The 65,760-nt window shown below is 40.3% G+C and overlaps 1 protein-coding gene across 1 annotated transcript; it reads right to left on the reverse strand.

The window, feature by feature from the left end:
* Positions 1–2,739: 2,739 nt before the first annotated feature.
* CEP120 (centrosomal protein 120kDa) lies at positions 2,740–55,098 on the reverse strand. The gene is made up of 20 exons (XM_015416221.1): positions 55,014–55,098; positions 52,992–53,148; positions 51,898–52,012; positions 50,908–51,049; positions 49,636–49,778; positions 49,056–49,253; positions 47,728–47,952; positions 47,362–47,566; positions 44,758–44,935; positions 39,618–39,767; positions 36,994–37,176; positions 33,938–34,034; positions 33,696–33,854; positions 31,970–32,059; positions 30,370–30,462; positions 29,116–29,277; positions 24,999–25,121; positions 22,659–22,757; positions 3,858–4,003; positions 2,740–3,241 (listed from the first exon to the last, which is right to left on the reverse strand). The coding sequence occupies exons 1-20, from the start codon at positions 55,060–55,062 to the stop codon at positions 2,986–2,988; spliced, it is 2,970 nt and encodes a 989-aa protein (XP_015271707.1). The 5' UTR covers positions 55,063–55,098; the 3' UTR covers positions 2,740–2,985.
* Positions 55,099–65,760: the final 10,662 nt, after the last annotated feature.

Genomic DNA, 65,760 nt, shown 5'->3' on the forward strand with positions numbered 1-65,760 from the left:
ATCAAAGTTAACTGTACAGGCCATCTGTTTGCAGTTTGGAAATGTATGTGTGGACCTGTGCTTGAACCCTCAGTATTGAATCAGTTTGATAAATACAGATATATGGAAATATCAGAAGCATAAAATACTGCTTTTTCCATAGTTCAGTGCTATTGTATTATTTGTTAAACAAAGATTCCCGAAGAGAAAAATATTTTAAGACTGATCAAAAGGGTTTTACATAACCCATTTTATTTGTCAGAAAGATCCAAAGGAAACAATACAAATCTATAATTAAATGGAATACATTTGAATTTACATTCAGCAAAGGTTAAAAAAAATACTGTGGATTTTTAAAACCACCTTTATTCAATGTTAAAGCCCCCTCTAGTGTTTAAAAACAACTATAAACTTGTACATGATCAGATAATTTGGCTACTTGGAATTTAACTGATCTTTTCTGAAAGATAAAAAAGTTCCAGATTTATTTTCCTCTCTACTCATATTAAAGATAAAAAAGTTCCAGATTTATTTTCCTCTCTACTCATATTAATTAGTAATATACTAGTAGTGCAATCCTGTGCAGTTACTCCATGGAAATAAAAGAATTTAGGCTATAGTAATCCTGCCTAGGATTGCACTGTAAGTAGCCATAACTAATATTGACACATATTTCTGTAAAATAAGAACATTCATTATTTTAAAGGCCAATTAGCATTCTGTATGTTCTCAAGATATCAAACTGATCATGTTGTTGGAGAAAAACGTTTCCTACACCCCAAAGACTTGATATTAAAAGCAGAATTGATACATCTAATTAACAAATACTATACCTAAGTTCCACACACACACACCCCAATCATTTTGGTCCTTTAAAAACTATCCAGATTTGCATTGGATTATTTATATTGCAGCCCTACTGAACAAGAAATACAGAACTTTTTAAGCCCAATATTCAGACAATCCACAGCTAAAACAAAATCAGTGGTATATAATACAGAAGAAAACAGTGAATAAAACTAGAAGATTAATAACACAACTACCTTGGTTGGGGGTTTTTATCAGCTTTACCTCAAAGAATACTGGAAAACTGCAACCTGCATCTCCCCACTTACTGGTAACTAGCTCTAGTCTTAGAAGGATTAACTGTAGAAGAAAAACCGTGTTTATTGAAAATAGGCATATTTGAATGATTCTTTCACACAGTTAACACTGATGGGCCAAATACAGGAATGCAAATCAAGCTTAATGTAGCCACTTCGCATTTTCTGCCTATTGAGCTGGATCACTTTTGGCACCATTGACACCACAAGACATCAGTCTTGCTAACATAGGCAGTTGTACTTGTAGTCCTAGCACAGCAAGTTCTAATTATAGCTAAATTATGTAAGACATATTGAGGGAGAAAGTTTTATTCCTCTATAGATAGAATACTAGTCCAAAGATCCCAATAGCACCACCAGCATGTTTCTAGAAGCTCACCAACCAGCTTATAGACAATCATACAACATAGGCATTGATCAGTCGTAGGTCCTAGTCCAGTAATATGTTCTTGTGCATAAAAAGGTACTTGTGCTATGCAAAGTATTTGTTTAATACTATGCAGGTAGTATTTCTCATCCATGCTATGCAATGTAGGGTGGATTGATGCACTGTAGGGAACATTTGGATCCAAACTATTCTAATCATGCACTGAACATTGCATACATGGTACCCAATGCAATGTTTGAAGCCATCTACACAATTTACTAATTTATCAAATTAATTGATCAATTTTATAACCTCTCTATTTTTAAACTTTTTTCTGATATGTGGCTGACAGAAAATTTTGTATTTCTTGTCCAAAAGGCATGCAGTATGCTAAATCAAACAAATTTCTTTAAATTGTTCTTAATGTTTCTTCAAAAATTTAGAAAAACCATCTCAAGTAATTAGTGGATATATTTATTGTCTGTTTGAAGCTTCAAAATCACGGTATGTTTTTCTATGGAAGTCGATTCATGGATATACTAATAATCAAATGGCAACAGGTACTCTGTCTCGGGAAGAGGCCTGGATTGGACCTCTCATATACATCACCTTTCAGTAACAAAATGCACAACTTTTATTGGATTTTCCTGCACGGAAACAATATCAATGTACGGAAACCATTACATATGAAACAGAAAAGGCTATGTGAATTGGATGTGCTATTATTTAACAGTGGGTATAGCTCTCTTTGATAGAAGGGAGTTTGAGCCCATTTCTACCAAGCATCTCTGCAGTGTTCTACCACCATTCATTTCAGAGTTGAACAAGCCCCACTAAAATTATGGATGGAACACAGAACTAACTAGGGTTATATTTTTTGAGACAAGATTTTTAAAAATTATTTATTATCAGATTTATAACCCGCCCTCCCCGGAACGGGCTCAGGGCGGCTGACAAATGTGAGCTGAGAAAGAGTTTCAACACAACATATATGGTTTACATATTTGTAAATTATGGTGGTTTGTGTTAAACTTTCTATAATAGGATGAATACAGTTTCAAAGACAACAAAGTGCAACACATTTATCTTTAGGCTCAATTTCTAAAAAAAAGTCCCAAGATATTGCAGCCCTTTATTCTTAGTGCAATTTTATTGAAATGTTTTGATAAATATCTAGACAACCAGATAAGTATGTAGGTATAAAACAAATAATCAAAATTACCAAACAGAAATATAAAACTGAGTTAGGAACACAAACTATGAAATAAAACAAGTTGAAGCAACGGGGGAGACAGATAACTTGGATACCTAAAAAAAATAAATATTAAATATGTAGACATAAACATTATAAAATGATCTAAAACATTTTAATTGACACTCCCCTCTTACAACCTCAAAACAGCAGAACTGCGCTATGCACACTGCAGAAAGTTTTGAGAGAAAAGTATGCGTGCAAGACTTCCAGAATATAGCCTTTGAAGAGACAATGAAAGACTAGTTAAAACTTAGGTTCTCTCTTATGCAGAAAGGGAAAATTCAGTTCTTTGTGTTCTGCTCCTTGCTGCTGCTTCTTTTGGCAAGCAACTCACTGATTTGGCGATCAAGTTCATTTACGATGTGGTCTTCATGGTTATACACTCCTGTCCTCAACAATGTATCCCTCTCTTCTATTAGACGGGCAAGATAGTCGTCCAGACTCTCATTTAGTTGCCGAGTGTGAGCACTTTGCAACTGTGAAGCAAAATCCTCTTGGGAATCAGGAAAATGCTTTTTGTCTTCTTGCTGTTTTAATCTGAGAAGACGAAAAAATGAACAGTCAGTTGATTCACTCAGAGCTAACTGGTTTTGAGAGCAAATTTCTAATAAATGAAACATGTTAAGCTGTACTGTCCCAGAAACAGCCACTATCATCCAATATTAAGAGCTTTAGTACTTACTTTATTGGATGAGGCTATTACTGGAAGCCAAGAATGCCTTTGATCAAATGCCTATGTATCGGAGTGATTTTTAACAAGAGCTAAACTGTTTAAAAACACACAGAAGACATAAGGTCAAAAGGTACTGAAACTACTGAGCCATTTAAAACCTAAAGTGTTGTGTTCACCAGAGATTTGAGAACAGGCACCATTAATGTGTCTTTTTATGCAGCAAACAGGTTTGCTTAGAACAAGAGAGGGGAAAAAAGGCTTGCTGTAATATAGCTACAGTCAAGATAAAAAACTGGGTCTGGTAGCCTTTGGCATAGATTTCCTATAATACAAGATTGTTACGTTTTATAAATGGGCAAATATTACCTAAGGGACCAAAAGCTGTGTTCTTTTACTGGACTGACAGCCAATTAAGTTTGACTTAGCTGAACCCTCACCTATCCAGCAGCAGAAGTAAAAATCCAGCAAATAGTACAATACCTGTTCAGTTCATTTTTGATGTCCTCTAGCTCTTGCCGCTGAGTCTTCCCCAATTCTTTTTCTTCTGCTGCCAGGTACCGAAGCCTCATGTGCTCCAGCTCTTGCTGCTGCTTTTTAAGACGGGCCATTGCATTCTCTTGTTCACGCTACGGGAAGACCAAGGAGTTTCATTTACTTCACAGCTTACTACATGTGGATTCTGACTGAATCTTTACCACTCTGCATGAGATGGACAAATTCCATGGCAGGACAAATACCACGGCATTGATGTGCATGTAACTTATAAGCAACACAAAAATAGCTTAGATTAAGCACGAACATGGCAAGTGAAACCCTGCGACATGACTGAAGAATATTCTCAGGTTTGAAATAGCACAGAAATATTTGCATTTGTACCAGGCAAGCATACATGGGTGTATCTTGTTATGCAAACAGACAAGCAAGCAAGCTACTACAACTGACTGAAGTTCTGAAATCCATTTTGTAGTAGTTAAAGTATCACAAGTCTCCACTTAAAAAATAAAAATTTAAGCGCAGGCATATTAGGTCACCAGCTCTTGAAAAGGTTACAAAAAGGCTGGGAGAACAACAACACTTCTCAAGTGACATGAAACTAAGATATGCCAGAATACTTTTATAGGGGTGTTACAGTAGGAAGAGAGGAATGGTGTCTTTCTTTGCTTAAAAACTCCCTTAGAGCAAGGGTTCCCTGTTCATCAGCTGCCAGCAATCACTACCTCCTGAGGACATCTAGATTGACCCATTGAAAGGTTACTCTTCCAGTGCAGTACTATAGCAATAACAAAGTGGCAGGGTAGAAACCCTAGAAAATACCTTATAACCAATGATGTAGTAGTGCCTGTGCAGTCTAGCACATAGGGAAGAGATTCAGAAAAAATATCCCAGAGAAATAAATTATACTAAATGAAGCCAAAAGATCTCTTCATAAAAAGGATTACTATAAAAGAGAGAACAAATAAGGAAAATGGTGGTTAGATTCAAAGCTCCATCTCTAATGTTAGAGGCTACTGTTACCAATCAGAGAGTAATAAAATATAGTCCCATCCCCATCAAGCATCTGGTAATGACTCTGAACTTCCATGACAAATAGGTCGTTTGGACCAAATGAGACTGTCCTTTGTCCAAAACGGATTAGCTGCCAGGATGGCCCAATGTGGAATGAAAATGAATGGGTCATTCTAATGTAAACTCCCAAGGGTTCCAGATCCCAAACACTCTAGGTGATGCTCTTGCCTTAGTAAGGTTTTAGGGTTTCTGTCACAACGGGTCAAAATATCATGAAAGCTAATGGCATCACGTATTTAAAAAAATATATATATTGGCTCTATTTGAGACACCCAGAAATATTAAAATGCAACAATGAAAACCAGTCACCAACAGAGCCAATTTCTACCACTCTGCAGAATGCATCATGTCAACAATTGAACGCCCTCTGATGGGCTGCCTTACACTGTATTTGAAAAAGTAGCAGAGAAGGAGCTTTCCAGATCTTCTCTGGAAGCCCTTTCCCAGAGGATCGGTGCTGTAACAGAAAAAGCCTACCATCTGCCTGTGGACGTTCACACCTTGTAAGGTGAAGAGACAGCTAGAAGCAGCTGCTTCGAAGACCTCAACAGGACAGGGATCTATACAAAGAAAGACACAGCACCTTGAATTCAGCCCAAAAACTAGAAAGAAGCCAATGAAGTTGTTTCAGAACGGGCATAATGTATATCTGGTGGTGTGTAGCAGTTAACAGACAGGTTGCAGCATTTTGCACTAACTGTAGTTCTGAGTGACTTTCAAGGGCACCCCACATGGGACATGTTAGCAGCAATCCAATCTAGGGGTTACAGAAGACTGTATCTGTGTGTCTAGGCCTGCTGAGTCTAGAAGGGAGGAAAATTTCTGAATTGTATAAATAGTGCTCCTAGCAACAACACTGACCTGCTTTTCAAAAAGCAAGGTTAGATCTAGGAGTACCCCTAAGCTTTCTACCTCATCTAGCAACTAGATACCCATCTAGCAGAGGAAGACTAATCTCCACTTTCGCATAAGCTTTCCCCACTAACATCACATCCATACAGAAATGTTACAGTGTTCCCCAAATCTCTTTTGAACTGAAGCTGCTGACTCTTTTTCAAGTATTCTCTTGGGTCCTCTCAACAATGCAATACCCTGTGGGCTGACTATAAGATAACAGTAGTGTGTCATTTCACTTCTAACTTGGTAGAAAAGCAAAAACTGACACAACTGATTGATTACCAAGCTGCCCACTTAATGGGATGATGTCTTTAACAAATTTATTAAAATGCAAGCTATTCTGAGTTTCACTGCTCTGGGGATCCTAAAATAAAAATTACTTTTTAAAAGCCATCACATCCCTTCTGTCATTAGCCAAAGATGTTTCAGAATCTTGAGTGATAACTGTTTCCCCATTGTATAAAGACTGCATAAAAGCCATTCTGGGTACATATAAAAAGATAGCTAATCAGGTAATCATGCTACATTTCAATGTAAGGCCAATATGACCAGGGAGACATGAAACTCTCACTGCCTCCACTAATTGTTCCTGGCAGTAGTTCCTCACCAGGGAGTCAGGCAGCTGAACAAAAGTAATACTAAAACTGCAGTTCTCTCTATTTTTTTCCTGAAAGGAACAACTTGCTAGTGACATATGAGAAAAGTTTATGATTCAATTCCTATTAGTAGCTTCAAAACCAGCTTTATTCCTCTCTGTGATCTCTAGTCATTAGAGTTTAAGAGCACAATTAACACAAGATCAGTTGTGTACAGTCTTACATATATTAAACACTGTAAAATCCAAATATTATTTAATGGACCATCCCATCCAAACAGCTTGTGTGAATAATAATTACAAATGGCAATTTTACCCAACTCTTCTTCATCCCTGCCCACCAAAAATCAATCTGAATAAAAATATATATTTCACTGTTTCACACCCAAACCCAATTGCTGGCAAGTTCCCAGGAGATGGGAATATCACAGCTGGGGAATCTTGTATGTCCTTATAGACCTAGATTTTTTAAGTGGATTAACGTATACACAATTGCTTGTGGAACTGTAATTTAAACAAACTACAAAAAGTATCACATATGACAAGACTTTTTGACTTATGAAACAAGCCTCTTCAACATCACTCAACATACCATTCTTGAAGCAACCACACTCCAAAGATAATTTGATCCCACAAGTGCTATTACTGATATAGCTTAACACTGTGAAATGACAGGACACCCACCCTCTCAAAAATAAAGTAGAGGAGAATAGCCTGGGAAAGATAATAAAGTGAGGGTGGATAGGGCTTAATACGACACAAGATCCAACCTGTGACCTTTCCCCTTCCCAAAGGTAGAGTTTAATCAGCAAATGTCACACTTACCTCCCTATTACCCCGCACATGCGTCTCCAAAATCATGAGAACTAGAAACTTGTTTTCTTTGTCTAAGACTCTGTGCCACACTTCAAATAGTGAATGCAGATGTCCACTGAACATGTGAAATTTCTCAGAATGAAAAACAACTTGAAAACATTGGGGGTTATTGGTTATGATTATGTTTGTGAAAAATTAATTAAAAAGTTAAATAGGAAAAAACATTGGGGGGTTTTCCCTGAAGACCTTGGATGAATCAGTGCACTGGAAAACTAAGCGAAGATGCTGCTTCCCTCCCTCTTTGTTGCTCCCCCTCCCTTTCTTCCTCCCCTTCCCTCCCTTTTCATTTATCAACTCTCTCCCCTGCTTTACTAAATCATAATTTTAATAGGAAAAAATTGTTCTATTGGTGATATATCAATGTTTATGACTGAATGATTAGAAGATAAGCTACCTTCCTCATTTATACTATATCTATACAGAACATTCATTACTTGCTTCATTTAGCGCTTTTTATAAGAACTGTAGCGAATACCATTTTTAAAAATTCTAATGGACATACACTTTAGTTGAGTTATTTAAATAGTATAAACTTTGATTGCTGTGCGTGTGCTATATGCATAGAAAACAGTATATGGGAATAATATAAGGAAAGTGTGTACATGATTTTTAAAAATAGAAGAGCAAAAAAGAAAATGGCAACAGGAACACATCAAAGAGACAAAGAAAAAAGGAGTACAGATGAAAGAGATTAGGACCAGAGAACTGAAGAAAAATGGAAAAATTATCAAGAACACTGGTGCACCCAATGCAACCATTTGAAGAAAGAACAGAAGACCATTCAAGATTCAAAGAAAATAATCTTAAAGAATATCCATAGTATTGATAGGAATATTCAAGAATCTGAGGAAAGAACCCAGAAGAACATTTAAGAAGTGTTTCAAGTGATATCGGCTGGACTATCAGAAATCAATTTAAAATTACAAGAACGAACACAAGAAATTATAAAAATCAAAGGGAAACGAACATATAATGGCACACATTTAGAAAAGCAGGATCTTGGGATTGAGAAGGCAAAACAAATAACTGAAATCCTGGAGACTTAATGCAGATCTATTTATCTGTAGAGGAATCCTAGAGAATTTTGGGAGGCCAAATTTGGAAAAAAAGCCTTTGTCATTTACTTCAAAATTATTTGAAGATAGAGGAAGACTTTCCTGACATTGACCAGATTTTTAGAGTGAATTCAAGATTTGCATTCAAGAATAAGCTACCTCAAGCTATACTGGTTCAATTCACTTACAAGAAAACACGAGACACGATACTAAAGAACCAAAGGGAATCACCACTCAAGGCAGGTCCGTAGCTACAATGGGGCATCTTGGGGCCTGGCCCCCCAACTTATGTCCAAGGCCCCATGACTTCCCATCCAGCCCAGGCCCCAACACAGACCCGTTTGCTTGTCCAGGTCCCCGGCCGACAGGCCCTCACGTGGCTTTTTGGTTCCATGGCTTCACCTCCTGTCCTGCATTGCTGTGCTCGGCAATTGCGCCCCACTTGGGGAGGGAAGGTGGCAGAAGCAAAATGCTGAGCTGTGATGGGCCGGTGCTGAAGGGATTATGCTGCTGCAGGGGCTGCCACTTGGTTCAGCTGGGCTTGCTACCCCTCTGCATTGTTGTGTTCAGTGGGAAGATTGTGACAGACGGAGTGAGTGTGGAGCCCAGCTCCAGTGGCTGGGGGGATCCAATGGCAGCAATAGGCAAAGGATGCAGGGCCAAGGTGCAGGTGAGCGCTGCCTGGGCGCTGATGTGCTGGCTGTGTTGGCACGAGGGAGGAGGAGGAGGCAGTGGCTCCCACTGTTCAGGCTGGAGAGGGCCCGGTGTGTGTGCCCAGAGTGCAGACTGCTGGGACAGAGGGGGGTGGCGGAGATGGCTGGAGCGCACACAGCTGAGAGCACACTGGGTCTGGCCTTTCCTGGCCCGAAGTGGCTTTCCCTCCAGGAGGCAGGACACTTGGTCTTGGGGGGGGACTTAAAGGCCCCCCCAAAAAAAATCCTAGCTATGGGCCTGACTCAAGATGACAGGAAAAGTCATCTTGAGTATACCATCTTGAGTATACATCTTGAAGTATACAGGAAAAGTCATCTTTAGCATACCATCAAGTATGCTAAAGAAAAGGAAAGACCTTGACTTTTTGAGACAGATTTTACAAAAGAAATAAATAAAATGTTGCTGGAAAATACCATTTGCAATAGAGGTATTTTTACCAAAACGAGGAAAAATAATTCCAACAGAGGAACAAGCCAAGCAGTATATTTGGAAATCAATTCAAGCAGATTTATTAAGATGGGAAAAACTTACAAAAAAATCACATAACCAGAGATGGACTTTAGAGAATATGATTGTGTGAAGCAGAACACCTTCCTCACCATCCCCTCAAGCGTTAACACAAACAGTGATGGGCCTGTACAGACCTGCAGGTGTCGCTAATTGGTTTGTTTGTGTGTGTTTTTGGCCTGCAAGCTTCTTATCATCTTCAGGACTAAAGATGGAAGCCACTTAATTAACTTCTTATGGGAACCTGTGATCTTGGGAGGGGGGAGACTGGGAGGAGGAGGATTTATACCCTGCCCTTCACTCGAAATCTCAGAGCAGCTTACAATCTCCTTCCCTTCCTCTCTCCCCACAACAGACACCCTCTGTGAGGTAGGTGGGGCTGAGAGAGCACTGAGAGACCTACTCTTGACAGAACAGCTCGGAGAGAATTATGACTGACTCAAGGCCATCCAGCTGGCTGTATGTGTAGGAGTGGGGAATCAAATCCAGTTTTCCAGAATAGAGTCTGCCGCTCTTAACCACACTGGAGAGGTGACATAATTTTCTAGAGGTTCACCTTGGATACCCATCCTGATTGAATGCCATCATCATCTGACTTGACAGACCAAAACTTATAACTTGAACTGTGGCCCAGGAAAGGAGGAAGCTAGGTGAGATTTTTCATGGACTATGAGGCAAGACCATGTCCTGCAGTTGCTAGAAACATAGACAACGCTATTTGAGGCATTCATAACAAAATTAAGGTTGGTGCCACCTAATACAGATTTGTACAGTGTTAGGTAGTCGAAGCTAGCTTTGTTATTTTCTGTTCTGTATGATTTCTGAGTAATGTGTTGGCAATAACTATTTTTCTTTCTTAATATCTTTAAATAAACGTAATATTATTTTATAAACAACAGCCTGGTTCTTGTGTGCACCTGCCCGGGGAACCCACGGGGTCTAACCTTGCATTTTCTTGACAGGTTTACATGCCAGAATTTACTGAGCCCCTCAAACTCTTTGCTTGTGTCCCCGATAGAAGCTTGTTATGATAAGAATATGAGAAATAAAAATGATTTTTTAAATTATGGCATGATGATAAACACTCAGGAAAATCAAGTCTTAGCACAATATTAAAGATGAAGGTGTAAACATTCAATGGCTTATTATCAATTAGTCTCAAGACTAATTCAATGAGTATTGAAGGTGGAGTTCTAAGAGATGCAATTGAATTTGATGAGCTGATTATAAACCAAAAAGAGCATTTACTATGATGGATATGTAAGATTATACCCCAGCTAGAAATGGAAAATAAACAAGTGAAAAACGTTATGATTAAGTGGATGCAAAACCTTAATGAACAGATATCTATTCAACAATTTTTTTGTTTTAATTTTTATTATTATTTAATTGTTTTAACTTGGTTGTTTATGCCATTTTAATGTGGTTAGCCGCCTTGAGCCAGATATCTGGAAAGGCGGGGTATAAATATAAACAATAAATAAAATAAATAAATAAACAATGGGAACGACCATGGGGAAAAGATATCGAATTTACAGTCAGCCAGACACTAAGAGTTAATTGGCACAAAATGTTTTTTCAGATGTTATATAACGCCAAAGGACTTTGAGAAAGCACATAAAAACTACAAAGGACAATGCTGTAAATGTCAAGATATAGATGGAACCTCCTTTCATATGTGGTGGACGTAAAAAAGAAAGAAAATATTGGAAATACACCCAAAAATACAGAATATATTAAAGTTTAAATTCCCAATGGAAGCCAAGAGCATGCTATGAGGTGTTCTGGCTAATAAATTACCAAGATTTTAGAAGAGCTATTCAAATACATGGTAACAGCAGCTAGAACTATTTATGAAGCAAAATGGAAACTAGACGTCTGTCCACATTTAGAAGAATGGGAAAATAAACTTGCTGAACATGCACTAATGGCAAAAATAACTTATTTGAGAAACCGGTCTATTACAAAATTTGAGGAAAGATGGAGTGTGTATTATGCTAGCAGAAGACAAACTTAAAGTAAGAAAATATCATACGGTAATGAAACAGTATTAAAATCTGTTCCAAATGTAATATCCCAAATATAAATGGGTTCTCTATATGAGATATATAACAGACTTTCTTTTACACCATGATATATCTAATTCTCAACAGTCCCCTCTGCATGCAGATACTTATTTCCACAGATAGGGGGCACACTCTCCCCCAACAGGTTTTTCTACAGACTCAGGGGACTCCGTGGCTCTCCAGGAAAATGGAAAAAGTTTAAAAAAACCTCAGGGAGCCTTGAAATTCCCCCCAATACCTTTTGAAATGTCCGCCTCAGGAATCCACTCCAGGCCTTGCTGCATCGACAGTGAGACTGAGATAGCCGGGGGGGGGGGGGGGGGGGAGAAAAGGGAGCAGGACTGGAGCTCGGATTGGGAAGGATTCCTCCTGAAGTACGAATGGCTGAATAACATGGGGTTTGGAGCCAGGCCTTGGACTAGGATTGCCCGTTCCAGGTTAGGAAATTCCTGAAAATTCTGTGGTAAAGTCTTAGGAGTACAGAGTTTGGGGAGGGGAGAGGCCTCAGCTGGATATAATGCCACCAAGTCCACCCATTTTCTCCAGGGCAACAGATCTCTGTTACCTGTAGTTTATTTGTAATTCTGGGGAATCTCCAGGTCCCACCTGGAGACTGGCAAACCTAGGCCCAGCAGCACCCTCTGTGGGACTTGATACCACCTGACTTGCTTGATTCAACTAGGCCTGGCTGCTTGCTACTGTTCAATTATCAGCCACCCTATGAAAATCAGTGTAGCATAATGGTCACAGCTTCAGAGTAGGGTTTGCAAGACCCAGGTTTAGATCCCCATCTTGCTGTGGAAGCTCACTGCATGATTTTGGACCAGTCATAGAATCATAGAATGTTAGAGTTGGAAGGGACCTTGCAGGTCATCTTGTCCAACCCCCTGCACTCTGCAGGAGCATAGCCCAAAGATAGCTCTACAACATACCTGAAAGATGGTTGTCCAGCCTCCGCTTGAAAACATCCAGCGAAGGAGCATCCACCACCTCCCAAGGCAGTGTGTTCCACTGCTCAACCACTCTTACAGTTAGAAAGTTTCTCCTGATATTTAGCCGGTAACGACTCCCTTGTAATTTCCATCCATTAGATCTAGTCTTGCAATCCGGAGCAAGAGAGAATAGATCTGCTCCATCTTCTACATGACAGCCCTTCAAATATTTGAAGACTGCAATCATGTCCCCTCTAAGCCTTCTCTTTCCCAGGCTAAACATACCCAACTCTTTCAGCCTTTCCCCATAAGACTTGGATTTAAACCCTCTCCCCATCCTGGTTGCCCTCTTCTGGTGGATCAGGCCAAAGGCCCATCCAGTCCAACACTCTGTATCCCACAGTGGCCAGAAATACCAGTGCCATCAGGAGGTCCACCAGTGGGGCCAGGACATTAGAAGCCCTCCCACTGTTGACCCCCCCCCCAAGCACCAAGATGACAGAGCATCACTTGCCCCAGAGTCCCTATCTATACCTTGTGGCTAATAGCCACTGATGGACCTCTGCTCCATATGCTTATCTAATTCCCTTTTGAAGCCGTCCATGCTTGTAGCTGCCACCACTTCCTGTGGCAGTGAATTCCAAGTGTTAATCACTCTTTGGGTGAAGAAGTACTTCCTTTTATCCGTTCTAACCCGACCGCTCAGCAATTTCATGGAGTGCCCACGGGTTCTTGTATTGTGAGAAAGGGAGAAAAGTACCTCTTTCTCTACCTGCTCTTTCCCATGCATAATCTTATAAACCTCGATCATGTCACCCCTCAGTCGTCTTTTCTCCAAGCTAAAGAGCCCTAAGCGCTTTAACCTTTCCTCATAGGGAAAGTGTTCCAACCCTTTTATCATTCGAGTTGCCCTTTTCTGCACTTTTTCCAAAGCTATAATATCCTTTTTAAGGTGTGGTGCCCAGAACTGCACACAGTATTCCAAATGAGGTCTCACCATTGATTTATATAGGGGCATTATGATATTGGCTGATCTGTTTACAATACCCTTCCTAATAATCCCCAGCATAGCATTTGCCTTCTTTATTGCAGTCACACACTGTCTCGACATTTTCAGTGAGTTATCTACTACAACTCCAAGATCTCTCTCTTGATCTGTCTCTGCCAGTTCAGACCCCATCAACGTGTATTTATATTTAGGATTTTTGGCTCCAATGTGCATCACCTTGCACTTGGCCACATTGAACCCCATTTGCCATGTTGACGCCCACTTGCCCATCCTTGACAGATCCCCTTGGAGTGCCTCACAATCCTCACTGGTTTTCACCACCCTGAACAACTTCGTATCATCCGCAAATTTAGCCACTTCACTCCTTACTCCCAACTCCAAATCATTAATGAACAAGTTAAAAAGCAGTGGACCAAGTACTGATCCCTGCGGTATCCCACTGCTTACCCCCCTCCACTGAGAGAAATAGAGTGGAAGTCACATACTTTTAGCCTAACCTACCTCATAGGGTTGTTATATAGATAAAAAGGAGAAGAAAATAATGTAAACTGCTTTAGTCCCCACTGTGGAGAAAGACCATAGTACTCCTCAGTAGAAGCTGCAGGGGGAAAGGAGACAGAAAGCTGAAGACAGAGAGGCCAATAAAGATAGGTTGGCTGTTCAGTAAGAAGAAGATAGGGGTGCCAACTCCACCCTCCAAAGCAGTAATTTCTTCCATGGGAACTAATGTTGCCATCCTCCAAGTGAGGGCTGAATATCTCCTGGAATTACAACCGATCTCCAGATGACAGAGATCAGTTCCCCTGGAGAAAATGGCTGCTTTGAAGGGTCGAGTTTATGGTATTATACCCTGCTGAGGTCTCTTCCAAGTTCAACCCTCATCCTCCCAAGGCTCTACCTCCAAATCTCCAGGAATTTCCCAACATGGAGCTGGCAACCCTAAGAGGAACTGATCTCTGTATTTGGGCAATCCGTTGTGATTCCTGGAGAGTGGCTGGTGGCACTGCTGCTGCAGGGGGAGGGGGGAGGAAGTAGGTGGGAAGCTGGGAGAGAAAGAATGATGGGGTGGGGTGCAGAAAGGAAGAGACAGGCAGGGAGGTGAGAGAGAAAGAAAAGGGCTGGCGAAACAGTGTGAGAGAAGTTGGGGGAGAGGGGAAGAAGTGGAGGTGGGGAGAATGGGATAGCAGCTCTCACAAGTTTCTTGTGGGTCCACACATATTACTAATTTATTAAAGGTTCTAATGAATATGTAGAAGTCACAAAAATGTCTTATGCTGAATACGAAGTAATGATGAAACCAGTGTAGTCAAAATAGATTAGTTACGAAGTTTGAAACTTAAAACTTAAATGAATACAAATGTATCCCAACAGAAATAAGAATTATTGTATTTTATAAATAATACCTTAAAATTATAATAAAGGGGATGAAAGGGAAAGTATTCTCAGTCCTCTACATTACGTACCAAATGACTGCAACATAACCCATTCCCTCCCCCTTTTCCTTTTCTTTTGTATACCCTCATGGTTTTTCTGAAATAAATAAATAAAAGCAGTGAATGCAGTATTCCTTATGCTACGCCATAGAGTCTTATAAGGCCTAAAATAACTTTTACAACCATACGGAAAGGGAATGTAAAATCCATCTAGTGGTACCTAAAATCCAAGGTATTTTTAACATTCATATTAGAACAACAAAATTAAGCAGCCAAATAACTAGTTTTAATGATAGGTATTTTTCATGTTTGATCGAATTGAAGTATGAAAACCAGACTATGTCTGAAGTATAAGATTTACGATGATTAGATCAGAGGTTTATAAAAAGAATGAACTATTTGTAAAAGTCTAATTTCTGGTGGGAAGGATTCTTTATCCATGTTTGGTGCTGACTTGGAGACTATTTTATCAGAGCTTTTTTCAAATACATCCATTTTATACCATCTTGTCAAATCCATTGATGATTTTAATTGTTTTGTAAAATTACTGAAACTTATCATCTTAAGGCAAATTTTTGACTCTTATCTGTTTAGTTCCTGTCTGTTTCAGTTAAGTTTTATAACCTATTGAAAAGTTCCTTGCCCTGACATTTTGGATGTCCCCAGTCACTCATGATAGTTTTTCATTCAGGGCTGGCCTAACAGCAGAAGCAACCCAACCAGTAGCTTGGGCTGCAATGTTCTGGGGGACATCAATGAAGTAGTCAGCAATACAAGGAGAGTGCTCCAGCCCCCCCCCCCCCCCCCCCCCCCCCCCCGGTTGTTTTGTTAGTTTTTGAAGATCCTGGATTGAACTTTTCAGCTTTCATCTTGGAATAGCAGAATCTCTTGGGCTGGCCCTGGTTTCAAAAGCCTCTAAAGTAAACTAAACTGAGACAGCTGGCATGCCAGACAGGATCTAGGAGAGCCAGGTCTGATCCCCCACTCTGCCATGGAAGCTTGCTGGGAGACCTTGGGCCAGTCACATACACTTACCCTAACCTACCCCACAGGTTTGGTTGTGGATAAAATAAAGGAGAGGAGATAAGTCGCTATGGGTCCCCATTGGAGAGCAGACAGCATATAAATGAAGTAAATAAACAAGAATAATGTAACCCTTCAATACTCTGCAGCTGCTTTAGCTCTAACTGCACAAACAAGGATTTGCAATGGTTTATTTTTGCATACACAGATGAGTGTGGGCTACTGCCCCATCAAGAGGAAAACCTATGCTCTTGTTTTTTACTGTTACATCTGAGCAGCACTTCAAAAGCTCCACCAAAGCTCACAATAAAAGAACCAAGAGACCATTTAGTCGAATCCTATATGCTTATGTGGCTTTTCTGAAGGGGAGTTATGGAATGTTATTCACTGAACAACTTGTTCCACTGAACAACTTGTTCCACTGTGTAATGTTTCTTCCTGTAATATTCAACCTGGATTTCCCACCCTGCACAGCTACAAACTGATGACATTTTTTCCTGTGCTCAAATGCATGGGAAAGAACCTATTCTCTCCCAACACCAGCAACAGATCCCTAATACCAAGTTAAATGTTACACTGGATTTACCATTATGTTGATTGGTCAGTCCTTCCCCAGGAGCTACAGAGCAGTATTATTTATGTGTTTTTAAATTTTTCATGACTTCTCTGTACTTGCCTTTCCTCTGCACACCTATTATGTGAAACAAGTGTCCACCCTTCAATAGGCATTTCAGCAATGTGGCACACTAAGTAGACATCATGTCCAAAGTGTTACGTAACAAGAGAAGAGGTTATATATCCCTTCCCTCCCCCACACTTTTCAATCCCTCACTGCAAAATCTGCACTCTTCTAGGAGATCAGAGGGCAATCTTTTATGCTATCCCAACATACTAACTTTTATTTGGACTCCTGTGTTGTCTGACAATAAAAATACAAAAAATACAAACAAAGAAAAATCAAATATTTAAGTTCAATCTGCAAAAAGATCCTTGCAGGCTGCCAGGTGCTAAAGCTAAGAGGCTCTTCAATCAAGTGAGAACGATCTTTATTTTGTCATAGCAGCTTATAAATCCAGAGGGAAGATGTAAACATACATACCCTAGACTAAACAATGGCTAAATAGCAGCCACTATTCACTCTCCGACTTGCGCATACCAAGCAAGTCTGTGGGAAAAAACATACAACTAAAGCTAAGGAACTCAACTCAAGTTTTCTGAAAATAACCTAGAGCTGACAAGTCAGGAGGAGAGTCTGGATGGTTTCAAGACACAGTTTTTAACCGAGATTTGGACTCTGTTTTTTTAAGCAAAGATTTACATCCTCTCCTTGGCTAAATTACTCATAAATTAATCACATTAATTACTTTGAGAGGCTAAGCAGGAGGCTGGACAAGATATAGACCGTGTCTGTGTTTGTTTAAAACAAATGCCCTGGCTTTGCTGTGAAAAAAATCCACATGGAGTAGTACAAAAATGGTAAACCTTAAACTTTCCAATAGTCACTAATCTCAAATATACATACTCTTGAGTTTCTACGAAAACATTCAAAATCCAGACAGATCCCTCTGTAATCACCAAAGCTGAACTCTGACATTCTTTGTTACAACTTCAACAGAAATATACTACAGTTCTCCAATGTAACAGTAACAAGTACTGCTCACCGTGATGTTCAAGTCTTCCCAAAAACTCAACCTAAAATATTAACGGAATCATGGAATCAATATTCACTTCCACTTTGACCTCTGAAATCCCCCAAGTATATTGTGAAAAAGTAATAGCTTAAGTTTCATTGAAAAGCAACCTGGTATATTAAAAACACATCTGCATAATTACAAATACATACAGGTATTAATACATACTTCAATCAGCATTTCATTTTAAAAATTAGGATAAAGGGCATGTAATGGCTGATAGAAGAACTATTGTTGTTTGGACTGTTATAATAAAATATTAAGAATAAAAACATGCATACTCTTCAGTTTCCAAAACATGATATAGGCTCCGGTCACACGGCCAGGAAAATGCGGGGGGGGGGTGTGGATCACACGGCAAAGAAGCGGGGCCGCGGGGCAAAGAAGTGGGGGCCGCGAACCGAGGGAAGGCGAGGAGGGGGCTGCCAGAGACAGCTGGCCAAGCGGCGCTGGGGAGAGGAGGGGCCAGCTGCCAACTCCAGTGAGGCAGGCAGGGGGTGGGCAGTAGTTCTGTAAGGGCAACAGTCCGGGGAGCCATCTGGTGGGGCGCGCGAAGAGGGCAAAGCAGCATGGCTCAGCCCCCTCCGCCCTGGCTGCGCCTCCTTCTCCACTCGCCTGTCTTCGAGGCCACGGTGCCGCCCTCCTGAGCTGTGCCCCCCCTTTCCCAAGTAGACTTTCTACTCTGCCGCCGCGCCCCCGCTCTTCTGGGCTTCGTCTCAGCCACTTTATCTTCTGCCTTGCCCCCTTTCCCCCTATCTATTTGTCGCTCGCTTCAAGCCGTGCGCTCTTTGTTGCTTTTTTCTGGCTGCTCTCCTCTTCTCTGCATGACTCAAGTTGTGTGGGTTTTTTTATTAAACTAACGTTTGCGCATGCTCCGTTGTGTGCTTTTGCGCATCTGTGGAGACTTGGGGAAAAAACCACACCTTTCAGCTAGGGGACATGGGCGGGCGCCGGAACTACCTCTGGAAACGCGATCAGACGCTCGCCCTTGCCCCACGGTTTCCGGAAACGAGTACCTCCGAGGTACTAGTTTTTTAAACCGCATCTTCGGAGGGAAGCCTCGCTTGAGCCATGGGAGCACTACGCTTCCCAGATGTGCTGGTAAGATCGCGCCCGGAAACCCCACCTATCTTCCGTCCCTGTAGCGTGGCTAATGCTCCGTGTGACCGGGGCCATAGAGCTTGTTGGAAGATCAATAAAGTAATCTTTCATTCTCTCAATCTCAGGTAGCATGGTTATACAAGTATGTTTTGAAATGTGTAGTATGCAGGCTTAATTTTCCTACAGATGTAGTATGGCCAAACCTCCACAATCCTGGGGTTACCTTAAGAAGCAGTTATTCAGCATAATCAGGAGAAGTTAATTTGCCTAACTTTACCTTACCAGTATTCTACTTACCACTGGTCAACTCCTTACTTTCCACAACTCTCCGTTTCTGGTTAGGCACCATGGGAAGAGGATCTGTGGTAACCAGCCAAAAAGGGAGAGGACAGACTGGAACAGAAGCCTTGAGCTGAGATGGTCCCCAAAGTTCCATCTCCCATCACCCCGGCCAGCCCACAGTAGAGCTGATTGGCTAGCCAGAGCTTGCAACAGGATCCCCGCCTCCCTATGCTTGCTCCTGGCCCTATGGCTGCAAATGCGGCCCCAGGTAAGTCCAGGACCAATGCTTAGGACTCGTCAACCCCTGACTCTCATTTTCTGATTGGCCATTCAGGTAAGGAGGCCACAGCCAGCATATAATTGTTGCGATAAGGGCAAAAGAGGACAACAAACAAAAGTTCCAGGTCTTAGAGTGTGTTGTAACAATAAGTCCTCCTTCTGTAAGGGCTCCACCTATTTATGGTCTCCCATCTACTGTTGCAAAAAACCCTAAATTGTCCCCAATTTCATGAAATATACAGCAACCTGCTGTAGACGTCATGATACCAGATGCCATTTTAATTTCAATAGAAATGCCTTGGCCTCTGTGACTACTGTGCTTCTACAAGTGTACAGGGGACTCCTGAGTTTATTCCCTGAAAAATTTGGTTAGCTCTCTCCTATCACATACTATCACATACTGGCACCAACAATTTCAAAAGCGTGCAGCAGTTACTTTTCTGAAACAATGTTGCTGCTGTATTAAGCATGTTTCTAATGTTAGTTTAAAATTACGTACGCTTGTAGTTGCATATTTTTTATTAGTTTAATTTTTGAATTCAAAAGGACATGCCCCGAACATGGGGGATAAGGAGGGTTAGTAATTAAAACAGTCTGGAATAAAAGGGCATTATGCTAAATATTGGATGCGGGTCATGGTTCTAGAATTCACAGCTTGACCAGACTGTTCACTTTTGATTAATGGAAATCTGTTTAAACACTTTTTTGGCAATGGCCACAAAGTATTTGATCGCCTTTTCCAAAAGCTTGCCAGCTGGGTTTTGTCATTAACATTTATTAACCATCCAAGATATGGCTTTCTGCATCTAATTCTCACAACATAAATGTTTTGTATAGTTCTCCAGAGAGCTCTGGTGTGACATGTTTCTGGCACAAATTATAACCCCACAGCTATTCACCAGAATCAATGTAAAATTATCATGGTATTATTCCAATTTAAACAAAAAATAACACAAATCATCAGAACTTAAGCAGACTTAACATTCCTTAAGGCTCCTAAATTCATATTTTTATATTCAAAACACAATTAAGGATTCTTTAGACCAGTTTCATTTTGTAAGTTTATCCATAACACTCATGCATTTAAAGTATTTCCAGAAAGCCTCAAGCTAGTTTTGACAATCTTAATTTAAAGGGGAAAACACTGAGAAGCATCATAAAAATTGGTCATGCTGCTTCAGTTATTTGGTTAAGAATGCTGATAAAGATGGCAGGTGATTCAATTCTCACCCAAAACAGCAACCCAGATAAACACAACTATTGCAGCTAATCATAGAAGTATTGGAACTAGTGACAAAGTCAAAACAGAGCTTTGTTTAATGATCCATGGACCTACACTCTCACATCTGTCCTCTTTTCTGATGGGATCACACATTGTTTCAAGCACTGATGAAAGCAAACCAAAGTATTTATTGCACTACAAAACAGCATTTACCAACTAAACCTCTTCTTGTTTATTCAAATTTCAGTGAGACTTAATGAAATTTAAGCGACCATAAGATTCCCATCCTAGTTAGATTTACAGATTATCCTGAGATCCTGAAGGACATAAGAGCTGACTGAGGATAGGAGCCTGCTCCACTTACTGAATTTAACTCTTGCTAAAATCAGGAAGGTTTAATTCCAGATAAACATTAGTTAATTGAATCTCAGTCAACTAGACCTTACTCTAATAAATGACTTACAATGCAGGTTTTTTCAAACCCTTCAGAAACAAATGAAAATCTGTACAATTTCAAAATAACTTTAATCTTCACTTAGCTTCATTTAGAGAGGATAGGGCTCCTGTAACTTCCACAGCTGGGTAGAAGGGGGCAGTTTCTGACACGTGAAGACATAAAGCTGCCTTGTACAGCACTGGACCACTGGTCTGCCAAGGTCAGTATTGTTTACTTCAACAAGCACCGGCTCTCCAGGGTTGCATCTCCACACGCCAATACACAAAACTTTGTTTTTAGGGAAATCAACATTAATCAGGACAGTCATCCGCTGTCTTTGGAACTGTAAATTTACTAAGCTGGAAATCTGGGTCCAAATACTGCTTGAATCAGCCACTCCTCAAACCCCCTCCCCAAGCACCGCTCAGTGGGATTACAATTCTGTTGAAAGGTTTTATGTGGCAAGGCTTGTAATGCACTTTAGTACATTGTAAATATTATCTACACAACCCAACTATACAGGCATTATTTGGGCAAATAATGTACCCAATGTACATTTTTACCAAGGTGTAGAAATCACAGAATCCTGTTCAATCTCTAATTCAGAAGAGATGCCAATAGGAAAACATATTCTTTTCCTCCTCAACTTTATAAGGACCTAACATGAACAGTCCTTTACTAATATCTCCAGTAATGTTACTTTAAAAGATAGATTGTATAAAGCTAGGTATATATATAGAATGAGAACTGCTCTTTATCATTTGCACATTTTCTTTCAAAATTCAGTTACATCTCATATCATTCCTGAAAGCCATGGCTACATGTATATTTAGGTAGTAATTACTGTGACAATTCAAATATATAAATAAAAACAAGACACTCTGCCTCTACAGTCACTTCTGATACCGTGCCTCATCTATACAATATTAGCTGAAAATCAATTTCCTGGGATCAAGCCCCATTGAATACACCAAGTAGGTCTGATTAGAATGACTCTAAAGCAGGGATCCCCAACCTTTTTGAACCCACAGGTGCCTTTGCACTTTTGAGAGAATGTGGTTAGCACCATCCCAAAATGGCTGCCACAAGAGGCACAGCCAAACATCACAACTTCATTCCTCACTTTGAAAATGAATCACAGAAGGGGAATGGAGAAAGTAAAAGATGGGGGAATAAAAGACCAAAACCCTGAAGGTGGAATGAACCTACACAACTGACAAAGGAAAGCCGAAGTAACTCACCAGTCATCCTGCTTTTCCAATGACTGCGGCTGCTATTTACAGCCATAGAAAATTATTGCATTTGAACAAGGGAAATTAATAACAAGCCCTGCCTTACTACAGCCCCATCCACTTTATGAAAAGCTTGGTAGCTTTTTGGGAACCCTCCTCTAAAGGTATGTGAATTCAGAACAAAGGCCAAAGCGGAGGGCCAGCTGGCTCAGTGTTCCTTAATCTAAGAGTAACCAAGAAGAGAACCTGCATGTATTGTGCTTGGAAAGGACCGTTGCAAGAATGCTTATTGGATGAGACGAGCCCAGCATTTCTTAATTCTAAAAACCTCCTCCCCAATTACTTATTTTACCTCTATTACATACCTGTTTTAGCCTTGCTAGTTCTTTCAGAGCCCGAGCCCACTGTTGCTTGTAGTGTAGTTTTGACTTGGTGGCCGATTCCAATTTCCTTTCGAGATCCCCCTATTAAAAGAACCAAGTTCTCTCAAACACTGTGATAGCGGTTAATAATCTTTGCTTGATTTTGCATATAGAGAACAGATTAGGAAAATTGTTTAATTTAACATGTAACATCTAAAGCTGTTATGCAATTTGATGTAAATATTGTGGCACACAGGCATATTCTTGTTTAAGCAATAGCTTTCTTTTTATTGTCTAACAAAGTCAAACTAGATTAGTCTGTACTCCAAGACAGTTTGTGTAAACACCTTTTAAACATCTTCAAAAAGAGCCAAAGATCACATTCATTTTTCTGTAATAACCATTTAGCTTTTCATATTCGAGTTTAATTGATGGCAGAAGGTCTTGGTATGTTTTATCCTTGAAGTTGTAACAAATGTGCCCCTATTCATTTGAGTAGATTGCACCTTAAATCTTCAGTTTCAAAGGTCACTGAGTAATCATTCTTTTTTTAAAAAGATGTACCCTTAATCCCACTGATTGGCCTCCTCAACAGTCAACAGAAAATTCCACCATTAGCACTACTGCTATTCATTTACGAAAAATAAATAAATTACACTACTGTGGATTTCAGAGTCCTGCTGGGTCTGGTGTTGTGACATATTAAAGTCACAGTCAAGCTGAGATTCCTATGGTATAATTTTAAAGCATGTTGGGCATTTGAACTGCCAGAAGAGCAACTCAAGAGTTACCTTCTTCTAAAGAAAGTGAAAGATGCATTGGCCTTTGAAACCAATAGATCTTCCTGTAGGAACCTGCATTATCTTAAGTTAGATTGGGTGGCCTTTTCAACTGCTGTTCCAATGTTGTAGAACTACTTCCTCAGGAGAAACGACTGGTGCCATCCTTGCAAGCATTCTGGAGTAGGATAAAGATACTTTTATTCGGGAAGGTCTTTGAAAAACTTAACAGTGGTAGCAGCTGTTGGTGTTTCCCTGAAGTGACTTGGTTGTTTTTTTATATAGCATTTTCATGTTTATTATCAGCATTTTAATGAATTTTGTATTGTTATCTGCCTTGGGTATCCTGAATGATAACAAAAGAAGTAGGTAGTCTCCACACAAGGGCATTTTGAGCTTCAGGGAATATTTCACAATATTTGTCCATCCAAACTGAGTGGCATCTCAAATGTAATAGAGCTCAAGATATACAGGGATTGGCCCAAGGGCAAGAGAAAAATCTCAGACCACATGATTGTCTGGGAATTTGATACTCTCTGAACTAAGCATACTTTTACAACAGATTTTTCATAACTATTCCCAACCCCCCAACCCAGACGAAGTAGAATCAATTGGCATGAGGAGCCCAAGAAAAACTCAAGCTTTCTCCTAGGATGGTTATTCATACTGCACCTAAGTGTGAATGATCTGAAATTATGAAAATAAATATCTTCACAGCTATCAAAAAGGTATCTTATGTAATTAGAGTAAATAGAGTATTCTTTTAAAAACCAACACCAAGCTACTGAGATATATAAATTCTAAATAAAGCCAAAATATAGATACAAAAAATATGACTCAAATCTACATATAAGAAACAATTAGCAAACAGTAATTACTGTCTCTGTGCACAAGGCCCATACAGATGTCATGATCTGTGAACTGGGAGCCTGCGATCCCTGCAATGTACCCAATGGCCATATTGTATGAATTTGGGAAATGTGGATTTTCATACCCATATACTGTCTACAGAAAATGAGCCAAAATGCATGTAAGGAGGAGTTACATGCATGGAAAAAACACATTTCTCAATTCATATAACATGGTCATTGTGGGGATTGTGCTCTCCTGATATTTGTGGAGTTCATGTGAAGAGAAGTTCCTAGTTCATGTGAAGATAATGTCTCCACAGGCCAACCATGACAGCAAAAGAAAAAAGGCTAAGAAGCTGACTATCATTTATCTATGATCCAGAACTGATTTTAAGTGTACCCCATTTGAGTAGTTTGTAACAGTCTGGAAAAATATTGATACAATAACTTGCAAAGGCACCTTGAGAAGAATTCTAGAAAGTGATGCACAGCTAAAATTCTCACCACTGGCAACATCTTTAAAACCACAGTTTCTTTCAAAAACATTTTTTGTTTACATTTACGCCAGTGTTTTGCAGCTGCGGTTAAGTATGGAATTTATTTTAGGTCTTTTTAAAAACAATGCTCTATATATTTATGATGTTATAAAATGCTGTTATACATCTAAGCTTTATAAATGGATGTGAAAGGTTTATAGAAGTCCACCAGCATACCTTCTCTAATGTCAGAATATTTATCTCTGACTGCAACCGGATTTCTGGTTTGCTGCTCTGCTGATCCTTGTATTGTTGAAACTCTTTCTCCAGACCTTTATACTTGTTTTCTGCTTCATATATCTAGGGTTTTTTTAAAAAAGAAGCACTTGAATAAGCTTACATCTGGATGATATCTGGCAATCAACTCAGAAGGACATTTCGCAAACTAGACAAAAGGCATGGTGAATACTGTATCACAACAGATTGCTTATATACATTGCTTAATCTGGCACTTATGTTTTATAAAAGAAAAAAACATGGAAAAGTGCACAATAAATTTCCAAATAGCTTATTTCCCCTGCCCAACAATTCCTTGCAGGCTACCTGCTTGTTCCCGCCAAAAACCAAATTTTAATGTTGAGTGCACACCACGAAGGCTCCTTCCAGAGTTTCAGCATCCTTGAAAGATTCCAGACCCATGAAGAGCCGGCCATGGCTTGGAGGGCGGGGTATAAATGTAATAAATAAATAAATAAGAATATTGGTTTGTAAATAAAAGGAACCTTTCCACCTCTTCCACAAATGGTCTGATGAGAAATAAGGATGCTTCTTGCCCAGGTAACACTGAGAACATCTGACAGTCAGTTCAAGAGAAAACAAAAGAGAAGATAGCAAAATTGGCCAGCTCAGAATTGAAAGAGTTTATGGGCTCCAAAGGAGGAGATTCAGACTGAGAAGTGGAAGCTCCAAACAGTTCACATACACAAAATTCCCCCATAGGCCCCAAATTGTAGTATTCACAGAGAAGACAGGATAGGATGGGGAGCAGCTGAAATCAACCAATTCTGTGCTGCATATAGGCAGCCATTGTCCCCATCTTCTGAAGCTAGTATTACAAAAGAGAAGAAATAGCTTCAAGTTATACATATTCAATGTGCATATCACTAGGTGATGTCATCATTCTATTACACAGCAAACTTCTCTGCAAGACAGTTATGAAGAATATTGTATGTGCATGCTATCACCACCAAAGACATGGCAATTTTCCTGTGGAAATTATACTTTCTGGATGGTGATAGCTCCCATTTTGTGGAACTTACTTCTGAGGGAAACATTCCAGATCTCTACCACTATTACAGAAAGATACTGAGGCCTTCTGGTTTCCTCACAAATTTTATGATGAAATATTTTTATTTGATTAACTACTTTGAAGCTTTTTTAATATTTTTACTTATTGGATCCACATTTCAAATACAATTAGAGTCTATTAAGTTATCTTCTATCTTCTCCTCTATCCATTTATATACTCTTGACCATTTCTTCAAATAAACTTTATCATCTTTATCTTGCAATTACATATTTAATTTGTCCATTTCTGCTAAGTTTAATATTTTATTGATCATTTCCTTTTTTCCCCCACTCGTTTATTTTCCATATTTTCCACCAAAAATACAAACATTTCATTTCCTTAGATTACATAAATTTTTAGTTATTGAATCAAGTAACATGTCTCATACAAATAATTAACATTGTACTTATTTAAGAAACTGTACCTGCTTTCTCCAATTATATACCCTTAGCCATCTTTTATTTTGTAAGTTATTATCTTTACCTTCTTTTATCCGTGTTAATGCGACTGCCTGATAATATAATTTCCAATTTGGTATGTTCATCCCTCCTCTCTCCTTTCTATCTTGTAAAACTTTCAATTTAATTCTTGCTCTTTTAGGTTGCCATATAAACTTTCTAGTGATCCTATCTAGTTCTATAAAAAAATTTGAGTTCTTTAAAATGGGTATGTTTTGGGCTAAGAACAAAAACCTTGGAAGTATATTCATCTTTATAGTCGCAACTTTGCCCATCAAGGATAACGGAATCTTTCCACCTCAAAAGATCACTTTTAATGTCCTCCAATAGCTTGTAGTAATTATCATCTATTAATGAACTAGCTTTATTGGTTATATAGACTCCCAGGTATTTAACTTTTTTCACAATCTAGGTATTTAACTTTTTTCACAATCTCCATCGATGTCATTTTTTTGATTTCTTGCGCCATACCAGGTTGACAGTTTTTTGTCACCAGATTATTTCCTCTTCACCGGGAATTTTCTCAGATTTCCATTTTTTAGCAAAAAGAATTCTAGCAGATGTAATTATTAAAATTATCAAACATTTATCAACATATCTTATATCCTCTGGTAATATGTTAAGCAGATAACATTCTCGCTCTAGTTTTAATTCCATGTCCATAATATCCAATATTATTCTCTATATTTTTTGCCAGTATTTTTGAGTCTTTGTACAGCACCACCACATATTGTAAAAAGTACCAACTTTAACTTTGCATTGCCAACATTTATTGTCATTTTTATTGTAACATTTCGCTATTTTTTCAGGTGACCAGTGCCACCTGTGAAACATCTTAAAAATATTTTCCTTATATGTAATTGCTTTCATCATTTTGGATGTTTTCCTGATTTTACCCCATGCATCAATTTCTATATTATGACCTATATCCCTCATCCACAAAATCGTTTCTTCTAGCATGTAATCATCTAATAACAATTTATACAGTTTTTGGATGTTTATCATTGGAAGATAACCAGATCTTGTCTAATTCATTCTTATTACTTTCGAAACCTTGAGACCTATCTTTGGTATATCTGGATTTTAATTGTAAATACTGCCACCATGATAACTGTATATTGTGTTGTGACAGTTTCTTCTGTTTTTAAGTTATTGTTCTTTTCTAAAAGTGTTTCATAACACTCTCTATTATTTTTGTTGATTAGAGAAGGTTTCGTAAATGCCTCCAGGGGTGATACCCATTTTGGGATTCTTATATAGTATCTTTCTTTTATAGAGTTTCATATTTTTATTAAAGATCCTCTTATTATATGTTGATGGAAGTTAGAGTGAATTTTCTCTTTCCCATACCAGATATATGCGTGCCACCCCATGCTTAGATAATGTCCTTCTAGTTTTAGTGTTCTCACATTTTGCAAGTTAATCCAGTCTTTGATCCAGCATAATGCAGCCACTTGATAGTAAAGTTTCCATTTAGGGGCTCCAAGGCCTCCTCTATCTTTATCATCTTGTAATAACTTCCATTTTATTCTAGCTTTTTTTGAATTCCAGATAAACTTTCTTGTGATCTTATCCAGCTCTTTAAAAAGGTAGTTTTTCTTTAGAATAGGAATAGTTTGTGCTAAAAATAAAAATCTTGGTAACACATTCATTTTTGTAGTAGCCACTCTTCCCATTAATGAGAGTTGTAGATGGTTCCATTTATTTAAATCTTTATTTCTGTCATAAGTTTGTTATAATTGTCTTCTATTAAATTACTGTTTCTGTTGGTTAGTATAATACCCAGATATCTAATTTTTTTAACTATCTCCATGGAAGACACTTTTTTGATTTCTTCTATTGTATCTAAGGGGCAATTTTTTGTCAACAACTTAGTTTTCTTCAAGTTAATTTTAAATCCGGCAATATGTCCATAGTCTAGTATAACTTTCATTAATTGAGCAAATGAATCTTTGGGGTTTTCCACTATGAATATCAAGTCATCCGCAAAAGCTAATAATTTGAATTCTTCTTCTGTTATTTTAAGCCCTTAAACCTTTTCATCTTGTCTTATTTGCTCATTTAAAGTTTCCATTGCAAATATGAATAATGGAGACAAAGGGCATCCTTGTTCCTTTCTGAATTTTTACCTTTTGCGTCAAATTTCTACATCTACTTTGAGGCTTGATGGTTGAAAAGCAACATATAAACACAAAAAATATAAATTATTTGTATTTAACCAATGTACAAGGTTGAATGTCTTAATATGTTTACTTTCAAGACTAAGAAGCCATGTGTCTCATTACAAAGGTATCCAAAATCACCTACAAAGAAAAACGTCAATGAAGTTGCAAGCAGCATTATGAAAACATATAGTACATTGACAAAAACAAACAAAAAACAGAAGTGCTCTCAGGTGCCTTTCTCAGACAGCTGACTAGAATGGTTCAAAGACAAACCCTGATTTTAATTTGGTTCCAGTGACACATTTGCTTTTTTAAAAGTGCATATTCATGTGCAGCTTTAAGCAAATATTTAGACAACTCGGTAAAAGGAACCTTTCACTCACTTGCTGCTGCAGATGGATCTTGTTCTCTTCCAACTGCCTGATCCTTGACTTCTCCAACTCAACCTGATGAGCACACTCATCTTTGACTCGCCGCATTGTATCCTGAAGCTCTTGCAGATTTCGTTCATGCTCTGCTTGGCGTTCTCTCTTTAGTCTTTGGAGCTTAAAACATTTAAAACCAACAATTTCAAAGCTGCCCAGAGGAACATTTACACTACCCCATTTAGCACGTAACACTGATTATTACTGTCAGAGCCATATTAACATGTCAGCATATATTTTCTTGACTATAATGTTTCATAAGTTAACAGAGCTATACAGCTAGACTATGTTTATAAAAATATACTCCACTACAAGAGTTATTAAAAAGAACCTCTAGCTCCTAGCTATACAGCAGTTATTTATCTACCCGTTCCAGTGCCGACCAAGAAATGGCCAGACACTGGCAGCTTTTAGTATGAAGATGCTCTGTACTAAGTTTAGTGGTACCCTGGTTTTATAATTTCACCCATCCCAATCTGCCAAAAGACTAAAAAATAAAAAGGGCCTCAGAACTATGCACCAGAAAGCCTATACTGTAAGGCAGACAAGTTATACTCTGGCCCTTTTCACATTACTGCTCTAAACAGGATGCTATTTCAAGTAAAGCAATACAGGGATGGGGGTTTCATACAGCAAATTTCCTTCCATTAATGAGCCATCTCTGAAGCACTATGGTCATTTCAAACACTGCCACTTCCCCCCATGATCTTCTTCAGACTTTTTTAATGTTATAAGGTGAGTGCTATAGCTCTAAATGGTACCACAGAGATGCTCTATAGTGCTCACCTTAGAACGTAAAAAAAATGTCAGAGGAAGATTGTGCGGTGAAAAGGGGGGGCATGGCATTGTAGGAAGCATTAGTTTAAACAGTATAACAGAGATTCAGAAGCACAACAAAGGTGTTGAAAATGTTAAAAAAGCAGTTTTCCTCAAAAGCAGCTCAACCATACTTTGCTAACCTGACACAAGCGGGTTTGTATGAGCAGATAAATAAATTCCGCTAGTAGCTAGTTACTAAAATGGGTATGTCTGAAATGACAGAAAAAATCCATTAGCAACCAGTTACTAAAATGGAAGACAAAGGCAGTTTGAAAAGGGTATGTTGGACTAAGGAGAAACTGACATGGTTAGAGGCTAAAATATTTGGTTTCCCTATGGGCATTTTAAATAATAAAGATCAACAAAAGACAATGCTGTTTGGCTCATATTTACCTCAGTTTCAGCACTGACAAGTTGCTTTTCACGCTTCTCTAAATCAGTCAAAGTTTTCTGAAGCTGTTCCTCCAAAACAGTGTACTCCGCAACCTAGAACATAAGCACTTTAAGAAACAAAAATACTGAACTCTTGAAAATAAATTATCTAAATGTTTGCCATTTCATATTAATTTTCCTTGTAATGGAAGCCAGATTTCAAATGAGATTGAATTTCTGAAAGAGTTAAGTAAAGAATCCAAGAAGCCACTGTTAATTATTGACTTTCATACACAGTGAATTCCCAAATATCAAGTACTGGATGTGCTCCAGTCAGATTCACTTTCCTAAAATACCTCAACAGGACCAAGAACAGTGATAGTAGTGGCCATTTTTCTACAGCAACTAGGAATAAAAACAATGGCAGATATCCAGTCACACAAGTTCCAAAGACTTAAGAGCACAAGTCTCTGGAACTGCATGGTTGGATATCTTCCATCGTTTTTCTTTCCAGTTGCTGTAGACTTAAGAGCACAAGTCTTTGGAAGTGGAGGTGGAAGTTTCCACTAAATAAATACCCTGCCCGACTACAGACTCTGCTCCCTATGCAATTCTGAAAGTCTGCTGACCCTTAGGAACAACATTTCAAGGGACTCATGCTACAACGGAAGGGGGAAGCAGGAAACTCCTGCTCTGTGAGGTCATGGACTGATACAGGCCAAACATAACTTAATCTATAAACCACTCCTAATTCCAGCGTATTTCTAATGTTTACTACCTGGACTGTTCTCATATAGTTTATGTTACAGTGTACATCTAGGTTACAGGTACATCTGGCAAGGTAAAATCTAAATGCCTTTTGTCACCACTGCTGAATTCCTCTGGTAGTCTGAGTCCAGTGGCACCCCTAAGACCAACAAAGTTTTATTTAAGGTGTAAGCTTTTGTGTGGAAGTACACTTCCTCAGACAAATTGAAACAAAATTTCTTCAAGCCTTACATACAGGAAGATGGGGTGGTGGGGGGGGGGTTTGAAGAGTTAGGAAGAACCAGTCAGAGTTAAGATGCATGAAGGAAGCTGAGATTGGATCAAGGCGGCAAGATTAATGAACGGCAGCAAATTAGCATACAAATGTGAGAGCTAACAAACAGATGTGCGAAGAAAGCCTGAGTCTAGCAGCACCCTCAAGACCAGCCAAGCTCAGCCCTGGGTACATGTGAGAACAGAGATGGCTTATTCACTTGCTCATCTTCTAACATTGTAAATGCCAGCAGTGCCCTTCAGTTCTCTACACAGGACAAACAGGTCAAACTCTACACCAAAGGATAAATGGACACAAATCTGACATTAAGAATCAGAAAACTGGTCCTTCCTGACAACTTCCACCCCCCCCCCCCATCTTCCCGTATGTAAGGCTTGAAGAAATTTTGTTTCAATTTGTCTGAGGAAGTGTGCTTGCTCATGAAAGTTTACACCTTAAATAAAACTTTGTTGGTCTTAGGGATGCCATAGGACTCAAACGTTGTTCTGCTGCTTCAGACTAACACGGCTACCCAACTGAATCTATCCTCTGTTAGTTGATTATGTTACACTTTAAAAATGCAAGGGGAAAGAATCTTACTTTTTTCTTTACCAGTGCTTCTCTTTCTCGGTCCCTCTTTTTCCACTCTTCTGCAAGAGCTTGCATGTGAGCCAGCTCTTTCTTCTTCAGCTATAAAAAACAAAACACAGACTCACGATTAAAAACACTTCCCTTGTGAAAGCCAAGACAAAACAAATGGTGACTGGATGGCTATACAACCTGCTGAGAAAGTCTTATTTCCTCAAACAACTACCAAATAGTACAAACTTTCATATACCCTAAACAGATTCCAGATTAAAACACTGGACTTTATATCCAGAGAACTTCCTTTATATCCAGAAGAAGACAGCACTTCCCAGAACAGGATTATTTTTCTGTGAAGGCTAAAAAGATAGTTACTAAGAACGAATAGTTTTTACAGCAAGGAAAAGCTCAAGTCTATCCAAAGTCAACACAGCAGTAAAATGTATTACATTATGCCACAAGTACAAATTTCTGAAAACACTGCCAGTTTGTGTTACAATGCACAGGCTAAATACTGCTACCATGGTCCATAATCAACTATACCTATTGAAGATTTAAGAACAGATAAGTTCTCTTAAGCAGGGCTGGAAAGAATTTCACCAATTCCCCCCTTCCACTGCTACTCCCAAAGGTCCACTGAGCCCTAAGAACAAATTCCGGGGAGCTCAATAAATTGCAGCAGGATGAAGGAAGTCAGCAGAAACTGCGTCCCTCGTAAGAAAACCTAAGTGCCCTTAAGTCTTTGGAACTCTGTGGGTTGATACAGGCCATTGCAAGTTGTAAGCAGAAAACTGTAAAAGAGATTGAAAAAGCACAGAAGTTTCTGCTTGAGCTAACTGGACTACAGTACGAAAAATAACAAAGACCAGAAAAAAATTAACAGGTGAAAAGAAAAAAATTTACAAGTTCACTGACCATAACAGAAATCTTCCAGTTTCAAGTTATGTTTAAGTCTCCAGAAAGGACATCTCACGGTTCACTCAAATTACAAATTCACACTATAATGTGATCTGAAGGAAACTCCTTACAAGTTGCATCAGAAACCCAGAAGCTAGCACCCTTTCCATGGGGTGCCCTGTAAAATCCAAAGTGCCAGTCTATTGCTGTACCCCATAACTGGCCCATGTTATAGAGACTAGAGGAGGGGCAACAGACCACAAAATTACTTACGTCACTAACTGACTTTTGAACCTAAGAACTTGCAATGGGAAAGATTTCTCTTGAGCATTTAGAATATTTTCAAAATAGTCTTACAACTTCCAATATAACTGTTTCAGCCTGTCAACATATCTCAAAACACACAGCAATCTAAATCCTACCAAACAGTGTCTGGGCATAACGATAAAGTTACCATATAAGATCCAACAGTGTCAGAGTCAAGTAATACTGTCATGTAAAATTACTGTATAGCGCATAACATGGCAGAAAATTAGGTGTGACCAGATAATTTGCCTATGAGAAATACTGAAAGATATCTTATCTTGACAATCATAGAATCATCTACAGCTGAACAGCCCTGCATGCTTAACATTCGGTTGCAACCTTTTTAAGGTAACATGATAGGATGGGCTTGTCAAGTACACATATTTATAGCTAAAGAACTGGTGCCTTACTAAAAAGAAATCCTAACTCCACTCCTTCAGCCATTTAAACTCGAACACAAGTGTAAAACTAATCACAATCCCCTGGTATAATGTTGAGTTAAACCTGCAACTGAACATCGACAAAATTACACAGTAACCTGGTCCTCAAAAAGATCTTCTTGCATCTCTTTCCACATTTCCAGTTCGAGGGCTGCCTTGTATTCTAGAGTTTCCCGTGGTTCTGGCTGGACTTGTGGAGCATTAACAGGCTGAGGTAGAGGAATCTGTGGTGGTTCATCAGCATCAGCATCTAAACACTAAGGATGAAATACTTTTAGAGAAACCTTCCTTGAAAGCTCTCTTTCTTTCTCTGTACCATGAAAGGGCATATTTCTCTTACCTGGGATGAATCAGATACTAGAACCTCATGCATCTTCACAAGTCCATAGTCTTCTAAAGTTATTGTATATGAAAGTTCTGCCACCTTGCTGCTTGGCCTACAAGAGACATCCAAAACATTTCATTGCCCTTTTCTTCCAAAATAGAAATCCTTGCTTCATAACCAACTATATGACAAAAAATTGCTGTAAAAATGTAGCAAGTATTTGAAATCCAGTAAAGCTTTTGACAGGGTTTCCCATGATGTTCTGATGGACTGGACTGTAGGATATTTAGGTGGATACAGAACTGCTTGGAGAACCACACTCAGAGAGGAGTTGTCAGTGGCATTTCATCTGAATAGAGGAAGGTGTCCAGTGGGGTGCCACAGGGCTCAGTTCTGGGTCTGGGACTTTTCAATATTTTTATAAATGATCTGGATGAGGTTCTGGAGGAACTACTCATTAAATTTGCAGATGACACTAAATTGGGAGCAGCAGCAAACACACTTGAAGATAGAGACAGAATTCAACAAGATCTGAACACGTTGGAAAAGTGGGCAGATGTGAACAAGACACAATTTAACAAGGATTAAGTGTCGAGCTCTACATCTGGGTGGGGTAAGGATGAGACAAAGTTAAAGATGAGCAGCCAATGTGATGCTGCAACAAAAAAGGCAAATGCAATCTAGGGTGTATCAACAGAGGCATAACATCCAATCACAAGATGTCACAGTCCTGCTGTACACTGCATTTGTCAGGCTGCACCTTGAGTATTGTGTGCAGTTCTTCAAAAGGATGTGTACAGAATGGAGCATGTGCAGAGGAGAGCGACAAGTATGATCGGGGACCTGGAAACCAAGCCCTGTGAAGAAAGGCTGAGGGACTTGGGAAAGTTTAATCTGGAGAAGAGGAGGTTGAGGGGAGACATGATTGCTCTCTTTAAGTATCTGAAGGATAGGACCAGAGGACAGGACCAGTGTTCCCTCTAAGCTGAGTTAGTGTGAGCTAGCTCACAGTTTTTTAGCCTCCAGCTCACACATTTTTGTCTTAGCTCAGGAAGGAGGGCTCCAGAGTAAACAAATTTTATGCAGCAGCCAAACTACCTGCTCACAACTTTAATGCCAGTAGCTCACAAAGTAGAATTTCTGCTTTCAGGACTCCACAGCTTAGAGGGAACATTGGACAGGACTTGAAATAATGGGTTTAAATTAAGGGCAGGAAGGTACCGGCTGGATATTAGGAAAAACTTTTTCACAGTAAGAGTTGTGCAACAGTGGGATCAGCTGCCTAGGGAGGTGGTGAGCTTACCCTCACTGGTAGGGATACTCTAGGCTGATCCTGCATTGAGCAGGGGGTTGGACTAGATGGCCTGTATGGCCCCTTCCAACTCTGTGGTTCTATGATTCTATGATATTTAATACAATGGAAATATATATTTGCTGTTTACTGTGATGCCACACATTTCCACAATTTCAGTGCTTTTTTTGCTCTCAGGAATCAAATATCCTCTAGTGCAAAACATATATCAGTGGGGGAAATGAACACTGGGTTGCAAGTTAATTTAATATATTCCTATGCCATATTTCTTAAGTTCTCAAGGCAGTCAAAACCTAAGACAAGTATTTTTGATTGTGCTGCTGTTCAGAAAGATTAAATTTATTAAATCTTGCTCAGTCTTTCGATAGCTTTAGATCACAAATGTGCCCGTAAATTTTCCTAGCAAATTTCTGAGGAAGCTTGACCACCCTAGCCCACCAAAGATCACAGAAAGTTGAACAGGTTTAATCGAACATAAAGATCTTGACAACAGATAATTGGCAAGATGTATTACCCCCTTTTAAAGTGAGTTCAGAGTATGTATTCCTCCTCAGATTTCCATGCTTCCCTTTCCTAATAAGTCTGGTGGCAGCCACTGCTGCTTACTCAGTTCAAATACGATCCTTTAAATAAGCTCATTCAGAGGCTACCCACTTTTCTGTACACCATAGAGTATGCAAGTTTAAGCCAATGAGTAAATCCTTTAACTGTGTCTACATGCAACTTGTTAAGAAGCTGTAGATACTCTGATCTGTTACTAATTACAGGATAAATGTTCTAGACTCTACCGGAACAATGGTCAGATTTAAATGTGACACAGGACAGAACTTGCTTGCATGATTTTCCATATACCCAATGTCTTATTTAAACTGGCCCATAATGTGTGCAAAGTAACTATGTGTTGAATATGAGCACATCAAAGCTCTGCAGCCTGAACAGCAGTTACACTGCTAGGCTAATGGTGCATGCATAGTCACCGTGCATTACTAGCAACCCGATTTAAATATGATATTGAGTGCATGTAACACAGGTTAACTTTTTTTTGTCTTGCAAGTGTCACATGTAAATGACCTAATATATTGCTAACAATGTATCATAGAATGTTACAAGGAATAAAAACTTGAGAAACATAAGACTACATTAACTTTTCTGTACTGGTGAGTTAGGTATAAAATGAATTACCAAAGCCAATAAGATTGGACCACTGCCATCTAGTGGTTATTAGGTTATCATACAATTCTCATCCATGTTTATTGGAATGGTAGAATTGGAGTAGGGCATTTTGAAAGCTCAAATATATTCAAACACCAATAGAAATCAATAGAAGCCAAAAATATATTGAGTTTTGTAAGTCAGCCTTGACCAAGGCTTAACTGACAATATATGGAAGACTGAACAAGAAAACTTTTTTTAAACCGTTGTGTTCACATACAAAATAGACAATTAACATGAATGAACATCACACACATTTTCAATTGTATGTATCCTTTTAAAGGTCTGTGGGATATAGGCCCTTGCACTGTTCCTCCGGTATGTTCTTCCTGCCCAAAGTGATGCAAAACCAGTATTTACACATTCAGGCAATACAGTTTTGAGCAGATTTGCATGGCATAAATAACAAACATGTAAGACCCTCCATTTGACCTAATAAATAATATAGTATTGAACCTAATAAAAAATGATGCCTATGAAGGCTATTAGGACGTCAAACAGAACCGGCTTTAACAGAGTAACTTCCATTTTTCAAAACACACCATACCCTTGTGCTGCTGTAAAAGGCACTGTTTCACTGAAGATCTGCCGCCAGCACTGCTCTCCGTTACCACCCAGAAAACGGATTTTTTCCATGGCCAAAACGTTGGAAAGCTGGAGTCTGGCAACTCCCAGAAGCAGGTCTTTGGCCATTTTATCTTTGTGCCACAGCTCAACCAGCAATGGTAGTCTAAAATACAGAAAGAGGGAAACAAAAAACAATTTTATGAGCATGAAGAGAGGTTTTTTGGCTTTTAGGATGGATGGATACCAACTGTTTTTGGCTTTTAGGATGGATGGATACCAACAAGTGTAAACCAACTGTTATTAAAAATACCATCAGTTGAAGTTCTGTATTCTGTTTCACAAGTGGCTTTAATAATTTTCATAGTAAATTTTCCTCATGATAGATACATTTGAATTATGTGGTGATCACAGCTTCCCTATTTCTAACAACCAGAAAAACCCTTCTTATTTTACATTTTGATTCAGAATTTGTGTCATAATTCAAGACCATTCTCCAGTGTGTTTACTTTCTCCATACATTACTTATGAGAACAATGCTAACTTCAAGAACAGGGGTGTCAAGCATGCAACCCGGGGGCTGGATCATGCCCTCAGAGGGCCCCAATCCAGCCTGCAAGACCCTGGCTGTTTCCTGCTTTCTCTTCCAGTTCTGCTGCCGCCGCCACGTCACAGCTTGCTTTACCAGTCTCTCTCAATCACACAAGAGAGAGAGATAGGCAAGCCTCTCCTGTGCGATTGAGTCTGGTAAAGAACTAGCTGAGGCGCTTCCCCCTCCTCCTCCCAGGGGGAGGGCAGGAACAGCCAGAACTTGCCCCATGGCCAGGCTGCAGGAGACAAATGGAAGACTTTCCTTCCTTCCACTGGCTGAGGCTCCTCCCTCAAGGGGAGGGAGGGAACAAGAGAGAGCTTGCTTTGTTGGGCTGCCTCAATTGCACAGGAGAAATACTACGCACCTTTAAGACGAACAAAGTTTTTTCCAAGGTATGAGCTTTTGTGTGCCTTGCTACAGTGTGTGTGTGTTTTGTTGGGCTCTTTATGCCAGAGCTCTCCTGGGTGAAACTGGGTTCCCTCCCCCTTTTCACTGTATTCATGCCCTCATGATCCAGTCTTTCTCCGTAATGCATTGTTCATTCAGGAAGGCCTCCTTATCTCTCCTTGCTGTTCTCTGGAAATCTGCATTCAGTTGGGTAAATCTTTCCTTTTCGCCTTTGCCTTTCGCTTTCCTTCTTTCCTCTGCTATTAGTAAAGCCTCATCAGACAGCCACTTTGCTTTCTTGCATTTCTTTTTCTTTGGGATGGTGGTGATTGCTGCCTCCTGTACAATGTCACGAACCTCCGTCCATAGTTCTTCAGGCACTCTATCTATCAAATCTAGACCCTTGAATCTATTCTTCACCTCTACTGTATATTTATCAGGGATGCGATCTAGGTCAAACCTGAATGGCCTAGTGGTTTTCCCAACTTTCTTCAGTTTAAGTCTGAATTTTGCAATGAGTAGCTCATGATCTGAGCCACAGTCAGCTCCAGGTCTCGTTTTTACTGACTGGATAGAGCTTCTCCATCTTTGACTGCAAATTATATAGTCAATTTGATTTCAGTGTTGCCCATCTGGTGATGTCCATGTGTAGAGTCGCCTCTTCGGTTGTTGGAAAAGGGTGTTCGCTATGACCAGTGTGTTCTCTTGACAAAACTCTGTTAACTTTTGCCCTGCTTCATTTTGCTTTCCAAGGCCAAACTTGTCTGTTATTCTGGTTACCTTTTGACTTCCTACTTTAGCATTCCAGTCCTCTATGATGATGAGGACATCATTTTTTGGTGTTAGTTCTAGGAGGTGTTGTAGGTCTTCATAGAACCGGTCCACTTCAGCCTCTTCTGCATCAGTGGTTGGGGCATAGACTTGGATTACTGTGATGTTGAATGGTTTGCCTTAGAATCGGACCGAAATCATTTTGTCATTTCTGAGACTGTATCCCAGTACCGACTTTTGCACTCTCTTGTTGACTATAAAGGCCACACCATTTTTTCTACGAGATTCCTGGCCACAGTAGTAGATATAATGGTTCACTGATTCCTAAGTGTTTTAGGCATGTTTTATTTAAAGTTTTAAAAATAATAATTTTAATTGTGTTTGTCTGTGTCCACTACATGGCTTTACATTTTATGACACACATGGCCCGGCCCAACAAGGTCTCATTTATGTCAGATCTGGCCCTCATAACAAAAGAGTTTGATACCCCGATCTAGAAGAACAGTTGAACTTCTTCACAACAATGAGGACCGGGCACATATTTTGATCGTCACAGGGTTTTTACACTATGCATCTTGACTCTGTGCAGAGAGCATGATCATTCCCAGAGAGTTAAGAACATAAAATGGCAAAAAAAAATCCCACCCTGGATTACTATAGCAGGTCTCATTAACAGAATGAGTCATACAAAGTTATTCACATGATATACACTATTTGAACAAAATGGTCTTTCCTGTAACAGATATTTAGCCTGTAACTTCAAAACTGTTCAATATTGTCAATATTGTTTCACAGACATGAGTACATAAAAAGATACACTTCTATTACTAAACCAGAAGTCGCAGCATAGGTGCTACCTGAAGAAAGTATCCTGAAGCTGATGAGGCAAAGTTGCAAAATCAAATGCACAGTAGGACTGAGGAAGAAAAACTTCCATGTTTTTCTTCACTTCTACCGGAGGGCTTGTCATAATAGGTGCGGCACTGCCAAAAAATGGATATGAATACCTATTGAGGAAGGAGGGGAAAATCCAAGTTAAATTTTCATAATTTGTAATTTTCAGATCTTTTAATTAAAAGTCTTCCAAGCTAACTATACTAATGGCATAATGCCAACATAAAATGTGGAAATTATGGGAAACTTCCATTAATTCAAAAACACAGAACTCAGTGCATGCATGTGGGTCAGCAAATGATCAAGCATTCCTGAAAAGCATGATCCTTATAGAATAAATAATAGTACAAGTTGGAGGCCAGTAACACTTGCCGGGGGGGGGGGTCCATCTCTCTTCCCACCCCATTGCAACTCCACGTCCCACCACCCACCTGCAGCAACAGCGATGGTATGTGGGAGCTGTTCCTAGCCCAGAGAGGCTCCCAGCCTCCTCCACCAACACAGCCAGCCCCAGAGGCTCTCCTGGAGTCCTCTGATGCCAGGCTCCAAGTGGCTCCCTTCCTGAGCACTCCGCCATGGCAGCCCAGCAGGGAGCAGTTCCCAGACTGCTTCACCGGTGCGGACAGGCACTCAGCCTCTCCTTGTGTTCAGCGCCGCTGCAGCCAGGCCCACAGCCTCTCCCTGTGGTTCACCCCCACCACTGCACCTGGAGCTTCTCCCAGCATCCGCTGCAGCAGCAGCCGGGCACCAAGCTGCTCCGTCCCGAAGTCTACTGTTGCAGCAGCTGAACCCACAGCCACTCCTAGCATCCTCTGCCATGGCTGTTGGGTCCAGAGTTGAAACTTATGGCGACTACCACTGCCAACTCCACTGGTAAGTGCATTGTCTCCCCATGCAGAGACAATGTGGGTTGTTTTTTTAATTTTGGGGGGGGATTTAAATCCTCTGTATTTTTAAAAACTTTTTAAACATTTAGCCTCCATGTGGCCCCAAGTTGCAGATTTAGCTATCCACAGATGGGGATGTTAGTTGTTGATATTTATTTTTAAAACAGACACATTTCAGAAAAACATTACTACAACAGGAAGAAATGCACTGAACTGCTGACATCCAAACAAATATACTGGAACTTACAGGGTCCATCTTGGAAGAAGACTGAGTACATGTTCTTGGATGCTTAACAACACAAGGCCAGTACTTAAACTCAAGGTGAGCACAACTTCACTCTTAAAAGTATTGTGAAATCAACAGCCATACTCGTATTCTAATGCATCAAAAAGCAGGATGCAAATTGCCTTGTCTTACAAGGTTTTTGTTTTTAGTTAGCATTACTAGCATTGTTACACAAGAAAACTATTGTGGTAAGAGAAAACAGGAAAATACACCAAGTTTTGAGTATGAGAAATCAAACATGTTACACTTCTAAAGAAACACTGTGCTGCAACCTAAAAACAGAACCAGTGTATTTAATATGAGGGCAATAAATCCTCAAATCTACCTGTATAGATAGTTTATGAGCAAATAAACAACTGCTTTAAAAAACAGAACAAACTATGTCTAAAACAACACACTGCCCTTGAATCCAAGCCTTCTGCAAATGGAGTAACTTTGTGAAGAGATCCACTACCCACTGCTTCCTGATAAACCACTGAATGTTCCAAGTAGAACCCTCAAGAACAGTACAAGATGAAGCTTGGAGGTCTAGAGCAAGGCTCTAACGCACACGAATCAAGTAGTGTTGCAGCGATTTGTGCCAATCACCTTTTTTTGCTACAGCCCCTATCATCTCAGGTAACACTATCCCTGGTGGACCTTGACCTTCAAGAGCAACTTACTGGGGAGGTGTGCAGGGAAATGGCACCAGGAAGGAGGCAAAAATCCCACACATCTTTCGTAGCCGCCTAGTTACAAGGTGAGCTTCATACTGAAATGCAGCAAGTTGTCCTGAATATTTTTAGAATTTCTATGTCTAGAAGTATTTGACTATTACATAAACAGAGCTAGGACTGGTAGACCATGATAAACAAAATAACATGCCTATTGTTTCTGAAAATCAGTGAGGTGGGCAAGCTGATATTTTATTTATTTTTATATGGAATCTTTCTGAACAAAAGGGCATTCAGAGTGAAAGCAAGAATAGTATCCAAATTTCATTCCAATTTCTCAATGTTCAATTAAATTATTATGAGCAAAGAGAATGCCAATTTAGCTAAACGCTTAATCTCACATAGCAAAAGAAATACATTCATTTAGCCATTTCCCTTCTTCCTTGTTAGCCGTACTTTTTAACAGTCTTGCAAAAAAGATGATAGTATGCAACACTGATGCTTTCAAACAAGAGTCAAACTAGATGAGATACTGAAAGATCATGAGCAGATCTCCCGTATACTTTTACTGGATGAGTAGCAGCTGTCTCTGCGAGAAAGGGAATCAAGGACCGCAGTGCAGTGGAAAAGAAGGTTGATTCTGGGATGTGCATTCAGTATAAACTGAGCTGGATAAATACCCAAAAAATACCCTAGCAATATTTTGGGGGTATCATGTATTTATTTTTATTTATTTATTTATTATTAGATTTATACCCCGCCCGCCCCAACGGGCTCAGGGCGGCTGGATAAGATCTGTATTAGGAGATCTGTATTTGCCTACCGATATAGCTGAGCCCGAAAAACGCCAATTTTATCCAGCTTTTATTCGGGTTCATTCAGCTATACGGAAACCCAGCTGCCAGCCATTTAAACCTAACAGCTGACAGGCAGAACCGCTGTTGGGTTTTAATGCCTGCCTGGCAATCATTTCAGCGCTCTGTTTCCTCCTCCCGCTCCAGAGTGAGGGGAACGAAAGGGAGGGCTGAAATGGCTTCCTCCCCTGTAAACCGATCAGCTGACAGGCGGACTGCCACACTGGTTGGCCTACATGGGAGGAATGCCTTCCCTTCCCTCTCTTGAGCCACCCTGCTGCAGCGGGGGGACACAAGGAGAGAAGGAAGAGAGAGAAGGCCGCTGGCTCAGGGAGGAAAAGAAAGGCATTTAAACATGCTTTCCCTCTCTGTCTTCCCTTCCTGAGTCGTCCCCACTTCCACTTGTCAGTTTCACTCCCATCCGTCTGTCAGTTGTTAGGTTTAAATGGCCTAAACCTAACAGCTGACCAGCGGGGAGTGAAACTGACCAGTGGAAGTCACCTGGGGCTCGGGGAGGCAAGGGAAGGGAAGGCATTTAAACATGCCTTCTGGGTCTCCCTCCCCTCCCCGTGGGTATAATAGACCCAAATATATTCAGAAATACCAAGTATTTCCCAAATCTGATTACTATACCGGTATTGTACTCAGGAAATTTAGTATTTACCAATATTTTTCCGGTAGGATACACCCAAATCTGAAAAATGTCATTTTTTTCCCTTGCACAGCCCTAGTTAATTCTTCTCTGGCACAATTTCCCCTACTGCCTATTGGAGGCAACTTACAGGCAATCTGTATGCATCTCCCACTAGGGAAAACAGGTCCAGACTGGTGTAGTGGTTAAGTGTACACCAGTTTGGTGTAGTGGTTAAATGCACGGACTCTAATCTGGGAGAACCGGGTTTGATTTCCCACTCTCCACTTGCACCTGCTGGATGACCTTGGGCAAGCCATAGTTCTGATAAGAGCTGTTCTTGAAAAAGAGCAGTTTCTGTCAGAGCTCTCTCAGCCCCATCTACCCCACAGGGTGTCTGTTGTGGGGTGGGGAAGGGAAAGGAGTTTGTAAGCCGCTCTGAGACTCCTTCAGGTAGTGAAGGGCAGGGTATAAATCCAATCTCTCTCTCTCTCTAAAATGGCACATGAAGAAAATATGATGGATAGGATAGGTTCAGCCTCTCCTTAACAGCAGCCAATGAGAGTGGACGTACAGTTCGGAGAATGAGACTTAAAAAACAACAGTTGAGGAACGACAGAGGTTAGCAGGGGACAAGTAGACAGCTTAAGCACTGAGGTGAAAAGATAGCTTTCTGACTGAGTGGAACTTTACAGAAGAGCTGCTTGGAACAGGCTGAAAATAGTAAATTTGTAACTAAAGGATCCCAGTTGTAGGTATAGGTCAGTTCAAAAGTTCAATGGATGTGAAATGTTGTTTCTTAGACTTTACATTCCACAGTGTTTTGTTCTTATGAATAAAAATTTCTTGTTTTGATTAACCTTGCGGGCTGCATGTCTAAGGGAAAGAAGTACACACACAATTTAATACCTCGGTCTACACACATATAGGACATGAATGAATGGTGGCACCAAATGATTGGAACAGTGTCTGAGCCCCAACCCCAAAAGCTCTGTTGAGTGAGGACTGCTTATTAAAGGTGCGAGATGGTCATGACTTTCTGTAGATTTTAAAAGGGACTAGGGTGGCGAGTATGAAGTCCTGACCTACTTGTACCCCATAACCTGAATAAGAGAGGTTGTACAGAGTAGTAGAGAGGATAAAGGGGCATCAAAAAGGTCTTTTTAATTCTTTCTGGCTACTCACACTACAGCACAGATCTGAATCAGGCACTGGCTGAAGCTGTGTTGAGCAACAAAGTTTCATATCCGAGATCCAATCATGGATCTTTTTTCAGCACATAATCTAGGTTAACTCCAAGCCATGTAGCTAAATGTTGACGTTGTAGATTTTTATATTCCAACAAGATATGGATGCAGTTAACCATAGTCTGAAAGCAAGTGAAAAGGTTTGCTTTCCTGCTTTTTTCATTCCACTGTCTTATGCCAGTTCAAAGACAAGGGAGGGAAAGAATCTCTGCAAGCAACTGCCTCGTATATAAGGGCCAAACAAATCTCCAGTCTGCGAGCCTGGTAAAAAACTTCCATTGCCTTAGTCCCCAAATATATGGGAATCCACCAAAAACAAAGTCATCTCAGGAAATCTCTGAACTGGGAAAAAAAGAAAATAATTTATTTGTGTTAAACCTCAACACATCTAAAACTAGCAACACACTCTAGGAGCCATTCCATGGGATACAGGGGACAGAATCACAGCTCTACACAAAAGGTCATCTTGTACTTTTCAAAGTGAAAAATCACAACAAAAATCACCCTCCTTTCTTCCATAGAACTATTAACTAAACATGTTATACCTTAAGATGCAATTAACAGGAAAGCCAGCATCCATATTATGGACTGATCTTAAATCTAGAGAGAAGCAGAAGTGATGAGATACTGCTGGAACTGCAATTTTTTGCCCTGTAGTAGGCTCAGAGGTACCAGATCCAGTGACATGGTGAGGCTGGGATGCAGGCACTCGAGTATTCAAAGCTGCAAGGATAAACAAACAGTATGTTTACCTTTAAAAACTAGCTTTTGTTCTTTCAGATATCTTCAACACTCTTCACAGCTATGTAATGCAGTTCTTAACTCACATCTATACTGTCGATACTATTTCAGATATAATTTAACTTTTCCCTCTCTAAAACTAGATTCTGAACTACTTACATTCCACTATAGGCTATTGCCAAATACTTTATGACACATGATAGAAGCTTGATCCTCAAGGCAAGCAAGTACGCACTGAACTGCTTTTAACATTTCAAGCAGCCCTCCACAAATTGGCTAATTTGCGATGAGGGCCAGGGCCTTCTCTGTGGTGGCTCCATATTGGCGGAATGAGCTCCCAGGGGACATCAGGGCCCCACGGGACAGGGGCCTGCAAGACAGAGCTCTTCCACCAGGCCTTTGATTAAGAAGCTGCACCACTTAGAGTGAGGCCCTGGTCCCAACACCAATGTCAATACAAAACATCAATATCAATAGTATTATACCACCTTGGCGGAATGAGCTCCCAGGGGACATCAGGGCCCCACGGGACAGGGGCCTGCAAGACAGAGCTCTTCCACCAGGCCTTTGATTAAGAAGCTGCACCACTTAGAGTGAGGCCCTGGTCCCAACACCAATGTCAATACAAAACATCAATATCAATAGTATTATACCACCAACAGCCTGACACAACCCAGACCAGCTGTCTGTATATTGTGATTGCTGCAAACATCGGTCATCATTATATTAGTTGTACTAGCACTTTATAATTTATTGCATTTAGGATTTGTTACAAGATCCGTATGACTCCCCCTCACTACTGCTGGACTCCTCCAACTCCGCCCATTCCGCCACCTTGATGTCCCACCTCACAGGGCAGCAGGGGCCTCAGACACCTGAACGGAGAAGGGGAGTTGCGTCACCGCCCCTGTCGACCCGCTCCTTCTGGATGGCAAGCTGCCTGATTCTCTCTGGGCGCAGCTCTGTCCAATCCAGGGCATCATCTCCGGCCCCGTCACTGCCCTTTTATCCCTTCCCCGCTCCCCCCAGTGCTCCCTGTGCTCGTCCCTTCCTTCCTTCCTCCTGGCCCCACCCCTCTACATAGCTGAGAACACCGGCCCTCAGAAGAGGCCATGGTCCCCACTACTCCTTCCGTGTTGGAGCAGGGCGTCGCTGGGTGGCTTCGTTTGGGCCACTGGGCTCGGATACGCAGGCAGGCCCTTGCGCTGGGCCACAGGCCCGGCAGAGTTGTTTCTGCGTGGGCGAGTGCACTACTTCCGGCTCTCCTGCTGCCGCCGCTCGAGGAAAGCATGTGGGGCAGCGACGGCATTTCTCTGGCCAAGGTTGTTGTCCTTGGCTGTTCTTCCCTGGCTCTCGCCGGGTCCCAGTTAAGCAGCGGAGGACCCAGGGAGGGGTCTTCTGGCGGCACTGGGAGTCCCGTCAGCAGTGTGGGGGCGGAGGGTGTCCCGCCGTCGGGACAGGATTTTGTGATTTTATAAATCTTCTTGTTTTAGTTTTTTTACACGGTTTGTAAGCCACCCTGAGACTGCTTTGCAGGGAGGGCGGGATATAAGTCAAATAAATAAATAAATAAATAATATTGGCTGTCTCAATTGTAAACTGAAGGTTAAAAGCTGGGGGGGCATGCAAGGAATCTCGGGGAAAGGGGATTTGGAAATCCATCTTCACTATGGGTATGCACTTCAAAATTATCATTTTAATTCCACAGCAGAAAGTCTGGAATGTCATGATGATAATTTTGATTAAATATTGGGAGGATTGTTACCATTCTGGAAAGTTGGGACATTGGAACAATATCAAAAATGCAGTGAAAACGATAACCGTGCACTTTTCAAAATTACCGAGTGAAACTAAAACACTTCCCCTCCCAGAAGCAGCTAGAGAGTATGGAGCTGGTCCATGACACCACAACCCCTTTAAAACATGAAAAATCAATTACAGCAAATGTCGCCCCTGCTTGCCTCTAGAGGCCAGGCCAACCACAGTGTAGTGCACAGTTTAAACTGGCGTTTAAAGGACTCCCCCTGATTTAATTCCAATATTAGTGGTAGTGAAATATTGGAATCACCACTGTTTATTGCCAATTCAATACTAGAAATATCAGGAATTGTATTGCGTTGACAGTATCCTATCGTACTTCTCACTAATCTCCACCGCAAAATGTCTCCTTCCATCTCTCACTCACCTGGCCACCTTTTCACCTCCTTTAACTGACTAGAACTTTTTCAGCCTTTGTGCTGACTTTGAGGGCGTTTCTTCCTCTTGATTAATTTACAGAGTCATATTTGTTTGCATACCTGGGGAATCCCTGAGTAGGTGACCCCTGTTCATGGTCCGTTTTCATGATCAGAACTGGGATCAGCGATGACTAACAGAATGATACGCACTAATATCTATGCAACTCTAACCGTTTTTCTGCGGCTTTGGATTCCTGTCATACTGAATACTTTCCACTTCACTTTCTGTTGCATCCTCTTTTGTGGGAGGAGAATGATGAGTCTGAGGTGGTGCGTTATGAGAACTTTTCTCAGGACTCCTTTCCTGATCACGTGTTGGAGACAAAGCTTTCTTCACTTTTTCAGGTTCAGCCTTTGTAACTCCTTGAACAATAGGCTAAACGAAACAATACAGTGCTGTAATTAAAAGGTAAATTTCATTCTGTGGACAATGTAAAGTTATCCACAAAAGACTAATATTGCAACTTAGTGTTTATATTTCCTATTATATCTCTACATTTATACATAAGTAAAACCATAAGAACAGAAAAGCTGTACCTGAGAAACATTATCTTTTTGTAGAGCTATTGATACCCCAAGAGTGGGTGCCATATCCAGAGGCACTAGGGGCAGTTTTTGCCGGGCTCTATTAGGTGGCACAAGAATGAATGCTCCTTCAATAGCTACTGGTTGCTGACAGATATCTACATTTCCTTTCTTCACCAGTCCAGTAAGAAGTATTTCAGTGCTTCCCAGAGATTGTTCCCCACAGCACAGATGGATCTGTGTTCCAAGAAAGCACCATGAAAACCGTTGAAGTTTGAATCACATTTAATTGTATAGGCACTAAATTATTTTGATACTTCACAAAAGCAAATCATTAAGTAGAAATAGCAAGTTCTTGAAGAAAAGAGCAGCTTGCAATCTAACACAACAGCAGATTCTAATCTTTCCCAAACTGCCTCATTCTGTAAGACTCTGGTTTCTGTGTCAAAATTAGGCAACAGACTTGAAGTGGTCATGTTACTGTGCATGGCAAGTCAGGATTCACACTCTGTAAGGAACACAGAAGATGAATTCTAGAAAGTTAATGTGACTCACTAACAAACCTGCAGTCTCATCCAGAGTTTCACAGGTACTAATGTGCACAGGCTTAATAATTCGCTACAGTGGTTGCTGGCAACTCTTCACATATGGTGGCATGGCCACACAGAACCGCTACCGAAGGGAACAGGGAAGCCCTTATGCCCCAAGCATGCATGGGCCTGTGGAATTCAGATGCTAAGGCCAAATTTTAGCTCATTCTTCTCCAGGTCCACAACTTTAGCATGCATGCTTTATGACACCAGTATTAGGTTTCCACTTCTGTGGGAAGAAGGAACTCAGACTTTAATTCTCTGTCCTGTTCAGAAGCATATTAACTTCTGGAATCTACTACACTCAAGATGTGACAACAGCTACTGATTTCAATGGCCTTTAAAAGCATAAGATAAATTCATGGAGAGCAGGTCTAACAAAAGCTGTATGGAACCTGTATATACAATGGCAATTTGGACTGGAGATGCTGGGAGCAAAAATCATCACCATCCTCATTTCCTCCCTGTGAGCTTCCAGAGACATAAGAATAGCTGCTGCTAAAATCAGAACACTTCTTCTGGACACCCATTTTTGGAAATAGTGACCAGCAACAATCAGAGTCTTAAAACTTTGTATATTCACAGCTGGATGAGTCAGTATATTAACTGAATTCTGCCAGTACTACAGCAATTCTAATTGCTTCCCCATACTTTTAATTGCAAAAGATACATTTTATTTTGAAGTCTGTGACCTCTTTTTGTGCAAAATACAGCAAATGCAACTAATTTAACTAGAAAGAAAATTCTCACCTGCAATTTAGAGTGAGTTAAAAAATAGGCTCTTAAAACTTCAATGCTGCTGCGAATTCTAACAGATGCCCGCTCTGGCTCAAAGTTTGGATTGATCAAGTCAGTAAATGGTTCATTGGTCACATCATTGCCCAATAGTGAGTAATAGAAAAAGAACTCCGGCTGCTGTTCTGGAAGTTTTACTGTGGTAGGTATTAGCTAAACAAAAAGGAAACAAGCAAACCCTGAAACACCACAGGCCTTCAGTTGAGAGTGTTCTTAATTCTTCATATTTCAACAAATACTTCCAATCATTCAGAATTTTAAATGTTTACGCAGTATCAACAATATAAAGCTACCAATATAACCTGTGAGTTCCAGAACTTAAGTTGCATAAGAATCGTCACTCATCTAATCTGCTCCCATAATGAGGGTTTTAAATGGGACCCACTATGAAAACAAACATATTTTAAAAGAATGTATAACAAAATTAAACAGCAGGAAGGGGAACAGAATAATCACAACCACATTTCTCCACATGTTAATATTCTGTAACCTATAAACACTACTAAAAACTAAAATGGTGAATTCATGCTGTTACCTGTTCTAACTGTGTAGCAAATGCAATTGTAACAGACAAAACAAAGTAGTCTCTGCAATATTCTGCTGGTCCAATTTGATGATATCCTTCCTCTTTGTTCAACACTGCTACAAGATTTCTGGGGTCCAGCCCAGGTAGAGGTACTGCAAAATATAAACAAATTCTCTTGTTATGTTGTAGAGAAAACTACCACATATATAGTAGAAAAGAGTAAGAGTCCAGTAGCAAACTAACAAAATTTGAGGTAGTGTATGACCTTTCGTGAGTCACTGCTCGCTTCTTCAGGTACCTGAAGCTCATGAAAGCTCATACCCTACCACAAATTTTGTTAGTCTTTAAGATGCTACTGTACTCTTACTCTTTTCTGCTGCTATGGACAGACTAACATGGCTACCCATCTTGATCTACCACATAAAAGTGTTGGAAAGTAATTTGAGGTGAAATTTATGGAGGATAGAGTTATTAACAAATACAATATGTGCTAGACTTTTATACAGGTAAATTAAACTAATTATATGTTAATGTAGTTACAAGGCCACTGTAAGGATTTTATCATAAAGTAACTGAAAAAAACTAATGATGATGTCTAAACTTAAATTGTTCCATCATCAAGTCTCCACATCAGTTTCTTCTGTAAGCAAACAAGAGGAACGCCAAACAAATATGAGAACATCATCAGTTTCACTTTCCATGTTTACAGACTGTGTGAGCCTAGCATCCTTATTTTTTCAGAGTTTGATTTTATTATTATATGACCGTAAGTCAAAAGACAAAAGCTGGCAAAAGAGAACAGGCTATAAAGGAGACAGATGTAAGCAAGCAAACTCACCATTTGCAACATTCCACTGAGGTTGTACTTTACTGTTCTTGACAAAAGAATTTAAAGAAGCTTTGAAATAGAGAGTTATAAGAAAAATTAAAAGGGGGAAGTGAAAACAAGAAAAAAGGTGACAAAATAGAATGGCTGCATATATTATTTTTCCTGGGACATATTACTGAAGCCAGAATCAACGTTTGAATTGAGGAAGAAGGATGGTATTTTCTTAAGCTTAATATTCTGTAACTAAGCTTGAAACTTCTATGACAGGTTAAAAATCATATTAGAGAATACTGCATAGACTATAAAGTAAAGAGGTGGCATTAATAGAACAGAGAAAAGAGAAAGCAGATAATCAGTATAGTGAATTTCCAAATAATTAACAAGGATATCTTCATACCTTGAACAACTCATAACTTCCTGCCAACTGGTGCAGATCTCATTATATTACTCACTTGTTATATCTCTGGGAGGTGCTTCCTTTGCTTTAAAACCATCCACTGATGTTTTGGTATCAGTTTCTAATGTTACACTTAGCTGTAATTCAGATTTAAATTTTGGATATTTATTGCTGAGTAAAGGATACCATTTTGGCGCCTGCACATAGTTTTTTTTAAAGAAAAGAAAACAAAAAAGTAAAAATAAATACACAACGTAGCTATCAGATAGGATACAGATAAAACTGCAAAGCTATTATACTTACAATTAACACAGAGCCATCATACCACTGCACTACAAATGAAATTATATCAATTGTTTATGGGAAGATTTTGAATTATTCCACTGAGGCAATTTCCTCCACTTAGTTAAATCAAAATAGATTTGCTTTTTTTTAAAAAGCAAGAGACCAAGACAGAAGTAACCCAGTCATACCTGAGGGTACTCATGGATACTCTCCTCCTTTGTCAAAAGGATAACCTATGGAAGTACCAAGTTATATCCAAGGGTTCCATAAACACAGCAACAAATAAACAGTGTACAGGCACTCTTTGGCATATTGGGATTGGGCTAGTATTCTACACTCAACTGTGTTCCCATCTGTTCATGGAAAACGTTCTGCAAGGAGACAGCTCTGCTGCTGCCACAACACTAATGCCATGTCTGGGATGTATCCCTCCAGAATGTAGGGGGTACTCATGACAGTGCTTTCTTCCATACTATATATCTATATCCAGTTTTGTTTTGGCAGAAATTATTACTCCAATCTATTATGCCTTCTCTCCAATATGACTAGTTTGCTATGTATACTAGTATTTTTAATGTATCAGCATCTGTTTATTTGACCAGTCAACATGAAGTGATATGCTAAGTCTTAAATTGTACACCTCAGGCAAAGGTTTTCCACCTCAGTTAAATTTTGCTATTTGATTTATAAATTTAAAAAAATTACACCCGGATATTTGATGCAAAACAATGATTTCTTTAAACCATGGTGTAAATAATACCTGCTTCTTCTCCTGAGCAGCTCTTAAATCTAGTACTATATAGCCTACAGTCTCTTTTGCAGAAGTTAAAGAGTCCAAAGCAAAGCACTGTAACTTGATAGGTGTACGCTGTAACCTGCAAGAAAACAAAAATGCAATTTAATAAAAGTAGAGATTTGTAAATATTTATACCAATTTGTGCCCTAACCTGGATAGCCCAGGCTAGCCTGATCTTGTCAGATCTCAAAAGCCAAGCAGGGTCAACTCTGGTTAGCATTTGGATGGGAGATCACTAAGAAAGCCCAGGGTCAAAACACAGAGGCAGGCAATGGCAAACCGCCGATGAACGTCACTTGCCTTGAAAACCCCACAGGGTCACCATAAGTCAGCTGTGACTTGAAGGCAAAAAAAGAAGTTCATTGTTCCCTGACAGTATACATTGCTTGTGAAGAGAAGGAGAGGGAGGGGGAGGGAGGGGGGAGGAGAGTGAATTTATACCCCGCCCTTCACTACCTGAAGGAGTCTCAGAGCATCTTACAATCTCTTTTCCCTTTTCTTTCCCACAACAGACACCATGAGGTAGGTGGGGCTGAGAGAGCTCTTTTGAGGACTGCTCTTGAGAGAGCAGCTCTGACAGAACTTGTGATTGACCCAAGGTCACACCAGCAGCTGCATGTGGAGGAGTGGGGAATCAAACCCAGTTCTTCCAGATTAGAGTCCGTGCTCTTAATCACTACACTAAACAGCAAGCTTGGGAAAGGCAAAACAGTAATACCAAACAAAAATATGTCTTTATTAATTTTACAATCTAATCTCATGCCTATGAAAAAGATAATGAACATAAAGCTTCTAATCTATGCAATGAGCTCTAGACAAATAATGCCAGTTACTGTATTCAAGGAAGACAGACCGAAGGCACAGGGCAACAAAGATGGCTCTTCTCAGTGACTGCCCCAATTCATTGCCAGAAACCTTTATTTCATCCTTTGTATGTTCAAGTACAGTCTATTATAATTATTATCCACAAAGTTCTATATAAATTGAAGATAGCATACAATATTTTCAGTTGAAAAGATAATTTGAAATGTCAAGGGATTTAGAAAACTCTGAGTAACCTGTGTTGATGAAGTGCTTTCCTGTCCAGTTCCCAAGCTAATTCTGTGGCAAATTCAGGTTGATCTGTATGATCAACAGGGTCTGTAGCTAGATGTTCACCATCAAACTTGGCTTCTACCACAAGCTTATGCTTTGGACGTTTGGGAAAATAACGCCCTGCGAAAAGAAAGACCTGCATTTAACTGGAAGTAACTGCATAAACTATTGGTAGTCTAACAGCTCAATTCTAACCATGTACATTCAGAAGTAAATCCTGCTGACTTCATTTTAATTCATTAGGATGCCCCTCGAAATAAAATTAAGACTGGCCTGCAAAGCTGAAACAAGCATTCATAAAAGCACCCAAACGTTAGGGGCTGTAATGTAATTGCTCCAGTACTGTAAATCACAAGAACAAACATTCAGCTGATCCTGAAAGGGCATGAAAATTACCAAGACTGTCTTAAAGGTTGTCAGTCCCACTTCACACAAGTCAACACCAGCACCTTATATTCTGTATAGAAAGCTCTAGGATTTAAAGCTGCTGACATAATTTATGTTATGGACAAAAAATGCCTATTTTATAATCCATTGCATTTTATGTATTTATTCTGCCTTATAGCCTATGTATATGGCTTAGGGTAAAAGCAGAACTAATGTTATTCCACAGAAAGAAGACATGATACTTCAGAATGATCTTGGACTTCTAAGCATGTTACAGAAGCTGGCCCAAATGCTGCAAAGCTGTTCTGAGGCATATCTCCCATAGACCTGCCTCAATTCAGCATTAGAGAACATGACCATCAAAGGGAGAAGGATGGATGATTCTTAAGGAATCCTTACACCAATCAGTCCATGGCAAAAATGGATCACAGCAAAACTGGCTTTGATCTATGAAACCATTTGAACCATAAACATACACTATGGCTGCAATTCATGCACAGTTACATGGTAGCAAGCCCATGTAAACTCAAAGGGGCTTACTCCTAAGAAAGCAGTCATAGAATCGAGCCATTTGTTTTGATGTGTCAACAATCAGGAAAACACAACTAAAGAATGAGCAGAAATACAATACCTATTTTTTTCCTGCTAGATATATCTGCACAGACTCTCTTACTACTGTTAAAGAGATGGCTGTACCTACTTTAATAATTTTCACCTATGGAAAATTTTTACTCAGCACAGTTCACAATAAACAAGTAGCATGTAATATTAATATACGACTGATATATCTGGTAAGCATCTATTACCAAGGGATGCAATAATGATCAAAATCTCTAATTCCATAACATCACAGTGTCCATATAACTTACTAAGCAGTCTTACTGTGCTGTCCTATAAATACAGGAACAGCACACCATCCCTTTGGATTCCCTACTAAGATGTTCCCAGCTGATTGTAGGACTAGTAATGGTAACCTGAAGAAGTGGTGCAACCTGAAACGGTGCAACAATATTCTCTCCTGCTATATCATAGTACTGTGTTAAGCTACTTAAATAGAAAAGCTTAATTTTAAGTGGTGGACCATAGAGAAAATTTCTAAAAGGAAACTGGTGCTCGAGACTGCTTGGTGCAGCCTCTGACCTGGAAACCTTTCATTCTTACACAACTATGTTGGAGGAAGGGAGAGTTGCCACTAGAAAAAGATACACTGTAGACATGCTCAGGAACGCTCTCGTCATTACTATTTCTTAGCACACATTTTTTAAGAAGAACTGAGCTAAAGATGCGGCGCTAGTCAGTACTTCGTTCAGGTAAACAGAAATAAGCAACAGAAGAGCTTCAAACTCGCACAAGAGTAAGGAAACCTTCAGGTTATGTGGAATACTTCATCTGGCATTCGGGATAACTGGAAAGCTTCCGCGTGCTTTAAGGAAGGTGCTTCAGTGAATCATCTCTTTTTGCTGATCTGGCCAGGGGTAATCATTCGGACCGACCCCCGGGAGGCCATTCACAGGCAGCGTGCGCAGCACACGCGTGTTCCTCTGCTCCTTCTCTCTCACCCACCCGACCCTTCCACGCGAAGCTTCTCTGTAATTTACCTTCTAGGACTGAAACCACAATCAGAAGCTGGTCGGACTTGGAGCCCATTTTCCAGGCAGTCTAGCTGCCAACCAAGGAGCCACGGAGGTCTCTCTTCTAGCGGAACTGAGCGAACCGCCAGGCCTGAGACTGCCCTTCCGAGTCGGGTCCCAACATCCAGTCCAGCAAACCACTCGCTGATCCCGCCAGCCGGGTATCTTTTGGCGCTTCAGATTCGGTCTCAGCACAACCTCTGCCGCTTAGCAACCAGAAGGCGTAAGGCTGGCGCTGGAGGAGACACAGAGATTTAGAAGGACGGACGGAGAACGGCACTTCCGGAATACCCAATCACTTCCGGATCATCAGTACGGCCTTCTAAAAGCAAACCTAGTCTAACAATTCCGCGTGTTGCACTCTATGGCGATTCAGAGGCGTGAACGGCAACGAAATGAAGCTGTGGCAGCGTCACCTGTCGGCGTTGCAGCTGATTTCACATCTAGGAGAGGAACACAATGGGTGGGTGGAAGGGGACACGATCTGCCCTCCTGGGACCAGATGCTAGGGGGTTGAATAACAGTATGCACAGCTGAACAGAGCCTGAGTCCAGTGACACTTTTTAGACCAACAAAGTGCTTGTGCACACACACTTCTTTAGATACAATGAAATGGAAGTTACCAGTCCATACATATAGGTAGACGGTGAGCAGTAACTTAGCATACAGCATAATGAAGATGTTTAACAGATTCCAGGACCAGACAGGAATAACAAGCTTAGTTTGTATGGTTACCATTTGGATTTAATTCTCTGGGGAAACATAGTGAAGGAAATAACTATGTCAAAATTGGAGATTGATGGACAGATATATCCTTAATTAGGAAACACAAAGAGTAATTAACTGGGACCCTGCCATTATTCTCCATCCATTTCCTCGCAGCATCTTTTTTTGAAGTGGGGCGATTGGCTGTATAGAGTTATGTCCCCTGTCCCAAGACCAGAGAAATAGGTATTGGTGTCTTTTTATATGCCCTACAGTAATATTATGTTCCTGGTAATCTAAGAACAACTAAGTGTATACAAAACAAGTAAAATATCAAATGAAAATTAAAAAGTGTCGAAGCTGAGTTTAGCGTTCAGAATTTTTCTTCCTGTCTTCCCGCCAGTTAAAAACTTATTTCTTTCTCTGCTACACATTACTTGTAATTCCTGTGTCTACAGGGGAAGCTCACTCTTTGCCACTACTCTCTCTCTTGAGATCTACCACAGATCTGTGATTGTTCTTCTGCTATTTTCTATTTGCTTGCTGTCCCTGAGCAACCTCATCATATTCTGTGTTTACTAGAAAGGAAAATGACCCTGAGTGCAAGATGACTCCTCCACCGTGTTATACCCCGAAATATTTTATTATTGAACATACCTGTAACTTACATGCCAATTTAAGATGAGCGCCCCCCCCCCCATGGCATATCTGGGGGAAAAACCTAGCTTGCATTTGACTAAATACTGTACTATGGCTTTCTAGGTGGTACGTGACCTGTTTTACAACTCCTGAACTTTCTTGCTCCCTGCAGTTTTGCATCTCTCATTGCTTGTTTGATATTCCTGAATGGATGTTTTGATTGTCATCTCACACTTTCTTCTTACGTAGTATTCTTGATATTTTAAAGATGAAACCTTCGCACCAGACATGACTTTAGTTTTGCTATCCTTAGCCATCTAAAGGTATCCTGCCCCCATGATGCTTTTGTGCTTCCTCCTTTGATTATGTGTAATACTGCTTCCCAGAACACTAAATGGGAAGCAACTCGTCTGTCCTGTAAATTGCTCTCGATATGCATATGTGTTTGGGTTACCTTTTTAACAGCTTATTATTAATATAAAATCACAGTACCGTATACATGGATTTAGCTAGTCAGTTCTCTTTAAGCTTCTATGAATGGCTAGTAGGAGTGGCCATAGGCCAGCATCGGTCTTAATATACCTTAATATACCTGTATGGTTGCTTCCATTATTCTAGTGGTGCTCATCAATCTTCCCTCTAATCAGTGGAGTCTTGTGAGCAAAAGTTCTACTTTGTGAGCTACTGTCATTAAAGTTGTAAGCGAGCCATTTGGCTGCTGCATAAATTAGTTTGCTCTGGAACCATCCTTTCTGAGCTAAGACAAAAATGTGTGAGCCTTTCATGACAGGCAAAAGTGTGGCAGATGAAGCTTATACCATCTCATCACTATGCTGAAGAAAACATCACCTGTTGAATTTTGTAGGTTTGAGGGTACACAGAAAAAAGTAGTTTCTCCACAAAACAACTCATAGCATGTTGTCTCAGTGCACTAGGGGAAGGAGAAGCAAGCAAGCAAGTCTGGACAAGCACTGCTCTAGAAAATTGCTTCCTCCATCTTAACAACCTTACTCTCCTGTTATGTCATTACTGGCAGCACTTGCAGGCAGCTGCTGAACAGAATGAGAAGACAAGTTCTGAAAATGTTCTAATTTGTGTATGTGTGACACAGATTGCCTGTCAAAACATATTTTTCCCATTCTCCCCCACTTTGTTTTATGGTGCCTGCACCATAATTTAAATTTAAAATAGTATCTGGTGGGAACCAGTATAATATAGTGATTGGACTGGGATTGGGAAGACCTGAGTTCAAATCCCACTTCTCACAGGGCCAGTCAGTATCTCACAGGTCAGTTATGACTATAAAATGAGGGAAGGGAGAATCATATATGCTGCCCCGAGCTTCGTATAGTAAGGGTGAGATAAAAGAAATCTATCTGCATGTCAGTGAGGGTAGTAGATGTCTCAACTACATGGGTTTCTTTCTGAACTGCTGTACACTTTCTGGAAGTCGCAGTTTGGCTATTCCATTTCAGTGGCTTATTCACTATTGTATTGTGGCTGTACTTCTGTACTTCTTATTTCCCCTAGGTTTTTTCTCATCTTGGCTTCTCCTATACTGATTTTTGCGAAAGCTGCAGGAAAAGAGGAGGATTTCATTTATAGTCCTTTAAATAACACCCTCTAAAGGCAAGTCTTTCACATACAATGCATGACCACAGTTCTGAAGTCATCTACCTGTGAAGAGCTCTGCTGAAGTCAATATAATTATTGGTTACTTAGTGGACCCAGGAATCAAATATGTCCCCATAATGTATCATCCTCTTTTTGTCATCCTTGGGAAAACAAAAGCAGCTCTGCACACTTAAGTGATTTTGGGCCAATTGCCCACTGGTTTAAGGTAATGAATATTTTAAATATATAAATAATGTATAATAATGCTAGTGGTATTTAGCCAAGAGTATCTGTTTGGTGCCATATTTTTGCCCACAATGTAGCAGCTTGATTTTACAGGGAAGTAACATCACAGTGTTTTATTTGAACCTGTCTGCTTTAAGGTCTAATTGCTGATAAGCAGCCTGTTTATAACAGCTCTAGCTTGAGTTATCCTACATGAAAATTAATCCTTCCTCATAAACAAAAGTAGCATCCATACATCATGGAATGTTAAACCGTTCCTGTGCTATAGCAGTCACCTCTTGGATTCTTGTCCACACTGGAAAGTATTATGCAACAGTAGCATAATATCCAACAATTTATGGGCACAGCCAAATGGTGCTGTTTGGAGGAGGTCCTTTGTTGTCCTTACCAGGCATGTTCTTAATTGCATTGTCTTTTGTTCAGTCCAATTGAGAGGCGTGAAGTGAAAGACGGGTTTTCTGATCTCCAGCATCCAAACTTTGTAACTCATGAGGCAGAGACTAAATATTAAGACCAAAGTGGGTACTTGTCACACTGAATTGTACTTCCTTAGCCCATGCTACATCACCAGCAACATGGTGATGTCACTTCTGACGTACCGGAAGTGACATCATCACATCGGTGGCATCTCAGCAACACTCTGATTAGATTTATTGTATATGGCCATTCAAAGAATACTTATAATTTAAAACATTGCATTCAAAATAAAACTCAATTATACAACTAAAATGTACAACTAAAATTTATTTATTTATCCTTCGGCTTGATATCAGGATTACAACAGTCTGGAATTTTAAAAGCATGATATCAATACTTTATAACTCACTGTGAGACATTTCTAAGAGCCGCCTTGGATCTGACTTTCCTAGCTGCAAGTGTAAAAAGCGAATGAGACCAAGGAGTTTGTATCCGACAAGAGAAAGATCACCTTTTCGCTGTCAGATAAATTGTGCATGTGGCTTAAAATCCCAGATAGGAATATGCTTCTGAGGTCCAAATATAAAGGACAAGTCATTATATAGTGAAATACATTTTCTGCTTAAGGTGATAGCTGTATGAGCAGAGATAGGTAGGTAGATAGGTAGGTGGATCTTCCACAGAGGTTCTGCATACACAAATGTGTTGCTCCTGTGGTTTGTTGACAGCAATTTAGTGGGCATAGACGGAAAACAAAGTGCGATAAATGACCCTCTTAAACTGTTCTGCAATATCTGTCAAATAGGATGTTCTTAAATGATCTTTCTTTATCCTTTGGTACCATGGTGCAGATTTTGACTGAGTTATTAACATGTTCTCTAGTAGAGCTTCCTCACTGTATACCCATTGACAAAGATCCCAAGTATTCAAGAGGGATCTAAGTAAGTTATCTGGCACAGTGTATCAGGAAATAATGTTATTATAAAATTCAACACAAGTTTTATCTTTGCTTAGTAAATCACAATAACTGATTTTGCTGAATGTTTCATTTGGCAACTGTTGATATTTCATCTTAAATTTCAGAATCGCTATGTGAGCTCGAGCCCTGAGTGAGGGGATGCCTATTTCTGCTCTCGTTAAAGCCGTAGGCAAACCCTTAGGACTCTGGTATTTGGGCAAAAACTCTATGGAAGAAGCCATTTTAATCATGAAGTTTTTGCCCAAATACTAGAGCGTTGCTGCAACAGCACAATGTGATGACATCACTTCCGGTACCCTATGCAAGTGACGTTGCCACATTGCTGGCAACGTAGCCTGGGCTTCCCTCCTGGTCCTGGTAAGCCCCCACTCCACCCCCTGCTGGAGGTGGCTGGGGGAGGTGTGCAAGAAAAATTACACTAGAACAATCTTACTTCTTGGAAAACTTCTTTTCAGTTACTGTTAGAAGCTGTATTTTGTGTCCTTTTTCTGTTTTTAGTCCTTGACTTGGTTCACGTTTTCCCCTTTCAGCTATTACTCATTTATTTTAGTGACTGTTTTTATGATCCTCAGATTCTTCTCCTGATCTTTTTTCATTAGCTAATTTTTGGCCCCGACTGGATAGCCCAGGCTAGCTGGATCTTGAGCTAGGAAGCTAAGCAGGGTCAGCTTTGGTTAGTACTTGGATGGGAGACTGCCAAGGAAGCCAGGGTTGTGATGCAGATGCAAATAATGGCAAACCATATCTGAATGTTTCCTGCCTTGAAAACCCTACGAGATCAACATAAATCAGCTGCAACTTGCTGGCAAAAAAAAGCTACCTGTTTAGCTGCTATTTCATGTGGGATATATTTTACCACTTTAAAACTATATTCTTGGCCTTTTCTCTTTGTTCTTCATTGGTTTCTTCCAAGAGTTACATATTTTCTTTGTCCTATCTACTTCTCTTTCATATCACTGTGACATCCTGCTTTCTTCATTTGTTGAATTTCCTCATTTAATTTCTTTCTTCTGTTATAACTAAACCTTGTTTGCCTGTCTTATTTCGTCATACCTTGATTATTGTAATACCCATCTTTCAAGTTTGCTTAAATTCTCATCTCCAACCTCTGTCTTTACTTCTCAAATCTGCTGCCCATTTAGTGTTTCTGCCTCCTGGCTTGTTCATATTTTTCATCATCTTTCTACTCTTCTTTGGCTTCCTTTCCACATCATAATCAAGCTGCTCCTCAAATCCATATCACATTCATTCTCTACATTCTCTTTGTCCCTCATTACCACTCTTCTCTTGCTTTGTTGCCTTTTGATCTTCCCGCTGATTTTCTGTGTACTAAGTTTACTATCGCTTCTCCTAGCACCCATCTTCTTTGTCTTTCATGCTCTCTGTTCTATTCCTGTGGAATATTCTGCCTCCTACCATATGGATTAGGTGGTAATTTGCTCTTCTCACCACTGCCTCTTTGGTCAGAAGGTTGGGGAATTAAATCACCAGTATCATGCATAATGTGATGTTACTTCTGGTTGATGGTACCCCATGTCCTCCCCCACCCCCAAATCTCCCACTGGATGCCAGCACTAATATGGCTATTTCCACCTGCCTTTGTGGTTAAATGGCTGTAGAAGACTGTCATTTCACAGGCTTTCTTTTCTGGTTATAGGTTAACCGATTTTAAAACAACATAAGAAAATAGATGGCTGTCAGCGAGCTGCCATTTCTCTGGGACGTGTCCCTCTTCCCTCCCTCCCCGTGTTATTCTCTTCTGGTATGCGACTGTAACTGCCAAGCTTCTCCTACAGGTGGACGACGGAGTGTTATGTCTTCTCGCTTTGCTTAATTAGATTCCCGTGTGAACTAAACTTGTGTTTATGGTATGAGCCGTTGGAGTTCTCAGGCTGCTTCGCGCCTTTTCTAATCAACTCCCTTGCGAGGGAATTGAGCCCATTGGGTTAACCAAGTTTGAAGTTCCTATATTATATTGCCCCTGTGTATTGTAGCCATTCTGGACAATTCTCTGTATGTTCATGATCAACCATGCTTTGTGGTTAAATGGCTGTAGAAGACTGTCATTTCACAGGCTTTCTTTTCTGGTTATAGGTTAACCGATTTTAAAACAACATAAGAAAATAGATGGCTGAATAGGGTTTTAAGTGGCTTGTTGCTGGATGTTAATTGTTTTAAGTTGCAGTCTTGGAACCACTTCTAGATTAGTATTGACTTCAGTAGCTCAGGATTGTAGCCTGAGGAAAATAAAAAGCATCTGAGACCTAAAAAACAAGGAGTGAAATGTGTGAGAGTTCAGCTTATTAAGGTCATCCGTTAAACAAGAGTAGATTGAACAAAGTGTTGTCAAAACATTTACTACCTTGAATATTTTTAATGGAAATAAGTTAATAAACAGTGGTTTGGATCCAGAGACTCCTTTTTATGAATGGAAAGCACTTCTGTTCCTCCACAGTGTGTATGGGAGATACAGAAGAAAAAAAGGTGGGAAACTCATTACATGACTGGAACTTTGCTCATACTACTCTGAATCTAAATCAATAAGTCAGTATTTTAATGTGGAAAATCCAGTTACGCTGAACACTATATAGACAACCCTAACCCCACCCCATCTCTTGAGCTCAAGGTCAGATATCTATGTTCTGCATGAACCAAAACAAATATTTAGTATGAGACTGCAAATCAATTATAGAGTCCAAATCCCTCACAAAATATTGCCCAGTATTTTGTGTGTGTGTGTGTGTGTGAACAGTGAATCAATTTGCATTCAATTTCAACTCTTTTGCTTTCCTCCAAAAGGGCCATTATGTCTACAATACAGCATTGGAATCTTTCTACTAAATTGCCTAAATTCTTTCTTTAGTGCATACTCTGTACAAATTAATAGCACTAAGTTACTGAGTTAAAAGTAGAATTTTAGTTGCAGTAGTTCTGTTGTACATCTGTCATGTAGAAATCAAATTTAAGTGTAGCAAATAATATCACTTATACCTGTTCTAAGTCTCATTTCTTTTAAACTCATCATAGAGCCCTAATGCTGGGGGCTTTTAAAATGTTCATATATACAAATTATCAGCTGCATGATAAAATAAATTTAAGTGTAAATGCTAAATGTGGGAGCAAGCCTAACTATGTCTCCTCAGAAGTCTCATTTTACTCAATTAAGCTTACTCCCAGGAGGGTGCTGTTAGTATTGCAGCCTGAAATACTTAAAATCCAAGCTTTAACTCTCTCTCTCTCTCTCTCTCTCTCTCTCTATATATTATATATATATTTGTAGAATATGTTGTTGCTGTTGTTCAGGCGCACAGTAGAGTCTGACTCTTCACAACCCCATGGTCCACATCACGCCAGGCCCTCCTGTCTTCCGTCGTCCTCCGGAGTTTGCTTCATTTCATGTTCATTGCATCAATAACACTGTCTAACCATCTCCTTCTTTGCTGTCCCCTTCTTCTTTTACCTTCAGTCTTTCCCAGCATCAGGGTCTTCTCCAGTGAGTGCTCCTATTCCCTACCTATCCATCGACTATATTTCTAGATACTAACATCTCTCTGTTTTCTTCCTTCCTAGGTTCTTAAATACCTTGCTTTCTCTATTAAAAAAATATATCCCAATCTTTTATCTTCCTGCGATTCTGCCGCTTTCTCCCCCCTCCCCCCCCTCCTCTTGGCCTTTACTAACGGAGGCTTTTTCAGTTGCAGCACTTCTCCTTAGCCTGCATTGTATGGTCCGCTTTAGAGCCATGGACCCCAGACAGACAGAGGATGGCTTCCTCTTAACTCCAGAGGCCGATTTGGCTGGGAAGGAGCCCGCGGACATCATGACTCAAACGCGGCAAAATTTGCCATCGCGCCAAGAGCGGGAAGTGGCCGGCGCGAAGAAGCGCGCAAAAATGAAAGCAGCAAAGAAGGCTGCGTGACCCGCGGTGGCCATTTTGAAGCACTCCGAGAAGTATGCTTCTGAAACTGGGGGCTGCCTACAGTGCTTAACCCCATTATCTGAGCCCACTCACATACAAGGGCATAATTCTGGCTCCCATGTCGTTATGAGCCGACAGGATGAGGACGAGGAAGACACGGACTCCCAGATCGGTGATGTATATGAGTGCGGTCCCCCCCCCATCCGCTAATGCTATGGCCTTAATAAGGAGAGCAATAAGGGAAAAAATGGCCCGTTCCCAGGGAGGGGGTAAGAGACCAAGATCCAGATCCCCTTCTCCTTCCACATTTGTTAACCCAGACAAACGCAAGCACAGGGGTTCCTGGACCACCAAGGCAGCAAAGAAGGGTTTCCCCTTGCAGGCTGAACTGCATGAACCATTTGCAGAGAATTGCATCTCCCAAAATTCTAGTGCTGAGGAAGAAGAAGAGTTTTCTTCTGAAAATGAGGAGGAAAGGGGGAAGAAGCCTGCTGCTTCAGACCAGTCATTCCGTTTCTTTAAAGGAGAGGATTATCAATACCTCTTGTCCAAGACTCTGTCAGCACTACACATTCAAAACACTCACTCTCTGACACACAAAGGGGAAGGTGAAACAGAAGGGGAGGGAGATGAATTTATGGATGAGTTTTTCCCTCCAGTGGACTACTCAGAGCAGGCATTTCCATTCCCTGACTTCTATGTCAGAAAAATTAAAGCAGAATGGCAACGACTCATGTCTAACAGACCATTCCCAGTTATCGTAAAAAGGCTGTACCCCACTACTTCTCTGGCTTCTAGTATTTTGCAGGTACCCACGGTTGGTGCTCCAGTGACAGCCTTACAGTCTACCGGACTTTTTTCAGAAGATGGACACGCCAACCTGTGAAATAATCTAGACAAACGTGCTGAGTTTGCCCTCAGGAAGACACATGAATCCAATGCCATGGCAATTAAGTCTTCAGCTGTGGCCTCTACAGTGTCAAGGGCTGCTATAGTATGGATGAGGAAGCTCATACAGATGCTCCCGGAGAACAACCCAAGCCTGATGGAAGGAGCCACCAGGGTCCTAAAAGCCATTTCTTACACAGCTAACGCCACATTAAGAACATAAGAACATAAGAGATGCCAATGTTGGATCAGGCCAAAGGCCCATCCAGTCCAACATTCTGTATCACACAGTGGCCAGAAATACCAGTGCCATCAGGAGGTCCACTAGTGGGGCCAGGACATTAGAAGCCCTCCCACTGTTGACCCCCCCAAGCACCAAGATGACATCACTTGCCCCAGAGTCCCTATCTATACCTTGTGGCTAATAGCCACTGATGGATCTCTGCTCCATATGCTTATCTAATTCCCTTTTGAAGCTGTCCATGCTTGTAGCCGCCACCACTTCCTGTGGCAGGAAGTGTGTTAATCACTCTTTGGGTAAAGAAGTACTTCCTTTTATCCGTTCTAACCCGACCGCTCAGCAATTTCATGGAGTGCCCACGAGTTCTTGTATTGTGAGAAAGGGAGAAAAGTACCTCTTTCTCTACCTGCTCTTTCCCATGCATAATCTTATAAACCTCAATCATGTCACCCCTCAGTCGTCGTTTCTCCAAGCTAAAGAGCCCTAAGCGCCTTAACCGTTCCTCATAGGGAAAGTGTTCCAACCCCTTTATCATTCGAGTTGCCCTTTTCTGCACTTTTCCCAAAGCTATAATATCCTTTTTAAGGTGTGGTGACCAGAACTGCACACAGTATTCCAAATGAGGTCGCACCATTGATATAATCCTATTGGTTGCATTTATCGAGACCGTGCAATCCTACTAGAGTCTCTGTGAGAGGGGCAGGCTCTAAAGTGAATAAATTGACCTGCAAACCACTTTCCCAGCTCCTATGATCCCTGTAGAAGTCTGAGATCCATTTTTCATGCTTACCAAGAGAAAAGAAACGTGACCTATCACAATTTTGGACTCCTGAGAAGCCATGTTGCTGCTCACATTCACCTTCTTGCCTATAGAACAGCCCTCCCCGCCCCCAATGTGGCATCCATGGCTACAGTGGTGCCTGCTGACACCTATCCTGGGACCCACCCAGTGTGTTTAGAAAGTGGGCGGGGTCAGATAGGGCTTTTGCCCAGCGAGGCTTCTGATTGGCCACTGGAGATTCAATGAACTGTGCAGATTCTTTAAAATGTTGCTCTGGCAGCAGCT

Source organism: Gekko japonicus, unplaced genomic scaffold (genome assembly GCF_001447785.1).
Source record: "Gekko japonicus isolate JY-2015 unplaced genomic scaffold, Gekko_japonicus_V1.1 scaffold549, whole genome shotgun sequence".
Taxonomy (NCBI): Eukaryota; Metazoa; Chordata; class Lepidosauria; order Squamata; family Gekkonidae; genus Gekko; species Gekko japonicus.

Bases quoted from the DNA above. Each gene is read 5' to 3' on its own strand.
- CEP120 (XM_015416221.1), bottom strand. From the start codon at position 55,062: ATGGGCTCCAAGTCCGACCAGCTTCTGATTGTGGTTTCAGTCCTAGAA. The intron at 37,177-39,617 runs GTAGCACCTATG...TCTGTATTTTAG, and splicing joins CTTCAGGATACTTTCTTCAG to ACTACCATTGCTGGTTGAGC. The intron at 34,035-36,993 runs GTATGGTGTGTT...TGTCTCTTGTAG, and splicing joins CCTTTTACAGCAGCACAAGG to GCCAAGCAGCAAGGTGGCAG.